This window comes from Folsomia candida, unplaced genomic scaffold (genome assembly GCF_002217175.1).
Source record: "Folsomia candida strain VU population unplaced genomic scaffold, ASM221717v1 Fcan01_Sc012, whole genome shotgun sequence".
Taxonomy (NCBI): Eukaryota; Metazoa; Arthropoda; class Collembola; order Entomobryomorpha; family Isotomidae; genus Folsomia; species Folsomia candida.
In genome coordinates, this window is record NW_019091204.1 from 2,278,838 (window position 1) to 2,350,926 (window position 72,089).

The following is a 72,089-nucleotide window of genomic DNA, read 5'->3' on the forward strand; positions in this document are numbered from 1 at the left end:
AACTCAGGAGGCATGGGGGTATGGACACTAGCAAATCCGTCTGAAACCGTAACAAACTTGAAGCTAGTGTTTCTCAACGGGTTCGAAATCGTTCATCCGAACCCGAACCCGAACCCGATACCTTCAATCGGTATCCGACATAAACCCGAACCCGATACCTTCAATCGGTATCTGACATAAACCCGAACCCGATACCTTCAATTGGTATCCGACATAAACCCGAACCCGATAATCCGATTTGTTTAAGGAACGATCCGAATCCGAACCCGAACCCGATACACTCTATCCGAACCCGAACCCGAAACCCGATAAGAACCCGATGAGTATAAAATAATAATATAATCTCCCTTATAATATTTCTTGTTATTAATGAATTGTTTTCCAATTTGTTTTCTTACTATTACCTTTCAAACTACAACCTTAAGCTTCAATTTTACAACTTCCGTTTTCTATTCAGAAAAAAAACCATCCTTCTCCTGTGTATATTTTTTCCCCACAATAGTCATCCCTGATGGATTTTACTGTTTAATTTTTTCAATGTTTTGGGAACGTTCATAAATTAAGCAACTCAAGGATGGGAGAAATAGGGGTCTAAGGTCGCCAATCTCTACAATTTTAAATTCTCATCCCGTAATGTGTACATGGAAAGGGAGTACTTTCCATAAATAAATTATGTCTATTTGTACCTCATATTTTATAAACGTTCTATTAATTGATTATCAAGTTATTTTAAATGACTCTATCAGCTAAATAATAATGTTTAAAAAATTATTGGAACTAGAGTCCTACGATTCAAAATTGAATCGGGTTTTCGGATCATCCGAAGTTAAACCCGAACCCGATAACAATCGGATGGGGTAAATGCGATCCGTACCCGAACCCGATAAGCTTCGGATGAAAGAAACCTGATCCAAATCCGAACCCGATAAAAACCCGATTACAACCCGAACACGTTGAGAAACTCTACTTGAAGCACATGATAAGATAGCCATGCCAGTTAAGATAGCCATGCCAGTTAAATGTTAAATGTTAAGGTTGGCTGGTCACTCATTTTTAGTGATATTTGTATTGAGGTCAAAGGTCAATATTTCGAGACCTAACTTATCATGCGCTTCAATTTTTTGCGGTTTCGGTCGGATTTGTGAGTCTCAACACCCCAAATGCCTCCTCCTCAGTTATTTAGTAAAATTTTGCGGAATAACCTTGCCAAATAAAACCATATTAACCTGGGAAAAAATTCATATGTAGCATTATACAATAAAAATTATACTGCCTTCCCAAATCCTCGTACTAATTTTATGGGAATTCAGTTGAGTCGTCCTGTAATTTTTAAAACTATAGTGCGCGGAAAAAAATGCAAAATACGACGAAATACGAAATCGAAAAATACGAAATCGACGTGTTAAATTTGGCACAACTTCATTTTTATTTCTACACTTCAGACTCATCTTATGTCATATTATGTCATCTGGAATTCATATCTCATATTTACAACAACAATTTTTAATATTATCAATGAAAAATTAAAAGTTTAAAATAAACTAAATCTTACAAAAGGATATCTTAGGTGAGTCTGCAGGTGCGATTAAAAGTAGAAAATAACCCCCCCCCCCCCCCGTCACCTCCAGATAAAGGATTTTGTATCCCCTGCATCACCTCCCTGGGGATAATTTTTTGACGGAGGTTTAATTTGTGCTATATGTTATCTTTTTTTAAAGATTAATATCTATAGAATTTCTTAATTTGGTTGCAACTAATTAATTTTATGCACGTAACTGAATTACGACTGGAGCCTGGATCATTTATGCGAAACAATGGAATGTGTATTGTTGGGTAACTGTAACGGGCATGGACCTAGCCGATTTAAAAGTCGGCTAATGTGGTCACGTCACACTCCGTATTTTAGTGTTGTGAGACTTTGGCGATTCAATGCAGACATGAAAATATAGCAAAACTTTTGGCTTTTTAAAAATAACAAAATTTCAAACGAAATTAATTTTTACTTTGAGTTTGGGGCTTTTATTGCTCAGGTCTTCATATATAGTCACGGGTCTGGTAATAGAAAATTTATTACCGGTAATGGTAATAAATGGTAATAATTAATTAATAATTAAATGGCAATAAATCCATATCCGAGTGGTAACAAAAAGATCACACGTGATGGCAATTTTTTACCACTCGGTAATGTTATTGTTACCATCTGATAATAAGTTTGACCATTACCAGGCCAGTGACTATATATGACTTCATCTAGTACCAGATTATTTTGAGTGCAGGTATCTGACTTGCTAATTTTATTACTGATTAAAGATTGTAACCCGCAGGATTGGCCCAAAAATTATTGAGAGTTTAGGATAATTATGTTATTAGAACTTAATTAGTATTGTAACATATTTTACTCTATTTTGTGACCTGGTGTTGAGATCAATCGAAACCACGTTTAATAAATATTGAATTAAATTAAAATATGCTGTTTACAAAAATAGAGAAATTTTGTCATACCAGGAAAGGTTTCACCAAATTGAGCCTAGAACACCGACCACTTATATAGTTCCACGATAAATAACTTGCCAAAACGCCAGCGGTTGATAATAAGATTGATTTATTTGTGAGAGGAATTGATTTTAGTTTGTAAATTATCGAGTCCATTTTATCTGCGAAGGAAATCAAGGCACTTATCTTTCAAGTCAGCTGCACTTGTTGGGACAAAAGTGGATTTATTACTTCCAAAATCCAACTATTTACAAGAAAGCGGAGACTGTTGCATCATGTAGGTATGTACTTTGGAAAGGGTATCTCTTGTACATATATACACTGCTGTTGATAAGCAATCGAGATTTCCAGGTATTTAACAAGCTGGATGACGAACCAGTCACTGGCCTTGCATCATACAAAAGTCTATTGCCTCAGGCATAACAATCGTATTCGTTTTGTCGTGCAAAAAACGTTAATTCACCGTAACACGCGAGAAAGAAAATTATTTCGAAGTAACAACTAATACATACGTACCCATACAGATACAATATGCTAAGAGCAATGTTAATCATACACAGATAAATATTGTTTGTATATTTCACAATTTTTAAATACACAACCTCTCTTTAAGTGAAGCAAGGTAAAAACAGAATCTTATATCCGAACAATAACATGTTGAGAATGGTGATATTGGGTCTAGAGAAATCCCTGTATTCTTAAAGTATTCATGGGGAATAAGTTTTTTTTTAATGACTTTTGTATAAATATATTATGCGCCATTATCTTAATGGATAGAATCTCATTAACTAGATAATTATGATGTGGTCCCTGCACTCTAAATAAATTCAGCAAACCAAGGTATTGATTTGTGACTCTACCGTGTTGGTATTGAATGAGTACCACGTGGTTAAAAGTTTAATACCAGTCAGTATTGAAATTATTACTGCAAAATACTATTTAGAACCGGATTTATACCAACGTATTATATCGGTTCAATACCAATGCGGCTGTGTGATATAAATATCAATATCATTCAGTATTGATCAATACCAGGTTTCTAAAAGTGTGTATGACTGTGTATATTTTATCTGTACAACACTGCGTGTGAGAGTAACCCGTGCAGAATAGTTTGACCAGAGAAAGTTCCCGGAAAAATGAGAAACTTTCTCTGCTCTGGGGAGAGGAATTCAATCATATACCCCAAAATGTGAATGAAACGGAACTCCTTACGCAACATTGTGTACATAACCACAAAATTCAGATCAACATAAACCGCAGGTTGCGTTTTAATTCAAGCTCGTCCAAATCCTACTAAACATGTACATTTAAACTAAAATTATGTGTCCCCTGATTTTTAGGTCTTTACGATGGCCCATCACCGATGGATGGTTTTACTTATCTTGTGTGTATTTCAAATTTCCTTCCCTTCATTACTGCTTAATAAATCTATGTAAGAACATTAAGTTGATGCTGCATTATGGCAGAGTATACGTAAATGTTGAATACTGAATGTACGGATATTAATTTACAATACATTTCTTTTTCTCAGGTCAACTTGGAAGATTTTAAACCTGCGGATGATGTGTGGCCAGAAACTGCAACGTCTCTCGGAGGAAAATCCTATACAGTGGATGGATATGAACAAGTAAAAAGCTTTCGTCCAGTTAATATACATGCATATGGTTGCACAGTATGTAGATCAGACCAAAATACTATGTAGATCTCTTATATTTACTATTATAAATTTAATTTCGCCATTTTTATGTATTTATATGCATATATATATATTTGCACTCATATCAGGCCCCGATGTTGGGGCGGACAACCCGGGTAGTTGCCCTGGGCGCCAAATCTAAGGGGCGCCGATAGGCGCCCATGTTCACCCTAGATATAGTAAAACTTTTACTACTGAGAATTTACTACTCAGTAAATAAGTTCGGAATTAAAATTTACATCAAGGGATAAAATTGTGTATGAAACAAAGAATGAGTAAGCGACGAGATGAGGTGTGTGGTCTCATCTTGGCATTGTAAGTACAGTTCGAGACTTGTGCATGCCTTGTCTAACGTCATATTTACTTTTCGAGTAATGAGAATATGCACATTTTTTGAAAATCCATTACATATTTTTCGCAACCTTAGTGTCGTCAAAACGAAATAAATTTGGGGCGGATAATAGAAAACGCCAAGCAGCAAATGCAAAAAAAATCAAATGATGGTGGCTGGGCACCCAAAAATTGGAAAATTTTCGTTTGTTCTCCGGGCCCTCTCGCAAGTATACCAATATTTCACAGTAAAACTGTTTTAATTCCAACACATGAATAATTTCAGCCTGAAAGGACATGGCCAACTTATGTCGGGCAAATGGCTTTCCGTGAAATTTCCCAATTTTTTTTGTATGTTTTAGCCCTCAATTTCTTGACCAAAACCCGTCATGGGCTCTATCCCGTGGGTGACCTAGTTTGACCGTAAATCGAGGTCAAATATGGTCAAATCTGGCCAACAACATGTAAAATTTGGGAATTTATTGTGCCGTCAATCCTAGATGGAATTTCAAAATTTCGAATGTTTTTTAAAATATGGACCCCACAGCGAAATATATATTCTCAAATTTTTTAAATTCGTTCCCACACCCTACACTCACAGAAAAAATGACACCAAATTGACACCATTCCGGTGTCACTATGTGACTCTACCGGTTTGGTGTTAATTTGACACGGCACGGTGTCAATTATGCTTCACTCCGTTGCGGTGCCAATACCAACACCGTGAATGTAATTAGAGGTGGCGCTCAGTTATGTTGATTCAAAACCGCTATGTATCAATTGATGTGGATTTTAATATATGAATGCTACCAATCAGTGACAAATCTTTCCCAGACGGCGACAACCGAACACATACTTTGCTTTGCTTTGACATAATCTGGTAAAGAATTGGGGTAATTTTTTAACGACTTTTAATAACAAATCTTTTATTTTACATTCAGTAATACCATATTTAAACTTAACAAATTCAAGCACATATTTCGCAAATCACAAATATTCGCAACATCGCAAAAATTTATAACCAAATGACACATTATTATAGGAAAAAAAATATATTTAAAACAATTTTTAATGCCAAAGACGAACTTACGTAGCCGTAAAATAAATTGAATTAAACTCACAATTGACTGATGGCGAACTCTGTTCGAAAGAATTAGGAAGACTTCTTTCTCGTTAGTCGTTGGTCCTGGCGATAACCAAGCTAATCGCCGGGTCCAGCGTAGAATTTTATTTTTGACCGAAAACATAAAACAAATGGATTAAAAGATTGGCGAAATAAAATAATTGTTAGTAATATTAATAACCAAATTAATATGGCTTACTAACGCACGTGAGTCAAGAATAAGTTCCCAATAAAATTATTTTTTTCTGGAAGTAATTTCGACACGAAGATTAATTTATCTATTCGTGTTTTTAGGAGAAGTGAAGAAAATAGTAACTGACAAACACAGAACTGCGCACTGCAAAGAGACTGACACAATCTAGTGTTTAGTTCAAATTTTCCTTCTTGCGTTAACACTGCAGGGTGTCAATTCTTTACCGAGTTTTCAATCGGTCTCACCATTGCGGGAATATCGCTGTTACGGGCAGGGTGTCAACGCATTTTGACACCATTTAATGGAATTGAAGTTGACACCGACGGCCGGTGTTAGCGAAATTTTGGGTTTTGTTACCAAGTTGCTAAGAGTGTAGATATTAAGGTCACAAGGTCAAAAAGCGGGAGAAATTTTTCTAACGAATTATGAATTTACGCATTGAAATTCGAATGTGGTGGTTGTTAATTCTTTGGGAAATTACTCATCATTGTCAGGGAATTGCGGAAAAGGTCAGCAGGTCACCACCACCCATGTGGGGTTACTGGTGGTGTGGTCCAAGGTGTAAAAACTTGTATAAAATCAATTTCAAACACGGTTTCTATGAGATATTAACCATGTTGGTCTTAATATTGTGTGTGCCCCACCGGAACACTATGACCTTCTTGTGTATGGCGGTGGGGGAAGGGGTGTGGCTATAGGCGCTTTTGTGAAATCCTAACCAATACCTAGCATGCGACATATCATTTTTCTCAGGACGTCGCACGGATTACAATGGCATACTTGAATTTGCAAAATCACACCCCCAGGTGGTGTGGCTACTAGCGACTTCTGAAAAATTGCACCAATATATCAAGGCGCTTACAGTCCGCGTCAAAATAAAATGATAGGGACACACCTCAAAGCGGCGATGTCTCAAAAACTACTGAACCGATTTTAATCACCATCTGTATTTGAATTTTAGTAGCAAGGTAAAAGTCATACTCATTAGCATCAAACCAGGTCGAAAAATTTGAAATTGGGAAACGGCATGTATAACGATAAATTATACCGCGTCGAAAAGATAGACCCACTCTTCGTTTTTAAGGTTGGGGCCACAATCCGTTTCTTTGTCTAAATTAAATAATTAGCAAAGATTAAATGTGAAAACTAATAAAAAATATGTACATACCTATGTTTGAAATATTCACATAAAACGGGGTTAGGTTAGGCTAACCTAACCTAACCTAACCAACCCTTCATAATATGAGTCTCATATTATGAACTTTTTTCGGCTGTCAATATTAGCAAAACGCTAAATTAGTTTGCTATTTAGTTATCCAATACGTAATCATGAATTAAAATTATCCTCGTACATACAAACTCTCAAAATTCAGTGACGGATTCCTTAGAAAATCCTCACAACCACCACTTCCACTGGGGTTTATAATGACGACATATTTAACGTTTTTCAGCATAAACTTTTAGAAATTCTCTCCTGCTCCCTCAGCTAGTGGTACATAGAATTGAACTGTAATAATTTTAACCGCACTCATAGCGAAAATACTTTTGGCTGGTATGGTTCTGCAACCTCTGGCATTTCCGTTTGTAAAGTGTGTATGAATGTATCGTCGATACCGTGTCGTGATGGATTACACGACATAAATATTTGCCAAATTATGAAAGTATAGTTCATATATTCAGGTATTACATAGAGGGTATTCATTATTTCTTCGTATCGTAAAATAGTTTACCGTAAACTATTTTACTTCGTAAACTGTTTACGAAGAAAAAACAAGGGGTCAAGCGTCTTAAAATTCGTAAGCTTAGTAACGTGATTTTTGATGACAAAAATCTTACGACGCTTACAAAATCTCGTAACCGTCGTAACTATTTTACGATACGAATAATACTAAGGATACGAAGAAATACTGAATACCCTCATAGACATATATGTATGCAGAATGATGAGAAGCGTTGCATAAAAAATGGTTACAGATTTTCTGTCTTTCCACAGTCCATAGTTGTCTCGCAATACTGAAAATTCGTACACATTAATGAAAAACAACTACCTCGATTAGTCATGGAGGCAAAGGGGACATCACGAATATTTTGGATATTTATTACATATCTGCATACATATCTGTGATCTATTAGCAACACAGATGCAAGAAAAGATCACATCAATCATGTGAACGCCAAATCAGTCGAGCAACGGTGAACGGTCCTTGAAAGTTGTATGGCCAGTATAATGAATTATATTAATTAGCACCTTGAATCGTATTCATAATTTTAAATATTTTAAAAGTCTTAAGAATAGAAAAACTGCAAGATATTGAATCATCTTCAAAGTTATGGTCGATGTCGGCTGTAACAAATTCAGACATATTATCCTCGCATTTAGGCGTGTCACCTCATTTGCATAAATCTCACTATGCCCATTTTCGGCGATACGGGCTTTCCGTGTTGAATAAACTCTATGTCTCTCGCGAATGCGTCAAAATATGCAAATGAGGTGACCGGCTATAATAATTCCACAGTAGTGCTTGTAAATATGTATGTTCGATAAATACTTTCTCACATCTATTTACCTTCCAAAAATGTACCATCTTCTCATACATCATAACGTATGTATGTATGTGGGTTACGTGGTCATCGTTAAGCTCATCTTGCATATCGTTCTCCGCTGAAAACATTTGTAATGGATTAAAAATAAAATAGGATGACTAAGATAAAATAAGGTAGGATCACTTATAAAACAAGTGAATGCGTTATTAACAAAATTTCGCATTGATAACAAAATTCCGTATTAGCAACGTTAGTTATAATGAATCAGTCTTATCGGAATCACTCAACTAACCCCTTAGCCAACATGCCGAATTTATGCTTTTACATACTTCATCTTTCTGATTAAATAATTCGTTAATAGGCATTAATAAATTTCATATTTTGATCGTGTACTACTGTTCATGTGAAAAAAATGTGGCCCTAGAAATTCCAAAAGCTTACTTGGCAGAATTATAAGAAATTACATGAGCTGCCTTTCAGAAAAATTTGGCTAGGCGAAGGCCACATTTTTTCCACATGAACAGTAATTAAAGCGGGAACTGCAATTATTTTGCAAAATCCTGTAAATTGGAAAATGGGGGTCCAAATTCCTTGAAATGAAATCAAGATGAAATACAAATAAAAGTGTTTAAAAATATCATACCATATTGCTTTTTGATTTTGATTTCCCAAATTTGCCAATTATCGATGTCAGGTCGTGAGTTAGGATTTTTTGAAGTTTTTGAAAACCCGGTGGAACAGGATGCAGAAAATAACACTTGTTATCGTCCAAAATCCAAGTAGTTGGCACCACTGCGACAGAGTTGTCGACAAAAAAAATTACGACACAAAACTGCTTAATGTTGCTGCTGGACATAAAATTAGAAAATGGCGGACGCTGTAACAAAAATAAGGCAACAAATCCTCACTATTTCTGTACAGAAAGGTAGCCCTAGTGTGGCAAGGATTTATTTGTGCCAAGCAAGTGCGAAGTTTTTGTTGTACGTTAGGTATATTTTTCCCGGTACAAACTCTGTATCAAATTGGTACCCATTCAACAGCGAAATTTCCGCATTATTAAAATGTTAGAGAATAGGCAACAATTCATTACAAAATCAACCCTGGTTTTTTGGTACCAGTACATTCATCCCTAATTTGTATGAAAATGATACAGATTAAGACCGATTAAATTTTTAGGCACCAAATATGTGGGGAATAGGTACTAAAAAATCATTAAATCTTTTTCTTCACATAGTAGGCATTTAATCAGAACTCTGTCTGGAGATAATCCGTACTTGTGTTGGTTAGGAATGACCGCATCTCAGCCCGCCCACCCTAGGTTTCACCCTAGGGTGGTAGGCTCCAGAATGACTCAAGAGCATGTCCAGGGGAAGGTTTGTGTGAAATTTGACCGCAGTGGGCCTTATGGTTCGTTCACAATTGAAGGAGAAATGTAGACACCTCGTGCCGAGAAAGGTAGTGCTTTCACCAGAGCATTACATGAGGTGGGGGACGGAAATTTTAAAAACTGCCTAAATCGAATAGTTTAGACCCACTGAACAGGTTTCTGGGTTAAAACACCAGAAAATAAAATAAAATGTTTTTCACCGGCGGCGATAGCTGATGGAACTCATCTATAATCACATCTGAATATTTATGTTGTCAAGAAGAAATTCAATTTACTTGCTCTTGCACCATGCCAGGTTGAAGTATTGGGGAAATTGAGAATTCTTCAACACCATGGCCTCTGTCTCATTTTCTCCGGGAAGCGTATTTTTAAAAGAATTTGAATTACGCTGCCCGGGGTAGTTGAGACGAGGGCCGTAGTTTCGAAGAATTCTCAATTTTCCCAAAAGTTCAACTTGGCCTGGATCAAGAGTACTCTGCACAAATTTATGTATCTACAGATTTCAACAAATATCATGTATTACGGAAATAGATTATTTATAGATCCAAACTCAATTCGTTTTTGGTGGACACATGCTACCCATATTTTGTCCAAGTTTTGTGTCCCCTGTGAAATGTTGGGAGTGGAATATTGGGGGATTTAATAGGTTCACAAGGACAGCGCCTCGATTTTGTGGTCCGTGCGTCTGTAACGCATCCCCGTCCGGACCGATCGACCAAATCACGTATTGCGGCTCGTTCTGAATTTTTGAAACAAAATTTGAAAATTATAATCCTAAAGTTATGAGATGCTACTACCTTATTAGAGTTTGCCATTCCCTGGGATAGATTGTAAATTCCAGGAATTTTGTAATATTCCCAGGGCATACATTTCTACCGAATTTAGGGTAATATTGGGGAATGGAAATAGGTATGGGGAAAATTATAGGGAATCCTAAAACTCCCAATAGTTTCCTCATTGTGGATATAGGTACAGCTAGGGTTGTGTCATTTGCTAGGATAGATAATAAATTCCAGGAATTTTGAGAATATTCTCAGGGTATGTATTTAAATTGTGGGCAAATTTATAATCCCAAAAGTCCCAAAATTCTCTGGGAATGGGTACAACTCTACGCTGCAAGTAATCCGGTTTTAATTTAACAACGGGTTGCATAAACATGTGATTCCACCACCGTGGTGAAGATCATTGTCCCCACCACGGTGACAAATTTTTACTGCGTGGTGACCATCTTACACCAAACGCGTGACACTTTACACCAAATTGAGTCAAATTTAAGCCAAACTAACACCGCGAAATGCACACCGCCTCCACTCCACTGGACTCCACTGGATTATTTGAAGTGTACAAATAATATTCAAAATTTAATACGAACCACAATTTCAATGTCGTCGGCACAATCGCTGGTGTGGAGGGGGCGGTAAAATTGGACCTCGGTGTAACTTGGTCCTTCCATGGCGTGAATTAGTTCGTAATTATTCTTCGCATCCATCTCACCCGCGCCATGGGCGTCCTAAAGATGTGTAAAGAAGAGATTTAGAAATTTAAAAAGAGTGTTAATAATTAAGTGTTAATTTGTTAAGTGAATTTGTTAAGTGTTAATTTGTTAAGTGAATTTATTAAGTGTTAATTTGTGTTAATTAAGAGTGTTAATAATTAAGTGTTAATTTGTGTTAATTAAGAGTGTTAATAATTAAGTGTTAATTTGTGTTAATTAAGAGTGTTAATAATTAAGTGTTAATTTGTGTTAATTAAGAGTGTTAATGGTACAAAATATTTTGGTACTTGTTTCCGTATATCATACTACACTCAAAATAATTGGGAGGCGGTAATACTACTGGCAGAGGTACTATGCAATTACACCGTATGGTATCAATCATAGTTACAATGTGTCATCCTACGGTAACACATTGGTAAAAGGGTCGGTAACATTTATGCCAACGTTGCAGTTGGTATAAACCACTTTTTACCGCAGTGGGAAAATACACGTCTTCTCACTCAGCTAAATCAGTGGGAAATGGGAAAAATGTTAGTTCTATGCAACACACGCTAGGTGGCGAGGGTTTTTACTTTGTGGAAATAAGTAGTTGTCGCCATTCTTTAACAAAATTGAACCAACCGTTTATTTGCGTCAAATATTAGCTTCCGGTTTTGTGGATCTCGATCCCCCACAATAATTGCAGTTATTTGATTCCGTGGGAGCGATAATAGGCCCCCGTATTTTTGGCAATATTTCCGGGTCATATGAATTTATGGTAATATTGGGCTTATTGAGGAAAAAAAGGATTTGGGGAAAATTGGGAATATCAAAATTCCCTGGAAATTGGTACAACTCTAGGTAAAGAAATAACTCACGATGGCGTAAACACTGCCATTCGCATGCATTCCAGACAAGAATAAATCCGACGCCTCCATTGTTCCTCTGGGGGAGAGGCCAAATCCGACGTATCCGTTGCCCTTGGCAACCGCCCGGAAGTAGGCTATGCCACCTCGCACCTCCCAGGTGAGCACGTACTGCCCATTGTTTATCGTGAAGCCGCCACGGACATGGGAAGGCAGTGGGTGGACCGGGGCAATTGTTGCAAACAATGTAATAAATATTGGCCACATTTCTGTGCAAAATTTTGGCCAAGTGCGAAATTCTCGACAACGGAATACACCTGGGCTGAAGTTGAATCTGTGGAGACAAAATCTGTTTCCCGGGAGTATACAAAATCCTACACACAGTTACGGCGGAAGTGCGAGGATAATTTTTCAACACTTTTTACTAGAACTTCCGTATATTTATACATACGAATTTTGGGATTCCCTATTTTCCCTTGATTTATTTTTGGTCCGCCCAATGTTAGCATAAATTGGTGAGAAAATATGCCCTTGAAATATTGGTGGGAATCTATGCCTTAGCTCTCAGGGAATAGCACATCTCTTAGCATAATATATATATATCTCGTCCATGTTGAAGGACCTCCTCCCCCATGTATCTTGCAATGTTGGGGTCCCAGTGTCATTCCGCGGTTGCTGAATTGAACCAAAAGTTTGCGTGATTCTGTGGCGTGCATTGTTCAATGAAATGCATGACGCAAAGTGTGATAATAAAGGGTTTTTCACACTTATAATTAAAAGAAGTGAAGAGGAATACGAATCTGATTGGAACAATACGAGCGGAAGTTTCAATGCCGTGCTTAATTATTTTGCAACACGAGTGTATGTAAATCATGTCCTTGGAGGTTGGATTGAAAGGACTCAATGTAGTGGAAATACATATATATGAAAATTATTTTTATATTTTTTGCAATCATTATTCCAATCGAGATACGCTATTATCTAAATAATACCATTTCCTTGCCGAGGAAGAGGTAATATTGAACAGTTTAAATAATTGGGAGACAATTCTACATATGTACTGGCGGAGGTGCTATGAAATTCTACTGTATGTAACAATCATAGTTGCAATGTGTCATCTTGGGGTAACGCATTGCTAACGGAGTCGGTAACGCTTCTGTCATCATTGCGTTTACATTGGGGCTGGGGCAGGATTTAGCCAACGTAGATATGCCACCCTGACCCTCTGGAGACAAGTTGTATCCAAGGCGGTAAAATTGCATGGTACCTCAGAAGGATACAATCGCAACAAAAAAATATTCACCTCGATTATTACACCGTTTTATAGCGTGGGTTCATCAAAGAGTTGGCGTATTTTGCATACAAAATAATCGGTTAATACAAAATAATAATTTCTGAAAAGTTTATACATCAGAAAATGTCCAATCACCATAAATCAGGACACCGGAAAACAACTTAATCCAATTTGGTTATCTCTAATGCTGCCTATCATAAAACATCTGTGACAACAATTACACAAACACAATTGTAATTATTATATTGAGTGAATACTGTCGTGTTTCTTATTTCCAAATATTATTTTATCCCTGATGATGACACAAGTGTAGTGTCGAAAGCTGGGAAATAAACTAATTTTCTTTCATCAACCATGTCGTCCGAGAATCCTTCTATAAATAATTTCTTTTATTACGTCGTATTTGTACAGGACAAGGTGTATAAATTTATCAGCTTCGAAGCTTACCTGAGAATTTAATCAAACTTTCTTACGATTAAAATAATTGCACACGGGGTAGCTGCATGGGTAGTCACAATCAGGGGTAGCTGCATGGATCGTTTTTATGTCTATTTTTAGCCACGTTTTTTCTCGAAACGGTAAAATCACAAAAAATGCTCAAAAAATTTTTCACGCCCTAAACATTTTTTAAATTGATTTTAAACATTTCTGTGTTTAAGGAGTCATATAATTCTGATTAATAAGCAATTAGCCGTGAATTTGTTGAACATTATAGTGATTGCTCACCTTTGACTAAAAAATCCATCCGTTTACTAGTGCCTGGTCACAATACTCAAGTAAGTTGCCCCCCCCCCCGCTCAAATTTTCATGCTATCCTGAAAAAAAAGGTAATTTTACGAGGTACGTATAACTTATGAACAAAAGTTACGTATAAATGAATCTTAGCGAAGATTGGGGAAAGTTTGGTTCAAAGATTTTGTCGACAATGTTCGAGTTTTATGTAAATCAATTCTCGGATCGGATTATAAATCGGATGAGTGGTCACAAGAGATGAACCAGACCAAGTGTGCCACAAATGCGGTTTCCATATTTCCAGAGAGAGAGAGAAACTCGGATTCTGCTGGCCATCCACCACCATCGTGTGGCAGGGCCGGATGAGAATCGTCTCACTTTATTTCTCACTCTCTTTAAAAATTGCACTCGCCAACCAAGATCTCGTTTAATTATATATGTAATGCATTAATATGCAGCATATATAAATAATTAGATGTTGGTCGCGTATTTTGGATTTGTTCACCGGGATTTTTGCTTATCTAAATTTTGATAACAAATTTTGGTTATCTAAAAAATTGATAAGTAAATTGATAAGCCTCAATTATCGAGTTGATATCACCATTATAAATTCAAATAAGCTTAAATTATAAATTTGGAGCGATTTGGATATAAGAAATGTGCTTATCTGAAATGTTGATAAGTTCAATGATAAGCCTCTCAAGGTCAATTTTAGAGTTGATATCACCATTATAAATTCAGATTCAGAAAACAGATAAATTCAGAAGGGGGGGGGAGTCACCTTGTCTGAAATTAAGATTGTTGACATTAATACATATTTACAGTTTTAATTTGTGACCTTAACCTTCACCTGGGTTTGTATTTAATCTTACACACACGGTCCAGTTTCAGATCAGATTGTGAGTCTAAATTGACTACGGGACGGGTTCTAATCATAGGGCGGCTATGTATTTACTTAAATTCCACAAAATATGTATGTAATATGTACTTAAAAAAGTCGAAAATATGCACAAAAAAATGTTTTTCAATTTAAAATGCCCACTATACTTGTATCTTATCCTGGTGAAGATTCAATTTTTTAGCACTTTTATAAGTGAATTGTAACAGCATTAAGTTTTAGTCTTCATTTAATGACTCATACTGTGACACTAACTCCATTTCGAATAGTTTTTTGGCTTAGGAACCTTATAAAATGATGCAAACTGGATTTGCCAATCGTTCACATGAATTGAACACCATCATCGTGCGAAGTTAATAATTAGAAGACCTTAAATCTTAAATGAAGGAAAATATTTTTATGTAACAAAACCTTGAAATATGTATTAAAATATTTATATTTTCAAAAAACTATCGAAATATGTATAAAAATATTTATATTTATGAAAAACCTCAAAATATGTATGGAAATATGTACATGTACGAAAAACATGAAATATGTAAAACATGCAAAACTATGTTTGAATCTTTGAAATCCTGATTATGTGGAACGTTAGTGTACGAAGTTTTAGTACGATCTGGCTTGGTATGAAAAAATTAGAAATACATACATATCCGCCGTCTGGTTCTAATCCATTTGTCAAGTTATCTGTAAGTATGGAATACGTTGATTAAGTTACAACATTTGCAAAAAAAATATATATAAAATTATACGTCAACTTACCACATAATGCGACTACCTGCTACGTGTGTAGGTTATATTTGACTTATTTTTACTTGTAATTGATAAAGATAATTAGTTTTCTGAAATTCTCAACTTGCAATGAAAATTCAGCAACGAGCAGTTGACGATTCGCCGATTATTTATTACCGCTCTCTTTGTCTGCACACTTTTTGTATGCAATTCTACAGGGCGTGACGCAAAGCATGCAGATATTTTTAAGAAATTCTGACTCACAGTGGTACGAATTAAAGTCCCATGTTTTAGTCAAGGTGTGACAATTTACTGAAATCAATGGTAAATCACAAATTTACCATTGATGACGTACTTTATGCACGGGACATGATTCAGAAAAGAATCCATGGATGACAAAAAACCTGCTAAAATACAACCTTGGTTATCATTTTGTTTTTGCATTCTTGAAAAGAAAAATGCTAATATTTTAATTATTAATGAATATAACATTTTTATAATTAGGGAACAAAACTGTTATATAAATAAAGAGTTTAAATATATTTAAAATTATAATTTGTGAACCTTGTAAAATACAAATCACGCGTGTATACATGCATATATATTTTTGATTGATTTACGAGGTTACTTACATTTACTGCAATATTTTATACTGACAAATTTCAATTTACATAAATAAATTTAATGAGAAGCACTAATTTTAGTTATTTGGGATAATCTTATCTCTGACAATGGACGAGACAATTCATCTTAAAATAATTAATGCCACGATATTCAAAGTGAAACACGCTTTGCCGTGAAATGTTTAACATTTTCTTAATTTTTATCAAATAAAAAAGTTGCAAAAAAATGTGGAACGCTTCACGATTTTGCGTGTCATCCTTGCGCAGGGGCCATGCTAATCTTCTCTGTATCGTTCCAATTTTAGTATATGTCCTCCCGAAGGAGGACACATTGATTTGGGCGGTTTTTCCTATTTATAATAACACTCTTTCACCACTTCAGTTCCCCCAAGCTTATCTTATTTCACATGCTGTCTTCTTCGTTTTCGTATAAATTAACGCATCCAGGTTCAGACATTTACATTAATCAAGTCATTATGGGACTAATTATGCATTAAAAGTATCAAAAATTAGTAAGGTAAGGCTGAAAATTAGTAATGAGATGGGTATTAGTTGATGCAATGAGCAATCAGGGTGTCCAAAAACATGCCCCATGTATTTGTAGGTTAGCCGAGTTGTGGGTTTTGGACAGCAGTGCACGTTTTTTTCTGGGTGCAGGTTTTCCTGTGGCCCAAGTTTTCCTCCCAAGTGGGAGCATTCATGCAGCACGCGGAGAGGACAAGCTATCGTTTGCAATAAGTAAAAGCCAATTTCTGGGTAACTTGCGCCAATATTATAATTTAACTATGGCGTAAGTTACCAAGGAGTGAAATATAAATCCACCTCAACTTATGTAGAGGTGCAAGGTGTGACAAGTACAAGTGGAGGGATGCCGGTGACGTAGAATGTGAATATTTTTTCTGATTTTCACACGTCACATGATCCGGGGAGAAGGAAGATGCCTCTTTTTCAAACATTAAACTGCTCCTAAAATAGTAATCTTGATAATGCTAATTAAATATGATAGGCATGCAAAGAATAGCTTAGGATTTGACTTAGTTACGTGGCCCAAAAAATGCATAACTTTAGGAATTTATTTCATGAAAAGTCCAAAGAACCGCATCTCAAAATTCTTTTCATTGCCGTAACTGGTATTTATAATTACAATATAAAAAAATTGAGGTGCGGCTCGATGGACTTTTCGAGCAACGGGCAAAATCCCGAGAGGGTTTTTCATGAAATTTAACGAAATTTCACCCCATAAAATTGTCACCACGGCGTTATCTTTTTTGTTGTCAACAACAAAATCATGAAAAAATAAAAACTCTAAACCAACCAACAATTTCAGAATCTCAATTCCAAAGGAATTTTCCTCCAATTTTAATTCAATTTTTTGCATTCAAATTCGTATTTTTTCTTCTGATTTCACGATGCCGTTTATTAAATGTTGCATTTATACTTGTAAAACTAAAATCCCTCCGGGAAGTCGACTACAGCGGATAGGAGAACCAAAGTTCTGGCCTCAGTTTCAGGACTTCGTGGAGGATTGGGAAAACTATTCAAAAACTGACGTCATTTGTGGAAAGCATCATGCACAAGTAAATGAATATTTATACATATTAAATAATTATAAGAGTTAAAATCGTTAATTAATTTTGCAGATACGTAGAGCTAGTGGTGCGGATATGAAGCCCAAAGGAGAAAAATTACGCCGAGCTCTTCCATTCATCCCCGCAGACGAATTGATCAAAAAGAGAACTAGACGCAGTACATATTGTGGCGTTGACAATCCTACCGGCCAGGACCTGGACCGCTCTCAGGACGAGGATCGCTCTCAGGACGTGGACCGCTCTCAGGACGAGGATCGCTCTCAGGACGAGGATCGCTCTCAGGACGTGGACCGCTCTCAGGACGAGGATCACTCTCCCGACGTGGACCCCTCTCAGGACGAGGAACACCCTCCCAACGTGGACCGCTCTCAGGACGAGGATCGCTCTCAGGACGAGGATCGCTCTCAGGACGAGGATCGCTCTCAGGACGTGGACCGCTCTCAGGACGAGGATCACTCTCCCGACGTGGACCGCTCTCAGGACGAGGACCGCTTCCCCGACGAGGACCTCTTCCCCGACGAGGACCGCTTCCGAACCGCTGGCCCGAGGACAAAGGATTATTTGACATATATTCGCCAAATGAGATTCAAGTTCAAGAGGATTCCACCTTTCCAGAAGACTTTTTCCCCCAAGATGATTTTCCTGACGACATTTCTGTCCACTACTCCAACTCTGCACCTATGTCAATTGATCAGTCGCAGATATTCTCCATCACAACAACACAGGCCGCTTGCTCCCAATCTGTCCATACCTCCCAAATGTCAAGCATCAATTCACAATCATCCATAACTTCCAACAGACGTCTTAAAACAATCAAATCTGTGACGTCCACTCAGAAATGTTGTTTCATTTGTAAAAGCAAGGATGGAAGGAAACAAATTCCAAAGTCTGCAGTGCAACAAGTCTGGAAAGAAAAGAACATTTTACTTCCCCATAAAAATCGTTGCTGCGCATCTCACCTGGAAAATGGAAGGTTCCACAATCAAGACCTAGACAAAATCGTAGCCAACAAGACTGGTATAATTATGAATGATGATGAAATTGCAAGTTGGATAATGGAGCTAAGTATTAAACCTGGTGAGAAGTACAAGAAGAAAGTAAGGCTGGACAATGTCAGAAAGAGTTGACAAATCGGAGTGATACGTGACACGTGCTCTTTCTTAGGATTAACCGTCCAAAGTACGTTTTTAAATTGTATTGCTCATGATGACTGACGTATCAGTTTAATTTTTCAACTTTTATATCTAGTTATAGTTGCGCTATTGTAAGTCGATCAATTAATTTCTGCAAAAGGATTTATTTCAATATATATATATCGATATATGTAGTTTAACATTATTAGATTTTGCATATTTCCAAATGCATATAGAAAAATCAACTAAATGCAACAAAATTCTGAACGTAATTATTATAAAGTAAAATACAAATCATTATATTGAATATCACTTGAAATATACATAAGACTGCCAAGATCAAATAACTTAGTAATATTCTATAATTAAAGCCACGTCAAGTTGCAGTCATTTGTTTCGACCCCAAGTAAGTTGAGATATTTAGCAAAGTCACGACCAAGAACTAACAGAACAAGAATTTAAGACGCTGATAGGATTTGGAAAATATGATTTCAACACCTTGTTTACATATGTTAAACCACATCTGAAGGAGAGTGCTAACAGACACCCAAGAAATGCACTTGCTCTCTTCCTCTGTCTTTTAAGAATGAATCTCTCCCAGCCAGTTTTGGGCATTCTACTTGGAATTCCAAATGTCACCACCATCAGTGACACCATCAACTCTGTGTCCAAGGCGTTGGAGAAACATTTCGTTCGTTAGTTTTTGGGATTTGAACATATGACAAGAGAAGATGCCATTGCAAGGCATGGCAGAAAAATGTTTAAGATCCTCTACGAAGCTCCTGAGGATACTCTGTTCCCCATTTTCGACGGGACTTATCTCTACATCGATAAGCCCAGTGACTTTGAGCTCCAAAAGAAGACATGGTCTGTACAGAAGAACCGAAACCTAGTGAAGCCCATGATGATAGTACTGGAAGATGGGTACGTGATCGATGCACCGGGACGATAGGTAGCAAGGTACAAGGTAGCGATCTCCTGAAGTTTTTGGTTCCCACCAAAGACCAGCCCCTCTTCGATCGCGGTTTTCGCGACAACGTTCCGCCTCTCAGGAAGAAGGGGTTTAAAGTTCACATGCCAGCACTGAAAGCCAACTCGAATAACCAATTCACAATCCAGCAAGGCAACATTTCAAGAAAATGCACCCTTGTGAGATGGCTGGTAGAGGCCGTGAATGGACGACTCAAAATAAAATTCAAGTTTTTCTCGGATGTAATTCCAGGATCGTATCTCCCCAAGCTGACACGGTTTTTCAGAATCTAACCATGGCCATGATCAACTGCTTTTGCCCACCACTGATGGAAGATACCGAGCGTCACCAACAGATCGCCCTGGATGCATTAGCGAGGTCACAAATGGATAACCGAATGAAGAAGCGAGTCGCACGCGACAAACTCGATCGAAGAACGGAAAATTGGACAACTGCTTCTGCTGGAGATGTCCAAGGCTTTCCTATCCTGTCGCTTCAAGATCTCGAGAAACTGACGTTGGGAGTGTACCAAGTCTCATTGGCGAAAGAATACACCAAAAAACACTTGAGTGAAGATTCAAAATTCACCATTCAAATCAATTCTGAAGTTTCTGGAGTTTTACGAGCGAAGTTGGCTAGCCGATTTACGTCCAGAATCATCAACTCTGAATAGAATTCGAAGCCAATTTACAAGACCATAACGCCATCACTGGCTACTACTGTGACTGTTGGCAAGGAGCAAGAACAGTGGGGATGTGCGCCCATGTCACTTGTGTAAGTGCTAATTTTTTGCAGTAACAGTTTTAAAAATTATGCGTATATTATCCATAATATACTCAATACAATTTAAATGTTATAGGTGATTTGGTTTATTGGATACAAATGCCATCAACCTGAAAGTCTTAGAAACAGGCAACCAAGAGTGCTGGACTTTCTTGATGCAGCGGTGGTCTTGAGAGGGCAGCCTGGTACGTCTGCAACTGCGTTGGCCGAAATCGAACCTCAAGATTCGCAAGAATTTTCGGACGATGATTCTTCTCCTCCGAGTGTCCGGATTTTGAGGAGCCATCGCCAATGAAGTTGGTATGTAAATAGTAGTACTTGTGTTTTATACTTGTGTTTGTACTTGTGTTTGTACTTGTGTTGTAATAAACCAGTTTCTGTTTTCCCACAAATCATGTTGGTTCTATTATGTATCTCATTTTATATTATAGATTAATTAAGCATACTAAAAATAATAATCATCAAATTAAATAAACTAAATAATTAAATAAAAGACGCATACGTATATTTAATCTTTAATTAATATTTAATTAAATATTATTGCATACTTAAATATTATTTTGTGTGCACTTACATATTTTAAGGTTGCTAAAAAAATTACAAATCTGTCATTCTAAATGTATGTATGTATGAAATATGTATGTATTTATAGTTGTATGTATGAAATATCTATGAATGTCTTAATAAATAATCTGAGGTGATAAATCTAATAATATATATTTCCAAAAAAAATAAAAAAAGAGTTACATTGTTTGTAAATACAAAAAAAACCCTACAAAGAAAGTGGGGGGGATTGGATTCGAACTCGCACCCTGACCGGCCGCGACTTTCAGCCCGCTACTACGGCTAAGTAGGTGAGGAACTCTTCTACTCACTGAGCCACATTGGCAGCCGGCTAAGGAGATGTGAGCGAAACTCAGCCTTAACCTCCACCATGCATTTGTCTGACATATGAACATACCATTTCCAGTGACCTACCAACGCACCGCAACGACTCAAAAATATAAAAATATAAAAATATTTTTATATGGTTTCCATATAAAAATAGTGTAAATAAAGGGGCCGGGGATTTTGGCTCGAAAACGTCGCTAAGGGGCCACGAAAAGGGGGATGTTCGGATGTGTCCTTTTGAAAAATAACTAATTTACAGTTTATCTACGAATTATTATGTGTGCTATGCTAAAAAATACTGCCCACTTTAAAATATTTTCTCAGCATATGCAAAGTAATACATGATGCTTTAAAAACTTGTTGCATGAAACAGAATTATAAACAAGTGAACGTATTATTAACAACCTTTCTTATTATAAATGACCCTTTGAATTATTAACAAAATTTCCTTTTGTTTACAAAATTCCGAATCAAATAGTATAGTTAACGTTCTAACAACGTGTATTAGATATGCGTGTATTAGTTATTAGATACACACCTTACACCTAACGTGTGCGTAACGTGTCTAATTTAATAATATGTCAATAGCGATACCTAAGTACCATGTTTCGATCGTTTAAAAATTAATAGCGAAAATACAATTATTTTTCAAAATTCTATCGATTAGAAAATTGGGGTCCGTAATCGAGGCAGTGGCCAAATTCTGGTCCAAAATAATTTTCTACATTATTTCCAGCCATATTTGACTCAATTTTGACGATTTTGTGACAAAAGTCAAATTTCTCAAAATTCGCAATAAATTTTGCATATAAATTCGCACATTTTGGCTCGTAGCGCAAAAACCATCAATGCACCCCCCCCCCAATATTATTTCGGATTCTTCATGTACACAAAATTACGCAAATTTTAAGCCATCATACATCAAAATCGTTGGAGCGCGAAAAAATCACAATTAGATGGTATATAGGTAGGTACTAACAAGTTTCCCATGCTTGTTGAACAACAAAGGAAACGATATAAGATAGTTATTAGGTTTCACTGTATCGGGTTGACATAACGCCTATACATGGATCACATCTCGCCCAATATTCAATCTTATGGTATTGTTGTGGCAAAATTTATTAATCAATTTCCCTCGTGGGGCAAACTTTCTGAGAATTCGTGGTCCGTACAGATACGATACATTGACATTCTTGCATCATAAAACAGTATTCTAAAATTTAAATAGCAGGTCAACATCTGATGAAAATATTTCAAATAAGATAGTTGAGGCAGTGTTTAAAGTGGTATTTTAACAAGTTGTACATACCACTGGTAAAAACTGGTATTTACCGGTATTTACCACCGATCTAGAGTGGTATAAAGTGGTTTGAAATGGTAAAAACCTATCTGGGGTATTGTGAGACGAATTTTACCATACAAAGTTGACAACAATTTAGAACCGGTATTTAGAGCAAATAATTTATTAGTACCTATTTATACGATCGAATTGCGTTTTCTTCATCTTCCAACGATTTTGATGTATGATAGCTTAAAATTTTCGTAATTTTGTGTACATTAAGAATCCGTAATAAAATTGGGGTGGCCCACCAACAGTTTTCGAGATAAATTGGAAAATGTGCGAATTTGGCCACTGCCTCGATTACGGACTCCCATTTTCTGAGAGTTTTGAAAAATAATTGCATTTTCCGTATTAATTTTTCCACGATCGAAACATGGAATTTAGGTATTGCTATTAACGTATTATTAAATCCGGTACGTTATATTCACGTTAGGTATAAGCATAGTTCGCTACCTTTCTGTGTACCTAGTAAATAAACGTTGTTAAATTGAATCCGTTATTTAGTAAACTATGTATGTGCGCATACTGTCGATAACATTAAGTATTATCAACCGCCGTATTAATACATATAATACACATGTACATATCTAACGACATTCATACTCACCCCGTGCTAAATATAAGACATACATTTGCTAGTAGCAAAGTTTTACTATGCCGGTAGCTGATTTTTATCGATTTACACCACAAAACGTTTACCCTGGCAGCTAGATTTATTTAATCAAAGTATCTATATACTTACATAATATTAATTCGCATAAAATAGTTATTTTTCGTGATAAATCTGCATGCATAACGTCAAACTAGGATGCATCCACGGATTGAAATTGTACAATGACGACCAAGTAAGTCACAATTCCTGTAATTATCTTGAACATGATAAAAATTACATGTTTAGTAACTACACACTTTGGTGAGGTGGCCAGCGTTGGTGAGGTGGTTGCTTTGGATCTATGATCGGGTCCAAAGTTAAGCACTTATGACCCAACCGAAGAGCAGGGATGGGGGCCCACCAGCCGGAACCCAATACCTGCTCTGGGAGAAAACTGGCTGCCCTACCAGTGGTTCAGTGGTGGTGAGACCACTGGATAAGATCTGTAGAGTGGACTGAGCACGCATACCTTTCAATGGTTGTCTTCGCATCCAAAGGGGCGTACATCAAGAGGTGCAAATAGTATGGTCAGGTGTGGATGGTGTGTCTACTTGGGTTCTCCGTTTCATGGGGTAGACTCTCGCTCTACATGCCCGGGTGAGAGTAATGCGAACATGGAGCGGATGGCGTGAGGATAGGGGGTCCAGTGCCTCGTGCGTCAGCCACCACCTGTTAAATATCTGCCATCCTCACTGCTCATTAATAGCAGTGAGGAGACAAGCAGGATAGCCATACTAGCACTTGTAACATGGGAGCAATTATCCTTAAATGTGATACCGCTACGGGTTGGCTTTCGGGCAGCCCACCCTGAAATTACATACATACATACAACTACACACTTTCATTGATACATATGTATGTACTTTACATACACATGTAAAACTTACAGTTATGACAAGCCTCACATTTAATTCCAAAACGGAATTTCCTACATGAATTGGATCCAGTGAAATAAATTTGCTATCCTGCAAAAAAGTCATTGGGTGTTTCAAGTTTAGCCCAATGTTAAGTTTATGAAATTTAGTTATCGCTATTTGCATATTATTCAATCAGACACGTTACGTACACGTTAAGTGCATATAGGCAGAATTTGCTAAATTGGTCTGCATCTACTAAATAAACTTTGTTAAAACGAATCCCTTAAGGCTCTCTACCAGTAATTCACCAAGGTATTTAGGGACCCTTAGTACCCAAATTTCTTGGGACTGTAGCGTGATAGCAAGTTTCGGAAAAAAGTTGTTGGTGGTATATTTATCAACATATTTTTTAATGAAAATATGATGCCACCCAGTACCACCAATTTCGGAAAATAATAAAACCGTCATAAACGTTTTAAAAAATTTTCAAAAGACATTCACAGTCTTTGGAGCATTTCCACTTTCATAAAACTTGTGTATAATGGTGGAGTATAACGAGGCGCAGGTGGTATAATAGGCTATTAGCTCAGAAAAATTATAGTGGACAGTTTTTTGCTCAGAAAACCAATCATCGACCCAATTGCGATTTATTCTTTCATAAATATCAAAGTTTTGGGAATCCTTTGAAGTCCCTCGCTGATTAATCCACCTCAGCCATAATATTAGCTATACTTTATGGCTCAAAATTTAGTGTAAATCACGCTAATATCGATAGGAGCGTCTTTGGAAAAGTTGCATCTGGTTAGTTGTCAAGCAGTATATTTTTCATTACCGGCGGCGAAGATAATGAAATTATATTGCACTTTTTTCCAAGCAATTAAGTAACTAAGATCAAAAATATATTTGCATGTCAATGTAAGTACAGAGCCTTAAGCATACTATTTGATTTGAAATTTTGTAAACAAAAGAAAGTTTGTTAATCATTCAAAAAGTCGTTAATAATTCGAAAGGTTGTTAGTAACGCGTCCACTTGTTTAATGATGACGAAGATGAGGAATGTTATGTTAGACTATTAAATATTCACGTATTATTAAGAATATCATTTAGTTTGGCTTTGCCAGACTGTGAATTAAGCAATATTGAGGGATTTACCGCTTGATAACAGTTTATACCACTTTTTACCATTTTACCACTGTGATGGTAAAAATCAACAAAAGTGGTAAAATTTAAAACACTGAGTTTAAGGATTCTGTTTAACTTGGCTAATTTAGTTTATGTACGATCACTAATTATGATCTATATACCTGAATAATCCGCACATGAGCGACAATATTACGCATTTTCGACACCATTTTGAGAGAATGTTAACAATCTCTAGAGTGGAATGGGGCCTATTCTACATTTTGTAAACTTAACACAAATTGCAGTCAAATAAAACATAAACTTATTAGTTTTAAGGTGGCAAGATTGCAAACTTTGCAATTATTAATCAGCAATTTTCTGACCGGACATACTTTCACTCTTCCTGTGGTGAAGGTGTCTTTGAAGAAATCAATTGCTGTGCCAGAAATTCAGTCTGTATCTGTGTTAGATGTATTATTCAGATTCTAACACGATCACCGACTGAACCTTCTGACATAGCACGGGCAACATTATTAAACGTTAACGAGAAGTTCTAGGAAAATACGGATTTCCATAAATATTACTGACCCAACTGGTGAGAATTTTTGTGCCATGATTTGTTATAGTATTTGGTGAGACTTATAGTACATGTATTTATTTACAAAAATTCTAAGCATCTACTATTGCACCTATGGTTCAAAAATATATCACCGCGGTTTCTTTTTGATAATGTAAGTTGTACATTAATCCATGCATTATAATCGCATTTTGATAATGATGTGCTATCTGGTAGTGTCGATTGAACTATTAGTATGGCACGGTTTAAAAAACATAAAAATTAACGATAAGTGACAACTAATTCCGCAACTTTGTGTTCAAAATGCATAGTACAGTTGTTGAGGATATATGCAGATAAGCAGATTTGAACACCTGGCGACCAAAGCCGTTACCAATGGAGGTTATTTTTCACGGTTATTTTTTTTTAATATTCCAAAATTGCTATTCCAACATAGTACTTTTTTAACATTTTGCTCCCTTATCACCCCTTCATATTTCTACGATTAAATATGCAACATTGTATAAATCAGTGTGTGCAAAAAGGTAGCCTTTTTGCTATTTTTTGGTTGACTGTATCTTCTTTCGACACATTTTGCGGTGTACAGAAGATTCGGAGGGCATTTAAAGGAGGATAACTGGACATCACGAGAACTGCGTATAAAAATATTGGGTGTGGTGGGACGTGGAAGCTCGCAAGGTTTCGGCCCCACATTTTTGGTCTCACTCAACGGATAATCCTGTGCCTGGGTCCAGTCCTAGGAACCTTCCAATCTTCTCGCCGGCTACCGTTGGGCGCAGCAACGGCTGTATTTGAGACGTGAACTCAAATATTTGAGACGTTATTTAGTTAAGGGGTCACAGACAGGCAAGTGGCGGCAACTCCGATTGGAAAAATTTATTGGAATTTTTAATTAACGTTGCACTCGACGTTATTGCTTTGTGTTCGAGGTTATGTCTGGCACAAAGGACATCTGGAAGGCAGAACATTTGTGGTAGAAATTCAGCCAGAGGAACAGTTTTCTAGCAGAGTATGCAGCCTTATTATCAAATCAAGTTATCGACAGGGCCAGAAGACTTATCCTCCCGTGCGAATAATTAACTTTCATAGCAAAGTTCAAGATTTAGGAAGTGTATGTCAAAATTCAATTTTTTTCATGTAACTCATTTTTGTAAGATGCCACGTGAAAAGTATTTACGAGGTGTTGTTTCATTTATATTTTTAAATAAAATTCCACTAAGTACGTTTTTTAGAGGAAAACACGAGAAATCCATTTTTTATCAATGGTTGGTATAGGAAAAATTCCAAATATGCGAAGAAAAATATTGAACAAAATCTACTTTTTACGGTTGGGTTACGAGTTTTCCACATCGAGTTTTCCACAAGTTATCAAAGGAATGATCTTATTTTTGAGAAATTTTGTTGTCAAGGTAGTTTATGCGGTACACATATTTGTGTATTTTGTTGTCAACGGTACACAAATGTACATACTTCGTCGTTAAGAGGCATATTATAAACAAGCATTAAAATGCATACATAAAATGCATTTAAATGCATTTAATATTGAGCGTATGAGTAAGTATGTGTGTAAGAACATAGGTGTATTTGGCAAGTTTTTAAAACAAAATTGTTTTAGAGATGAAAAACTTCGTAAACCAAAAGCAGCAACCATTTTATAGATCAATGAAACGGGATTCATGGAATTGTACGTAAAGTCAATCAGTCTCGCATTTAAGAATTTCTAGATTCATGCCGTGAAGTTTGGTTGGGACTGGATTTCGGCAACTTTTGTCCTCTTGTGCAGCCACGTTATTTAACATTGCTGGAATACAACTGCCCGATCCATGCATTTGTATACTGCATCGCTCTTCACAACTGGCAGGATATGAGCCCCGTACATAATTCTCTCTTTGTGTGGAAGTGGTGTGTTGCTTCACGCTGCACAGCTTTATCTCACCGGGCTCCAGCTGATTGTTAATATAACGTTTATAAAACCGGCCCGTCAACCACATAGACATTTGTATTTAGCAGTAATTACTATTCTGAAACTGCGCCGTTTTATAATAATTACATAAGTGCAAATAAGAAATTAGTACAAAACATAATCATGATTGGGATCGACATTGGGAATCAGTCTTCCTTCGTCGCCGTCGTGAAGGATTGTGGTGTCGAAACGGTGGATAATGACTACAGTTTGAGAGCAACTTCGTAAGTTCACAATAATTTGTATTCGTAGGAAATAGTGTGCGAAAATAAAATATTCAGGATCCGCATTATTTGGCGCTTCCACATTTTGAAGTAACTTCAAATGAATAATAAATGGGTGGTATGCATGTAAAATAATTATATACTAAATACTTAGTATTACTATTAAAATAACGGCAAAATTCCGGTATAGTTTTTCTTGACCGCTTGGAATTTGACATCAATGTCTACATCGCTCTCTGGGGATTATACCATTTATCGAAAACTTGGAACACTCAAATTTTTAAAATGTCACTCATGATATTAGCTTAAACCTCGTTACAACTTATAACTAATTCTTATTCGCAGATCAGTGGTCGCCTTCTCCTCGAGGAATCGCATTCTCGGCGTCGCCGCTGCAAATCAGCAAACGTCCAATTTGACGAATACAATTTCCTCCTTTAAACCCCTCCTTGGCTTGCGGTGGGAAGATTTCTTCGTGCTAGACGAGGTTCAGCGGGTGCCTTATAAACTGGTCCCTCATCCGAGTGGGGGTGTGGCGGTGCAAGTCTGCTACTTCGGTGAGGAGCGGGTCTACTCCATGGAACATATCACGGCCATGCTCCTCACCGGATTGAAAGTAACGACCGAGACGGTGCTAAAGAGTGTGATAAAAAATTGCGTGATGGCGGTGAGTATCAGATTCATAAATTATATTCAAGCTTCGAAATTGTATTATAAATTTCGTAATTTTGTATGAAAATCGTAATACTAAATTATTGCGGCCATTCATTATCCTTGTCGAAGTAAATAAGATAGGTCACGACGGTTACTAGCCTATTCTACATATTTTGTTCGTGATATATTTTACAGTACTAACAATCGATCCCGTGGCAATTGAATTAAATTGTTCAGTAAAAATGGCAAATGATATCGTGTCGAAATCACCAAATTTGATTTTTAAAATTGCAAATTGACTTTAGGGAGGAAGGATCACAGTTGCATAGTTTTTTTGTCATTATACCCAACCACCTCCCCTTCAAAAATTAGGGTAGAAAATTGGGTAAAATTAGAAAATAAATATGCACTTGACGCATACAAAATTAGACCCCAAGCTGCATTTGACATTTAAATTACCCCATGAATACGAAAATTTTTACATATCAGAAGTTTCAAAATGCAAATGCCATTTTGAAAAATGTCAAAAAAAACATGGCGACAAATGTCATTTGTCCCCATTTTCAAAATGCAAATGCCAGCGTGTTCTCCGCTATCCTTGAGTTTCGCTTAGCCGACGTGGAAATTTCTTGATTGCTTCTTACTGATGTATTATTTCAGTATTACTTAATGTTGACGTAATTAAGACACTTGGATTGTATATAGTATAGGAAGGAGGCTATGATGAAAGCCCACACATCCTTACTTCGCAGGAACCAGCGGATGATTTGCTACTTGGTTTTCGTTCTGTATTGTTTGCCTTTCTGCCAGAAAGTTTCTGGTATATGCATATTCCTTTGGCAAAGTGACTTGGATAATCCGAATATTTTACAGGAAAGGTGTTTGTTATATTGATGTCTTCTTCCAAGGAAAAGTATATAATTAATTTCGCGAAGTACTTTCTATTGAATTTATGATCTTCTATCAACCTAACGAAAACCATTCAATCCAACTTCGGATTCCTCGGGCATAGGTCTCGTACAGCCAAGAGCAAAAGGATGGGACATATGGAAGAGACTTTTGGGACAATGTTATTCAAATGGGGAATTAAATGCCCTATCCTTTTGCACCGCGTATCTATCCGAATAATTTTTTTAGCGCTTTAATATAATTTTTATTAAATAAAGCGTGCAAAAGTAGGGGGTGACGTGGTAAATTCTTCTTATTGCCGATTCTTTTTCAAGGAGCTACAAGGAATTGACATAATTAATTTTGGAAGAGACTTTTGGGACAACCATAAGCACAATGTTGTCCCAAAAATCTGTTCCAAAATTAATTATTTCAATTCTTTGTAGCTCCTTGAAAAAAATTCTGCGATAAAATCAATTTACCACGTCACCACCTACTTTTGCATGCTTTATTCAATAAAAATTATATCAAAGCGCTAAAAAAATTATTCTGAGAAATACGCGGTGCAAAAGGAGAGGACATTTGATGCCCCATTTCACTATGGGCCAGATTTAATAAATTCGATTGAAACACTTAATTTCTAAAAATAACGGAAAAATTATTAAAGACTATTAAGTCTATCACTCATAATTTTCCTTTAACTTTTTGCACAATTGCAACCCTAAGTCATGTATTTTTTAATTATCACAAATTTGCTCAATTCGAACTATTTAATTTTTTGTTGATGTTAAAAATTCCTTAGAATTAATTAATTTTTCGATTCAAACCTACTTAATTCGCGAGACCATATTTAAGTTCATGAGAAATTGTGATGAACGATTTTTTATGATATTTTTAATTTGTGGTGGATTTTATGTAAATGATTGCATTGGGAGAGAAAATGTTAATTTTTGTAGTAACTTAATAATGACGTATTTTTTTTTACAGTTATTTGGCATTTTACATACACACATTCTATGCATGTAACAAGTTATTATGTAACAAGTTATTATTAAGGTAATTTAAGATTTTGTAAATTTTGAGGCAGATTGATACATTTTTTAGTTGCAATCGCACTTCCTGCACAATGTTCATAAATGCATGCATTTCATATGTGAACAAAGTTTTGCTTCAGGTACCTATTTTGCATAGGCTGATTTGTGTTGGGTGAGAGCGAGAGTTAAGCAACTGCATTCACTTTAATTGTAAACGCATAGAATTAAACAATATACTATATAATCTAACTAGAACGAGGATTTTAATGGGCTCGGGTAGTCGCTATGATGGACTTGTTGAGAAACATACTACTAACGCAGTTGAGGGAACTAGATGGCAGATACGTGGGTGGTGGTGCAGAGAGATGAGAGATGAGGCAAAAATAAAGACATATGGGGCTGTTCAATCATAATGCGCATGTAATTGGACAAGTTCGGCCTGAATATTTGTTTATTTTGTGAGGCAAAATTATTCGAAGAAACCTAGCTTGATCCCATACATGCGGTAAAACTCTTGCACATAAAACGTAGATCTCCAGCCCGCAGAGGCCGGGGAATGGTTCCCCTGGCATATTCCGTCAGAATGACCGTGTATTGGGGGGAAATGAAGGATCTGGGGGAACATTTGACAGAGCAAAATTTTTTTCATCCGGGTGCAACACCTGTAAAATAAATTCAAAAATAAAGCAATGCATAAAATTGTAGCACAAGTTCCCTACAATCTTATCGAAAAAATGCGCCGGAAGCGACAAATACAACTCATAAGCAGCTCGTTGTTTTTCAGGGGTTATCATCTTCCCAAAAACAAACATGCAAAAACAAAAACAAAAACATATTTAACATCATTTTAGCAATATTTCACAAAAAATTTACTCCATCTTAATTTGCTGTCAAAACTGGTAAATATTAACAAATGTACGTATGGGTCAATAACGTATGGGTCAGAATATGGGTCAATGTACAAAAATCAGTAAAGTTAAAATTCCTTGTATGAAGGTAAGAGATGGCGTATACATAGTTTTTAACATTATTTTTATGAGCCCCGGACTACATCAAACAATAATGCTCCCAGCACTTGGCTAACGAGTAATTATTAATTACTATGAATTATTGAACATATATTCTACTTAAGGTAAAAATCGTTGAAATATCTTAAGTAAATAAATTAACCAATGTTATTATGCTTTAAAGAATGTAACTAACAATAACAAAATCAGTCAACTTAAAATTAAGTACAAGTTTAGCTCATAAATATTTACATATATACGACAAACAGTTTTAAACCCACAAAATCAGTCACCTTTCTATATAATCAGTTTGCTGAACCCAGGCCTACAAGAAATCCCAAACGCAACTCTGTAATCTTTGCCAGCATGATACAATCTAATCCTAATATATGTCTTTACAATTTTCTTAATTATCAGGGTGCCGTGAAACTCCTTTTCCTTCGTGTCGAAAAACAAGTTATGCAATCCAAATGTTGGCAACAAGTTCATGCTAATCGAATCATCTAAAACGCTAGCAATAATTTTCCTGTCAAGATTTGCTGTTGATGGTGGGACATTTTTGCATAATGTTCTGGTAAAACATGTCGGCTTTCTCAATAAGCTTGAATACACTTTGACTAGGGTAAATAAGTCCACCATTGTCCTTAAGCTTAGTAAGCTTCAAAACTGACTAATAGGTCCTCTTGGAGGAAACGAGGCCTGGGAAACAGATCACGCAACACTTTTGTTTCTGCAGACTAGCAACCACAAACCCAGCTATATAGGCTATAGAATTTGAGTAAAATTGGCTGTACTCAATATGCTCGGTCAGTTCGATTGACGCGAAAACAAAATCCTCTTGTATCACTCGTTCCCTTGGTTTCAAAGGGAGAAGCCCTCCAGGTATGCACTCGTACTTGCTTTGTTCTATACAGTTGCCTGAGTTTGATGATTTTAAGAGGTTTTCATGCAACAGGTTCTTCATGATGTTCCAGATTGTTCAATAAATTATGATATTTAAATGATAATATGCTTCTGATGCTTCTGATCTCGTAGGTAGTGCTTCTAGTAAGAGTAATTGGGCTACCTAATAAGTGAAATGTTTTTTTATTGACACATTTCTCTTACATTACTTAAGTTTTTTTTACATACATTACACGTTGGAAAAGCTGACTGCAAAGGAGTCGAACAACATTAATCCCTAACCTTAAAAAATTCGTAAATTTAATCTAAAAAATTAAAATTAAAAAAAAGTCAAATTCCTAATAAGTTATTCCTTGCATAAACATTTGGTCCTGAATCTAATCTTATTATTATAAATTATAATAATAATTTCATAATTATGGTCACTACCCGCTGCTCAGTGGGTACCCGCAACCAGCGGCAACCCTAATGGAGCCAGACGAATACACGTAAGCTTAAACAAATATTTCTTTCATTGCCAAACTTTATTACATATTTAACATATTTAACTGCGATACATAAATGGAAATATTTTAATTTCCGATTTAATGTTGATCTGCAGGATTTCAGGATGTCAAAAACCGATAGAATGAGTTGTATACCGTAAATTCTCTATTTATGGCCGGTCACTAAATATGGCTGGGTCGAAGCTTAACTGTTACAATTTGTGGCCGGTCTCTAAATATAGCCCGGCCTCTAATTATGGCCGGGTCCAAAACTCCCCGATCTGAATTTCGGCCCGGGTCAAAATAGAGAATTTACGCTAAGTAAGGAATTAAAGGGCTCCTATCAATTATGCGAAATTATAAATAGATCACAGGGAGGTACAATAAATAGCTCAAAAGTTAATTTCTAAGGTTCACCGTTATCGAATTCATCTATGCAAATAAACTAACTTGTTCCGTCGTTATTCGTTTCTTCCCGACTGTATAAATTAACCCTTAACGGAGTACTGTAAACTGACGAACATGCCTTGATTTCATCCACCGTGGCTGTTAAAGATTGAATCATTTCCCGACTCCTTTTCCCTGCTCCAGATTTTGCTTTAATCGAAATCACGAGAGATTTCGAACTTAACCGTTTAATCATATTAATTTTCAAATCTCGCTTTCCAAATTTTATCAAAATTCCTGCCGCAAAATCCTGATCAGGCAGGAACGGTAGTGACATTTTGAAACACGACAGCGTCCTCAATTTCGGGATATTCTTTTAACTGGTCCATTTCATCGTCACCTATTCATAATTATAGTTTTTCAAATATGTGAGACTAATGTTTACTTGTTATGAACACATAGCATCACACTAATTCTAAAAAGAGCTAAGTGCATGTGCAAAAGTAAAAAGAGCTAAATGAGTTCAATCTTGCAATTAGCTTGTTTTTTACTTTTTGATGTATTTGCAGCACTTGACTCTTTTTTAAAATTCATCTCAATTGCAATTGGCTCTTTTTAGAATAAATGAATTAAATTGTATTAAATAAGTAGGGATTTACCGAATCCACTGTCCATACTGACTGAAGCACACGCCTGGAAATTGACACTATTGAATTCCAGCGCTGTTGGAATGGTGTGATTGGCTGGATCGGGATTGCGAATACGTTTGGTGATAATTGTTCCCGGCGCTTCTCAATTGTGGTCAGAATCTCTTCAAAAGTCGGTTTTTGATCCACGGACAGTTGAAAATTGCTTGCGATAAATTATTCATAAATGTGTGCGCTTTCGTGGGACAGGTTGGATAAGCTCCATTGCAGATTTGTCTTATAATTTCCTGTTAAAACATAGGATATTGACCTCCATGTGTTAGAAGTAATACTGGCCTCTTGTTTTTCTTACGGTCCGATTTTTTTTGTGAAATTGACAAAAAGGAATCTGCCCTGGTTCCAACATTTCCCAAATTAAGGCAGAAAATGACCACACATCTCCAGATTTTGAGTAAACGCATTTTTCCCCAAGTATATCCAGCAACCTGCCACACTTTCTTTGGGAAGATAACGATACGGTATTCGGATAAGGTCATCGTTCTAGAAGGGTCAGATGGTATTAGCAGTGAGAAATGGTGGTATGCCGATAAGAAATTATTTGTAGTGGAGGGAATAATCTTGGGATTGAGGCAGGTGGCAGCAAAAAATTTATTAGAGGCAGATAAGCAATTGTTAAGCGAAATCTGGAGCAGGGAAAAGGAGTCGGGAAATGATTCAGTCTTTAACAGCCATGGTGGATGAAATTAAGGCATGTTCGTCAGTTTACAGTACTCCGTTAAGGGTTAATTTATACAGTCGGGAAGAAACGAGTAACGACGGAACAAGTTAGTTTATTTGCATAGATGAATTCGATAACGGTGAACATTAGAAATTAATTTTTCAGCTATTTATTGTAACTCCCTGTGATCTGTTTATAATAATTTCACATAATTGATAGGAGCACTTTAATTCCTAGCTTACCGTAAATTCTCTATTTATGGCCCGGGCCGAAATTCAGATCGGGGACCCGGTCATAATTAGAGGCCCGGCTATATTTAGAGACCGGCCAAAAATTGTAACAATTAAGCTTCGACCCAGCCATATTTAGTGACCGGCCATAAATAGAGAATTTACGGTATACAACTCATTCTATCGTTTTTTGACATTCCATCCTGAAATCCTGCAGATCAACATTAAATCGGAAATTAAAATATTTCCATTTATGTATCGCAGTTAAATATGTTAAATATGTAATAAAGTTTGGCAATGAAAGAAATATTTGTTTAAGCTTACGTGTATTCGTCTGGCTCCATTAGGGTTGCCGCTGGATTTTGCGGGTACCCACTGAGCAGCGGGTAGTGACCATAATTATGAAATTATTATTATAATTTATAATAATATAATTAGATTGAGGACGCAGTATTATTTGCATTTATATAATAAAAAATCTAGGGCAAAATTATGCTATATATGTCGTTAAAACAAATTGACAACCTTCCGTACTATTTTAGCTACCACACTCCAGCTCTTGGCGTAATGCTACCTGTTTGCACGAACAATTGCAGTTACCCTGGTTACCTACGTGCCCACGTAAATTGTCATTATTAACCAATATGTAACAAATTATTACTAATAATCCTCTGTCGAAGAAGTCCTGGCAAATATTAAACACCAGTTTCTAACATCAATCAGAAATCATATCCATACTTTTATTTATTAGCTCGCCCTGCGAAGCAAGGGAGCTATTGAATTTCTCTTGTCCGTCCGTCTGTCTGTCCGTCTGTGTGTTAACGAGTTTTTTGCATCAATTAATGCTAATTAAAGCGCATTATTGACATTCATAACCGACTTATTAGCACCACTGATATCGAACAATCCGTGACTCAAAATGGTGCCAAACAATCGAGGGAGTCTAGACAAAACGCACCAAAAGTGCAGAACAATCGAAACAAAAATAATTATAATTTTTATCTCATGTGTTCCAAGATTTGATGTCAAAATTATGGATTAATTTTTCTCGCTTATTTTCCACCATTGGTGCAAAATTATATCAAAATTATGCACCTTTCTTATATTATGCACTATTGGTAGGAAGAGGTCGTAAAGTGCTAGACACAACACCAACTGGGTTTCGGCTCTCTATAAGCCCAAGACAGGTCGCTACTCCTGTTCATCAGGTAACCAGCAGGTTACGACCCAGTGCGATTTCTATTTATGAACCCATGACATCTTACATCGCATCTGGGCCCTGGTAATGTATATTTCAACATTACCAGAGCATTTTGATGAGCCAAGGATATGATAGGGATGCGTATGAACCAAGGGTATGATAGGGATGCGTATGAACCAAGGGTATGATAGGGATGCGTATGAACCAAGGGTATGATAGGGATACATAGGAACCAAGGGTATGATAGGGATGCATATGAGCCAGCCGCCATTAGATGCCACTACCTGTCCCAGTCAGTATCTCATTTGGGAAATAATTTCCTTGTACTTAACTCCGACCAGGAGTGCACTCAAATGAGACACTATTAATGACTTGGGACACCCTTGAAACACTGTTGGCCCAGTCTGATGAAAGGAATACGTTCTCCTTTTTGTACAACTCTGTACGGACTAGATAATTGGCGGCATGGAAAACTTTATATGGTCGAATTGTTTGAAACATGTATGGATGTTTATAAGATATGCGGCGCTTCAATTGAACTTGAACGGTACTTGTCTCATCAAATCGGCGGGGAATCACTTTAGCGACTATGTCCATGTCGTTCGGGACATTTACCACTCCTCCCCGTATCCCATATTGACGGTCGCTTCCTAAGGATCGAATCTGCGCAAACGGTAATCGTAGTGCGACAAGGCGTTCCTCCAGAGTCGTCATGTTCTGTAGTTGATGTGGGATTGGGGGAAAATAAAGTCCGTTTGACATACACAATCGGGGCACGTCGCTGTTCTTCAGAGAGTCGTGACATGTACCACATAAGAAGTACTTCCCATCGACCTTCATGTGGGCGTACGATTTCTTGGGATGAAGTTTGCGCACGGTTTCTGTTGTTGTTGGGTGCATAGAACTCCGATACCAAAGCCCTCCACACGAACTACATATCCACCGCGGCTGATCAAGTATTTCAGACTGGAAGGACTTGCATAAATTCGCATAATCTATTTGGGCCTTATGACGTGAAACTGCTTTGTTGATCGTGTTCTGTTGTTGTTCGGTATACTTGTAAGTTTCGTTTTCTCGGCGGGTAGAGTGCTCGATCCTATTCCGCTCATTTTGGACCTCACGATAAGATTCATTTTCTCGACGGGTAGAGTGCTCGATCTTATTCCGCTCATTTTCGACCTCGCGATAAGATTCATTTTCTCGACGGGTAGAGTGCTCGATCCTATCTCGCTGTTTTTCGACCTCGCGATAAGATCCATCTTCTCGGCGGGTAGAGTGCTCGATCCTATTCCGCTCATTTTCGACCTCGCGATAAGATTCATCTTCTCGGCGGGTAGAGTGCTCGATCCTATCTCGCTGTTTTTCGACCTCGCGATAAGATCCATCTTCTCGGCGGGTAGAGTGCTCTATCCTATCCCGCTCTTTTTCGACCTCGCGATAAGATTCATCTTCTCGGCGGGTAGAGTGCTCGATCCTATCCCGCTCTTTTTCGACCTCACGATAAGACTGATCTTCTCGACGGGTAGAGTGTTCGATCCTATTCCGCTCATTTTCCTCCTCACGGTACACGTCAATCTGTCTACGCTCTGCGTGTGCTGCTGTGTCCCTTTCTTGCTCTTCATGTCGAATGTTATCGTCCATCCTTCGTAATTTCATAGCGACAGCGTTTTTGGCTGCTTCTGATTGACGAAACTCATCGTGTTCCCTTTTTCTCCGCACCCTTTCTTTCATACTCAGTTTTTTTCGAGGCATTATGATATCAGGATGATTATGATTTGATGCAGGATGTGTACACTAAAATTTCACATACCTTATCGTCCAGAATGCGCGCACTATAATTCCACGTACCTCTAGATAATCCACGCAGTGATTTGTCCTTCCCAACTCGATAAATCGTTCGCCGGCTCGATGACTTGGTCCCTCCTCTTGATAGCTTGTTCCCCACTCTTGATAACTCTCTCCCTCTTGATAATTTGCTCCTCCTGTCAACAACTTGCTCCTCCTCTTGACAATTTATCCCCGCTCTCGATAACTTACTCCTCCTCTCGACAACTTGCTCCTCCTCTTGACAATTTATCCCCCCTCTTGATAACTTTTTCCGCTTTTGATAATTTGCTCCTCGTCTTGATAACTTCGTATTATCCACAAATTGAGAGCAGGATGTTTTGATAATCAGGATTGGCTGATCAGGATTGGATGTTTTGATAATCAGGATTTTGATAATCAGGATAAATCCACGATTTATGTTTCTCTCCTATTTTTATGTTTGTTTGAAGGTTTCCACTAAAGGAATCCATGGTTTCAAAAATTAAAATTTAATGACGCAGTTTCTATGCATAACACCTTTGTATGCATCCCGTAAGAAAGAAAGAAAGAAAGTGAAGTTCAAACTTAATTAAGTAAGATTATGCATAAATCTCATCCACTTATTCTTCTAAGCCTCACAGGGCGAGCTACTTCTAACGTTACAACGGTTTATTTAAATATGTGTCACACCGCATTATAACATTTGACCTCAATATTATAAACACAGATATTCACGATATCTAGCTTTGATTAAAATTATTCCCATACGTCACCTAAACTTTAGCAAATATTTATCTCAGCAGGAACTTGAACGCTTTCTTCCTAGAGCTCGTGTCTGACAGAGACTGGATCAATTTTCTGGCAATAACTGCAATCACGCCACTAACGACTGATAACGCTCCGAGTAAACTGCTTATAAAACCATTTCCATGAACTCTTACCCCACAAGTCGAACTATGATTTATGCATAATCGATTACGACATGATAATAATTACGATTCGTAATCATCGTAAACATCTTGACATGATATTACTCCTTGTATAAATGGTAAATGAATGAACTCTTACCCCACAATCCCAGCTTCTTCGATTTGCAGGGCGAGAACCAAAAACAGATTTCCAACCGCCCAAAGTAATCCGATCGCTGCCAGGACGCCCATATCCTCCCAAGTAGTATCGTTCGTCCTGAATTCGTCCAAAGTGCCAAAAATCAACGCCAAGATTAAACTTTGGAGGGACGCGTACAAGTAGAGAGACACATTTTGAATGGAGTGATGCACTTTTAGGAGCCATCGGAACACCGCGATGACCACGGCGATCATCGCCATGGCTAAAACGGCGACGAAAACAGGCATCTAAATTAGGGTAGAAAGATTATGCAAATTTTGTGCAAATTTTTCATACATTCTATATACGTACCAATGTGTCATGGTCAAAGTCATCTTTCCCCGTAAGAATTGGTGGCCTTGTCATGACTCCGATCCCAATCAGGGCCATTATTGCGGTCAGTGTGGGTACAACGCCACACTGCTCCTCCTACCACACCCACGAAATGGACGAAATGCACCGAGATCACAGATGCGGCAACAATGGTACGCATATCTCCGACAGAAATGTATTGCAAAGACCAGATTGGGACGAAGGGGATTACACTGCTCAGAAATGTGCGAACTTAGATATTTAAAATTTATCAAAATAAATTAGCAAATATTTTGAAATTTTAATCCCAAATAATTATCCGACAGAATAGTATCGACAACTCATAGTCATCATAAGGCTAGAATATTTTGTGTGTCGTACTATTGTGTCAAATTATTTTTCAAATGAATATTCGCAAAAAGATTGGCAACAAATTGTTTGCATGGAAAAATAATTTGCAAGAAAATCCTCACGTACAAGAAGAATATCCCAGTCTTATTCTCTCTCGCCGGAAGTAACCCCACTTTTAGCTTCTGGGGATCACTTATCAACCCATGGATCAGAAACGGTATGAAAAACCGTGTCGCGACGGGAAAAGTGACCACCCTACAGTGGGCCAGAGACCTGAAAATCTGGCCATTAAGGCAGTACGACTATTTGGCTTGAGAAGTATGGCAACGTACCCTTTAGAAACTACTTGACCTAGGGGTATAATATAAAGTAGCACGTTAAAGCCAATCAGACAAACAAAGATGGCAAAATTTTTATAATACATGGCGAACATAGGATTTGACATCTTTTCACATTGCCGTCGATTGCCGTGCTCTAATAACTAACCACTGGTGTCATTAATTAGATAATAATGGTGGGTTGATACGCTGCTGCGACCAGCTGCGACCATCAAGCAGTATTCCCACAGCACACACTCAAAGTCCAACACAGCACCAAACACAAGCACCAAACACACATAAAGAAGTACCTTCACTTAGTTAGTTCTAGTTCACAATAAATATTAAATTTTACTTAAAATCTCAATCCACCCCAACCATAGATTTTATTTCGTTTAGTTTTACCCCAGCCTCACCTATGCTAGAGTGACAATTATTAAGAGAACCGGTGACTTCGTAAGGTGTAAACTCAACTCATTTTTCACCTTTTTTTGGGTAACTGGAATTTCAACAATATTAGATGGATTTTCTTCATTGTTGATGAAAAATGACTTGAATGAGTTGAATTTTCAGATTCGTTGCGAATTTTCATTTTTTTCGAGATTTAAAAATATTTACGCTCTAACGACAAAGGTCGTAATGATAAGTCTCATATGGCCCAAAAAAAGGGGTATAGTTGGAAAGGCCGAGAGGAATCAGAATATATATACTTTGTGGGGTTTGAGACCACACCCTGAGTAGTTAGAGTCTGATGAATATTAATGAGTTTTGGTTTTGCGGATATGCAGACGTAAACACAGCAGTAGATTAAGAGCTAACATCGCAGTAGACCGACGAAAACTCAATGATATTCATCGATCTCTAACCAGTCAGTGGGTGGTACCAGACCCAAAAGGTATATATATATTATAAATTATCCCGCGTCAACCTTTCCAACGATACCCCATTTATGGGGCCACGTGATACTTGACCTCGTGACGGTTGTCTGTGGCACATAACGTTTTGAACTTGGAAAAAAATTCTGCTCGAATCTTCAAACTCAACTGATGCATATGTCGATGGCGTCTCATATGTCGCTCGCCGGCTTACCTTCACTGTATTTCGTTTATAGACTCTATTGCATTAAAATTCTCATTTCACCCTAACCATCGATTTTATTTTTGTTATGTTTTATCCCAGCCACGCCCATGACAGAGCGATAACACTTGCCTAATTTCACTGCATTTCACAGATTCAATTCCGCTATAAATCTCATTTTGCCCCGACCGCACCCACTAAGGGCAAATGGGTGTGGTCGTGATCTCGATATTACTTTACTCCACAATGTGGTGAAAACAGAATCGAAAAATTATAGCAAACGTTGTATTAATTTAGGTGTTTCCGATATAACCACACCCCCGGGCTTTAGGGGGTGTGGCAATCAGGTCAAATAATTTGTTTCGGATTCAGGCCACCATACAGGTAGTCCGTAGATTATACGAACAAGACAATTTCAGGGGTAGCATGCGAACGCATGATTCAATTTGCGCCAAATTTGGCACACATAATTTCGAAGTTCACAGCAACACATGCGCCAAGTTTCAAATTTCCATCTCTAAAAATGGGGCCCAAAATTGACCCCAAAGTGGAAGAGTCCGTGAAAGTGCTTTCCGAAGCTAATTTGACACTTCGAGGTATCCAAACGGTCATAGAAAACTCATTTGTGTGTCATGTATGTATCTATTGGTGGGGTGATGATCATGCCATTGTTCGACAGGACCAATCAGCTGCGTAAGCACTGATAGCTTATTGCAGTCTCCCCATACACGGCACGTGCCTTGATGTGCTGAATCCCGAACCTCCCATAAGACAGATAAATCCCCCCATGACTTAAAAATCCTCCGGTCCTGACTATGAATTGAGTCAGGACCAGAAAGAGATTTGGATATTCTCCCCCGAATTCTGGTGGCATATTGCTACGCCTCCCAGTTGTTAATACTTTAACTAGTGTTAAGGAACTCAAAAAGCCCCTTACTATGCATAGTACTTTGCCCCCGATTTGGTGATATATTTTCAAGACGACGACGTTTTAATGGAATAACTTGCAATTGCTCCATAAGTACCATGCGCTGTAGCTGAGAGTTTGATGCAAGTAGATTTTCTTCCGTTTCGAACCTTGTAAGAATATCATCTCCAGTTTTCCGTTTGTGGGTGTTACGAGCAATTGCTGTTAGGTTGCTTAACCATGTTGTTGCAAGTTGAGCAGGAAATATGTCCATTTCCGGGTGAAAATAAGGGGTTCATATTTTTAATGAGGTTTTGAAACATGTGAATCTCCTTTTTGTCACATCGTCTTAAGTTGCTACTTCTAATTTTGAATCAGCAGAGGAAACAATAGGCCTCATATTTCAGACCTGTTAAAATTTCACAAAAACACGATTTTTACGTAAATTTACAAAATTCTACAATTTAGGCCAAAAAAGTTGCAAACTCATTGTTTATAAAATATTGCTAAAAACAGTTGTTTTATTTTACGCATCGTATTTTCTTTTAAGTGATTTATTTTAGTAATTTCAAATTTTGTTGAACGTAACAAAAAAATATGCAAACCCTTTAATTCGGATGGAGGACAATTGTCATTTTCTTGGAAATGGTTTAATTCGGGAGGAGGACAAAAGTCGTCCTGAAAAACTATGGTCATCGTGCGGGAGGAAGACAATTGTCGTTTGTGGAAGGTCATTGATTTTCACCATTTCCTCTCAAAAATGAAAATTTGTTGTCATTTTGCGGGACTTCTCTTATGCCAACCAAATGTCAAATTTGAACATTTTCTTGCCCAAAATTTGGATATTTCTCCATCTAATGCAATGTTAAATTCTGGATTTTTCAGTTTTTTCGAGTTTTATTAAAACCACCTACATGATTCCTCCTCCCGCACCATGACCACAACATACTTACAACCTGCCCGAGTTAATTCAATTTCTTGCAATTAATCATCCTCCTTAAAGGGTTAAAAATACACGGGTTGGTTCTAGACTTGTAGACCCTATTTTTATTGCAGTTTGCCACGTTGCAGGTAATTCTAAGACTTTTATTTTTGCACCAAAAACCTGACAATTTTGAAAAATTTTCCGACTTTTTTGTCGTTGTTGTGAGCGATGCGAGCCGTTTCGTTGTATTGTGACGGAGTGAATGTAATCCATACCTTTGTTTCCAGATAATTATAACTTACCTGTTTAATTATGCAAGTTATGCACGAGAAAAAGGATTATTTTTCGTTTGTGGCGAGCGAAGCTAGCAGCTAGGTTAGGTTATATTAAGAAGAAGCATAATAATAAAATTATACAAGTTTTAGATAAAACTAATTTATTGATGTATTTCAACAAACTTAAAAACAAGGTTTTTTGGTGCAAAAATAAAAGTGTTAGAAGTCTCTAAAACGTTCAAAAATGCAGTAAAAATGAGGTCCGAAAGGCTAAAACTTAACCAAATACACTCACCATTATTAGCTCACCCTGCGTAGCAGAAGAGCTATTGAATTCCTCCTGTCCGTCTGTCTGTCTGTCTGTCCGTCTGTGTGTTAACGACTATTTTGCATCAATTGATGCTAATTTAAGCGAGTTATTGGCATTCGCGGCCGACTTATTAGCTTCACTGACATCGAAAAATCCGTGACTTAAAATGGTGCCAAATAATTCAGGAAATAGATGCAAAGCGCACCGAAAGTGCAGAAAAACCGGAGGAAACAACTATAATTTTGACCTCATGTTTTCCAAGATTTGATGTCAAAATTATGGATTCATTTTGCTCGCTTATTTCATACCATTGGTGCGAAATTATATCAAAATTACCTGTACTATTTGTCCGATTATTCTGCATCATTAATGGATAATTATACCAAAATTGGGTATCTATTTTATCCGATTTTTCTGTATCATTGGTACCAAATTATACCAAATCATTATTACAGGGTGAGCTACTTCTAACGTTACTACGGTTTATTAGCTCGCCCTGCGTAGCAGAGCAGCTATTGAATTCCTCCTGTCCGTCTGTCTGTCTGTCTGTCTGTCTGTCTGTCCGTCTGTCTGTCCGTCTGTCTGTCTGTCTGTCTGTTAACGAGTTTTTTGCATCAATTGATGCTAATTAATTTGCCCCATCTGCAAATTTTAGGAAATGAGTAGCACCATTGGTCTCGAACAGGCGGTAACACAAAGTGGTGCCAAACAATTGAGAAAATAGATGCAAAACACACCAAATGTGCATAAGAACCTAAAGAAATAACTAGAACTTTTACTTCGAATTTGTCAGGATTTTATGTCAAAATTCTGGATTGATTTTTCTCGTTTATTTTCCACCGTTGGTGAAAAATTATGTCACAATTATGTATATCTTTGGTCCGCCTATTCTGCATCATTAATGCAAAATTATGCCAAAATTAGTAGCACCATTGGTGTCGAACAGGCGGTAACACAAAGTGGTGCGAAATAATTGGGAGAATTGATACACTACGCACCAAAAGTGCAGAGTATCCGGATGCAATTTGTCTCGCCTTTTCAGCCAGGAAAAGTCGAAATTATGTCAATTTTATGGATCTATTTTCCCTGTTTATTTTCCACTATTGATGCAAAATTATATCAAAAACATTACATGCACTTATTTTCAAATCATTGCAAGGTTACCCTGCGTAGCATGGGAGCTATTGAATTCCTCATGTCCGTCCGTCCGTCTGTCTGTCTGTTAACGACTCTTTTGCATCAATTGATGATAATTAAAGCGAGTTATTGGCATTTGTGACCAACTAATTAGCATCACTGGTATCGAACAATCCGTGAGTCAAAATGGTGCGAAACAATTGCGAAAATAGATGCGAAACGCACCAAACGTGCAGAAGAACCGAAAGAAATAACAATAATTTTTACTACGAATTTGCCAAGATTTCATGTAAAAATTACGGTTTCTTTTTCCTCGTTTATTTTCCTTCAGTGGTGCAAAATTATGTCACAATTATGTATATATTGTGTCCGCTTATTCTGCACCATTAATGCAAAATTATACCAAAATTGTGTATCTATTTTGTCCCCTTATTCCGCATCATTGGTGCAAAATTATATCACAATTATGTACACCTTTAGTCGGCTTATTTAGCAAGATTAATGCAGAATTATGCCATAATTGTGTATCTATTTTATTCGTCTATTCTGCACCATTGATGGAAAATTATGTCAAAATAATTCACAGGGTGAGCTACTTCTAGCGTTACTACGGTTTATTATTATTACTTTGAATCAAATCCACAACTGCGTATTCAACACGGTCATCCCGAACAAGCCGCACCAGAGTTTCGCTCCATTGTCGTCCTCCTTATTTAATTATCTGCTTAAAAATCTACTCCCTTCAAACTAAACAATTCTCACCGCTGCATGTTAAAAAATACAATTAAAATGCGGCAAAAAATAAATTTACAAAATGAACACAACTAGTTTCTTGGAAAATCAATCCAATTTCAAAAATTGTGAAATTTCAACTAATCCGACCAAACGAGTCTTAAAAAACCTCACTTATATGCTTTGTTTGTAGAAAATTTTTGACTTCCAGCTTATCTATGAAAATCGTAATTTCTCAGAAGACAAAAAATGATTTCTTTCCACTTTCTCGAAAAAGAATAAACATTTGCAAATGCAGATGCGACGGATTTCTGGCCGTTCTCGTGTCTCCTCTTTGTCTCCGCATGTCTCTCTTATGAAACCGCAGCAGTGATAGATCATTCTCAACTTTGCATGGTTTTCATGGCAATAAAATAATGCTGAACGAAGTATAACTACATAAATATAATTAGTTATTGAAGTCTTAATAAGTCATGCGTTATTAATGCAATAATATCATAAGCTATGCTGGGTAATCAGTATACTGAAAAATTAAATAATTGTGATAAATTATCTATAAATACCAAAACTAGTGAATGTCTAGTACTGAAGGAAATTTTAATTACAAATGAATTTGATATATTAGGATGAATAAAGTATGTGGTGTATACATTCGTAGGGTTGGTAAACAGTGCACTCTTACTTAGGGTATGTCCATAAATTACGTAATGCGAGAGGGGGGAGGGGGGAGGGTTTGGGCTCCAATGATATCGTGCCTAGGTTACACATGTTAAAGGGGGGGAGCGAGGGTCTAGAAAATCGCGATTTTTGTGTTACGCAATTTATGGATGGCCCCTTAGCAAACTGGTAGTAAACATTGCCGAAAAGCACAAGTATATGACTCCACCAAGATGGTAATGTTAAGTTATACCGTGTGGTCGTAATTCGTAATAAAGTGTTACCATACTGGTAACGCAAGTTTGGACACAATTTCACCCCCCCCCCCCCCCCGTAATGGATTATTATGAGAATATGAGAATAATGATGAGAACAATTGCACGAGTTGGAATATTTATTTGCCGATTTTATATTTATTGTTAGCTTTGTGGAACAAAAGCCTGGATTTTTATAACTTGATTTCACCATTTTAGGTAAGACTGGAAAAACAATTAAGATTAATGAGTTACCCTTGGGCTGTCAAGGTTGACGCCTGTATAGGGCGAGGAGACGTGGTGGATTGTCTACCAGATTGACCGGCTTGACCCTGCTGTCCGTCTTGACCTTGTTGTCCAGATTGACCAGCTTGACCTTGTTGTCCAGATTGACCAGCTTGACCTTGTTGTCCAGATTGACCAGCTCGACCTTGTTGTCCAGATTGACCAGCTTGACCTTGTTGTCCAGATTGACCAGCTTGACCTTGTTGTCCAGATTGACCAGCTTGACCTTGTTGTCCAGATTGACCAGCTTGACCCTGCTGCCCGTTTTGACCCCAATTTGGCCTTTTCGTTGTCGCTCTAGTTGGAGCCCTTTTAGTGGTCGCTCTCTGACCAGCAACGCTCGTAAACTCCTACCGATAAATAATTAGATCCCGACAGCGTATAAATTATTACTAGCTTAATTAATTTTGTACCAACCTGAGCACAAAGAGCCACAAAAAGTAGGATGAACGCAGTTCGGAGCATTTTCAAAAAAATTCCTAACTTTTTGGAAAAAAAACATGAAATATTAAATCGCCTTGATATGTCAAAGTAAATTGAAATCTACTGATCACCCACTGATTCACTTTTTATTGTACCTGAAGCAAAAAATAATTAACATGATAAAGTAAAGCGAGCTGGAATTATGAATAATATGCAATGACCATTTTAACCTAACAATGCCCACGGTTACATACATGTTAATCTTACAGATTTTATGAAAATTCACCAACAAAAACCTACTTGTATGTGGCATCTGTGTAACTTAACTTACACGAAATATGTAACAATACGCACGAAATTTTACTTGAAATGACATCATACGGAGGGTAATACGTAATTGAATTGAACATTCCAACATCTGTCGCGTAGCTTCTGTGCACTAAAATAAGATGAAATAAGCAATTTCTAAAGGTTAGAAAATTCTCGATTGACATTTTTCAACAAATTTATTCGAATTACATTAATAAATTAATACTGAATTTATTATTTCAGTTGTGTCAATTTCAGCTAAAGATTCATTATCTATTTGGTGCAAACTGCTTATTCAGACTCACAATGCGAAGGAACGAATTGCTACGCTCCGAACTTGATGGACTAATTTTAATTTGTTCACCATTAAAAATTAGCTTACCCGTATTTTTACGGTTCTGAGAATGCGAAAATTTAAGCGAGTGGCAGGAATTTTAAATCTTTTTTGCAGTCAGAATTTCGTGTTTAAAAATCACAGTAACTTTTTAAATTTTGGAGAGAATTAAAAAATCTAAAAATATGTATGTTAAGAATTACTTTCTCGAGATATTCGTCCTTCAGCTTTGGTAAATTTTAGGCTTTTCGAAAATTTTTAGAGTTTTCGCAGTTAAAAAGTTGTGTAGAAATTCGAATTAAAAAATATTTTTGAAAACAAAATTCTAAAATCCCGATGATATAATTCTGAATATGGCAAGTTTTTGGATTATTTAATTGGCGCCAAAATTTAAAAAGTTTTAAAATTAGTCCCATCAAGATCCGAGGGTAACACTTCATGCCTTCGCATTGTTAGATCATTATGAACTAAAATGAAAATCACGTCGAATAAATTATTTCGTGTGGCATATTAACTAGTTTTAATCAGTTTTGCTTAAACATTTGTATTGATCACTCCAGCATATAAATAATTAAAATTTATGTGACAAAACCGGGGCAAAAATGTACGTGCATAGTGGAAGAGTACGTAATGCAGCATAGTAACAAATTATTACTAGCTATTATTGCAGAGCTATTCTATAATTTTCGACATACTTACACATTCAACGTATTGACGTGCGCATGTACATAAGAACAAGTGTATGTACAAAACATTTAATGTGAACGCGAAAATATTTTTTAATAAGTACTTAGCGTAAATATCTTATGCAAATGCCTCAATAAATAGCTACATTATTCAGTAATAAAGATTTATGTATCGTCATTAAGCAGATTTTTAATATACGTAGGAACATACATACGTACAGTGAGAGCGTGATTTTTCGGGCTGCAACAATTTTGACGTAGGATACATTAAAACCCAGTTATCGGACCGAAATAATCGTTACGATTTCACTGCGAATCTTAACCGAAATGTCCCCAAGATATTTACTTATTCGTCGTGAATCTAAAATCGTAATGACTTCGCAACGATCTTGGGGACATTTCGATTAAGATCCGCAGTGAAATCGTAACGATTATTTCGGTCTGCTATCTGGAAAGTTACGTAATTTTTAGTACATCGTAATCGTACAAGAATTCGTAAACCACCCCCTGATGTTAAGGGCAGAACTGTGGGGACATTATTGGTAAAATAACATTTTAGGTGGGGAGGACCTAAGTAACATTGTAAGGATGGGAAAAACTGAATTTCTGTAGGGACATATTGTCCCCGAGGTCCCCAGGATTCCGCCGCCTATGCAGATGATGGTTTTATAAGTTGACTCATATTCTTGCTTTATTTGTGTTGAATTTTAAGACAAAAATTGGTAAAAAGTTTGTTTTCGTGTACGATGGCCTGACTGACGTAAAAGGAGTTGCTAGCATTCCTGGCAGTACAAAATTATCGGTAATAAATCGAGCCCATAAATGCATTAGCCCATTTAAAGATTTCCCATCATAAAAAAATGGAATGGTTTTATACGAAGAATATTGATAAAGAAATTTTGTGAAATAATAACAAACGGTTTTAATGAATCAAATTTGTTGAGATAATGAAAAATTACTTCCTTATGAGCATTTAAATATTTTATTGCATTTTTATCCACTTTCATGCACTTGAAAGGATTTTTGGTGGGTGTTTCTTTAACGCATTTCAACACTTTTATGCACTAATTTTATACAGGTGTCTTTTAACAGGGGAAACACCGAGGCCCGTGGTCGCCTTTACAAACGGCGAATAAATAAAATTCAATTCAACAGGAATAGGTCAAGATGATTAAATAATTCAATAGCGATTATTTTGATGAAAAAATAAAAGCGATGTGTTGGACAATGAGCCTCACTGTTCCCCAATACAACCAAAGGCGGTGGTGACAGAGCAGAATTTTAACCAGGACACATCAGATGATAAACCGAATCACCTGACCAGATAATAATTTTAATTATGAATTAAACTTGAAATATTTGACATTAATTACATCGTAACCCATACTTACAGTATCGACAGAAAGTCTTTCTACCCCCATACTCCATCCACGTAAAGCGTTATATTTCACGAGAAGCTTTATGGAATAAAATGCAATTTTGCACAATTACTTACCATGATGCAAGGTTTTCGAAACCATACTTTGGATAATGGGGTGGCAGAAGAAACGACATAGTGAATTGATATGCTAAATTTCAAACGACAAAAAGTCTTTCTACCCTCTTTAAACTTTGATATAACTTATTTTTAAATTTTGTCTGTTTTTTAACAGTAAAATTAGTATTTAGTGTATCCACCTTGAGCCTGTAGGAAGGTAAGGACACGTCTTGGCATCGACTCAACTAATGACTTGTCCAAATTCTCACATGAAAGCTTTATGGGGTCGTCCCGTGCTTTTAGGTTTGATGGTTTGTGATTAGCAATTTTGGGCTTCACAATTGATCATAAATGTTCTGCAACATTCTTGCCCGGTGACTTTAGAGGCCATTCCAACAATTTAATCTCATTTCGGGAAACAAACTCTTCAATAACATGACGTGTGCTTATAATTACCGTCCTTTTTGGAAAATATAATTATTTCCCAACCGTAATTTATTTTTTGATTTCGTCAAATCGCGATATAAAATGTCGCAATGTTAGTTGGAGTGCACGATACCGCTGATTATTTCAAAATTTTCGACCTGCTTCCAGGACATACAGTCCCCAACCCTTCGATTTCTTGCTTAATAGTTGGCATATAGTGCAGGGTCATACTCGCATCTCCTGGTCGTCTCCAGATTCGAGTGACCCCATCTGACCCTAACAAGTTCATTGGGGTCTCGTCCCTCCATAAACCTTTTTTCCCGTCTTGAATTGTCCAATTTTGAAGCTTTTTAGGCAATTTTATACGTCCAGCAATATGGGGCTTCGAGAGAAATAACCTTATCCGTGCAGCTAATGTGTTATACCCGGTTCCATTGATCCTATTCTTTGTAGTTCGCAATGAAACTTGTAGATTATGTTCTTCCCTCCAGTTGATTTTTGGAGCAGGAACCCTAGGACTTCGCTGGATTTAGAAGATATTGACGTGATCCACCCTTGCGGTCGTCATCCTTGGCTGTCCAGAAGCTGTCAAATTTGCCCATGTCCCAATTTTTGTATACTTTTGGACTAGTTTTACAACGGTACCCTTCTCCATAAGCAGCCTATCAGCAATCCGTGTGTGTCCAATCCCCTTATCACTAAATTTTACGGCCTTTTGCCTTAGGTCTGTGCTAAGGCGTTTTCCATCGATTAGGAGCTAAGATTTCTAACGTATCATTAAATTAGGATTACAAATGTATTTTTTCTCAAAAAATTATGAACTACCTTGTCGGCAGAGAACGACTCGACAAGAAATTTTAAGAAATTATACCAAATTTACAAAAAAGATCAGAAGGTAGAAAGACTTTTTGTCCCCGGAAAATTTGCATATCACGTCACCGTGTCTCAATTTGATTCATACTATTTACAATTCATTGTTTTTAGAAAGCCTTATGTCATGATAAGTATTCGTGCAAAACTTCATGTCACTAAATAAATCAAGATATATAACGCTTCATGCGTAAAAAGTATGAGGGTAGAAAGACTTTCTGTCGATACTGTATAATTTGACGAATTGCAATCTTATATAAATGATCGCTTCTACCACCGGACATATTTCGGCACGAAACTGTCAATTTCATCCACCTCCTCAGTTGAAAGTCTGGATTGAAATTAATTAAATTAGTACGGAGGGAAATAGTTTTTAATATAAGGTACATATGTCAAGTAGTTTATCTGGAACTTGACATCTCTCGAGCACGTGGCTTTGCCGCCCAGCCTGGGCGATAAATAAAAGACTTGTGTAAATTTACACGAGATTTTTCATTACAACCTGTTGGACACGACTGCTCAAGCTCAAACGGAATAACGTGAATTTGTTCTGCACGGAAGTTAGTTTAAAAGGATAAATAAAGTATGACTTAATCTTTTGGACGACAAATGCCAGGTCAGGATGGAGGCCGACCTGGCAACCGAGTTGACCGCAGAGGTCGACTCCCTCAAACATTTCTTGTCCCTGAGTGGTCAAAAAATTCGGGGAATTGTTCGTCTCTCTGGAACATTGGCGAACAGGAGTAATGTGGTAATTGGATTGAATAAACTTGAGAGCAAGTACTCAGTATGCAATGCCTTTACGCAATTTGGATACAGATGGTGAACCCAGCGATACTACACGACTGCTGAGTTTGGTTGATGCCATTTTGTCCCTGTCCTTCGCCGACGTCTGCATTTCAGGGTCGGAAACTACTTGTTTGGCCCCTTTCCCAACCTACGTCAACGAGGAAGACGACCCTCTTGGATTTGTGGAAGGAGAATTCCGCCCTTCACCAAGTCCACGCGACCAGGACGTTGAAGGCCCGGCGACCCGATTGAATTAATATTCGAAGTGAAGGAAGAATTGAAGAATGAAGAAGAAGACATTGGAATTTAGTTTGAGAGACTTCGAAGCTTAATATCATTTAGTACCTGTCATTCTTGGACATTTGGGTTCTCTCCAATTTCAAACTAAACTTCAATCTCGGCGGGGGCGCTCTCTTCCCAAATCGCAATTTGACTATGAAAAGTTGATTAAATTTTATTTTTACTGGGTTTGTTTCTGCTCTACAGATTCCTCAAAACTGTGTCCAGCCCGATCAGAAGTGGTCCTTTACCCTTTACCTAAGCCCTAGCATAGTTAGGCATAGTTAGGGATAGGACTAGGACTAAAAGGGAAATTTTAGGCAGATATTCCTTCAACTATTGAAGATAGGCATAAATTTGTCAACACAAAAGAGTGAAATACTAAAGAGTGGCTATCTTCGCACGAGATGTTCAGTTTGTATTAAAGGCTGGTAGGAGTCAGTGAGAATAAGGACCTTGTACTTAATTAAGTTAGTTCTGGTGCTAATTTAGTAATGTAAAAAAACGAATTAAATTGACTGAATTGCTAACGGGCACCTCCGGTGTTTAGGAGATCCGTCACGAGTCACCTTCTAATTTACATGGACAGTAGTTGTAATTAAACAAATTGATGGCTTGAACTTAAAGCATAATACGCACTTCATTTCTCATTAGGCGTTATCAATAAATTAGATCAGGCAAAAAACCCAATGTTCTTGATCACCCCTTAAACATGTGTCCAACACAAGCACGAGATTTTTCGAGCCATCAATAAGGGAACGTACATAAAATACGTAACTCTCGAGTGGGTTGAGGTCGACTATCTATACCATGTTAAAATTATTCTCTCGTACCGTGTACAGGGGGAGAAAGTGTTGAAATAATCGAAAATTCGCGTTACGTATGTTATGAACATTCCCGAAGGTTAGGTCGATTTGTGAGACTTCTACATAGACCGTTTTTCTATTAAGATTCAATTCAATTTACCTTTATTCAAGTGTTAGTCACATTCAGTCGGTCAGACTGGTTTGCAAGTTATAACACAATAAAAAAAATATAATCTGATTACACTAATTAAAATTGTTAAAACGAAGAAAAACACAAGATTGTTATGCATAGCAAAATCAGGGACAGTCCGAAGTGAGAGAAATAGAGAGACATAACCAGAGAACAGACTTGAAAAATTTACAACAACTCAACCAATGCCATAATAATTAAAAATGTTGATAAATACGTCATATCCCAAGTAACCACCGACCAGTCTGACGTCTTTAAGATATCTTAAGGATCTACGAATGTCCGCTTTTCGGATGTCTTTAGGACGTCTTTAAGATGTGTCGTATCTTATATAACATGGGGGACATCTTCAAGACATCCTAAAGACATCCGAAAAGCGGACATTCGTAGATCCTTAAGATATCTTAAAGACGTCAGACTGGTCGGTGGTTACTTGGGATTTAGAATTAAAATCATTAACAATACGGTACATATCATAACATTGACTTCGAAATGGACCTTCGACCTTCGAATAAAGATCTTCACTAGCTTGCGTAGCAATTTTGCAGATATAATTTCCGCTTTGACACGAACATTAACAGACTTGCTACAAATGTTTTCTAATATAGGAACACAACAAGGACAGGACCAATTTTTTGTATACAAAACATTGAAATAAGAAGAATCGGGCATAGTAAGGCAACAACGGTTCCTATGAAAAAAATTAAAACAGTAACAACATTGTAAATATCCTGCATTCCAATCGCGGTTTAAAAAGTCTCCCTTCCAACCGTGTACGTAATTCCATTTTGTACAGCTTGAGACGAGAAGTCACGAATGACGTCTCCACATAAATAACAATCAGGTCCGAACGAGCAATCGTAGTCCGAACTAGCAATCGTAGTCCCAATCCGTGTAGTCCAGGTTAAAGTACAGTTTTCGCCATTCATCCATTTCCCCATCCAAAACGATAATTCTGGTAGAGGTGTGGGCCAATGGGACGATGTCCTCAACCGTTCGGTCAGCAATAGGGGTCATTAAACCCGAGGTCGGCAACTTATCGTAGTTCAGGCTCAGACAAAAACACACAAAATTTCCAAGAATGGAGATGAAATCAATACAAAACAGCCAATTGAAAGGGTATCAAAAAGAACTTGCCGAATCCGGCACTTTACAGCGCCACGCAGGAGGAGTCCCTTCAGAGCGCGTACTAAAAGATCAGACTCCCCCTCTAATTCCTCAGGTTAGGCAGCAACTGCAGTGAATCCTCTTAAATTGTAGTGGCAGTCCTGTGAGGAAAGTCCATTCAAGTAGGAAAGTCCATTCAAGTGCAGACCAGGTGAGGTAGGAAGAGAAATTTCCTCTCAAAAAAACGAATGATTTTAAAACTCGTAAAGAATAACAAACGCAAACACCCCACTATGGAAACTTATACTATCGTAAAGAGGGGAGATTAAAGAGTGTTTTGATATAAGCACAATTTATAGATCGCAGCTTAATTTTTTAATTTTAGCTTTAAAAATATTTTAAACGGGAGCAGCAGAGAACTCGTGCTGCTCACTCTTCTGGACTTTTTTCCTTATTAACTCACCCTGCGTAGCACGGGAGCTATTGAATTCCTCTTGTCTGTCCGTCCGTCTGTCTGTCTGTTCACGAGGTTTTTGCATCAATTGATGCTAATTAATTTGCCCCATGTGCAAATTTTACCAAATTAATAGCACCATTGGTCTCGAACAGTCGGTAACACAAAATGGTGCCAAACAATTGAGAACATAGATGCAAAACACACCAAACGTGCATAAGAACCGAAAAAAATAACTAGAATTTTTACTTCGAATTTGTCACGATTTTATGTCAAAATTATGGATGCATTTTCCTCGTTTATTTTCCACCATTGATGAAAAATTATATCACAATTATGCGCATCTTTTGTCCGCGTAGGACTCGGCCAAGTGGCCGAGTCCTACTTGGGTGTCAATGTGACCCACGCTGTCGTAACGGTTCCCGCCTATTTCAACAATGCCCAACGACAAGCAACCCGAGATGCCGCTGAAATTGCGGGACTACACGTAATGAAAATAATAAATGAACCCACATCCGCCGCCATGGCGTACTGGGACCGAACAAAATTCGACCAAAATCAACGTGTCCTTGTCTACGACCTCGGTGGTGGAACTTTAGACGTGACTATACTCGATATCGACAAAGAAGGCTTCATGGTGGCGGCAACAAATGGGAATGCGCACCTCGGTGGAGAAGATTTCGAAAGGAATGTCGTCTCCTACTTCGTTTCAAGACTGAAGAAAAAGATAAATGTCGATATCTCCCAAAATGACGGGTGAGTTGATAAAATTGTCATAAATTATGGATATCTAAACTTTCCTAATATCTGGCAGAGCCCTGCAAAAACTTCGAAGAGAGGTCGAGCGTGTAAAACGAGTTCTATCGAAAATAACCCTTGCAACCGTCGAAGTTGAGAATCTTCTGAATGGCCAAGATTTCTCGGAAACATTGACACGAGCCAAATTTGAAGATTTAAATTACGACTTGTTCAAAGAAACTCTACTCTCGATTGACCGTGTCCTCGAAGATAAAGGGCTGAGCAGTGGAGACATCGACAAACTCATTCTGGTCGGTGGATCCACCAGAATTCCCAAAATTCGACAAATGGTCCAAGACTATGTTAGGCTAGAAGCTGTCTCTGCCACAGCGGTGAATCCCGATGAAGCCGTTGCAATCGGTGCGGCTGTTCAGGTGCGAATTCTGTGTGGGAAGTTGGTGTGATTTTTTAGAACCTTTAAATATCGCAGGCCGGAATTTTGGCGGGTCATCTCGACATCGTGGACGCGGACGTGTTGCCATTCACCCTCGGTCTGGGGATAAAGGATGACCAAATGTCGGTACTTTTGGAGAGAAATACGCCTATTCCAGCCTCAAAGACTAAGGGGTTTACGACCGTGAAGGATAATCAAGAGGTGGTTGAATTCCCCGTGTACGAGGGAGAACGCCCGTTCGCCTCGGACAATAATTTCCTCGGGAGCTTTGAACTTGGCGGGATTCTCCCAGCCCCGAAGGGCGTTCCCGACATCCAAGTCACGTTTTCTGTAAATTCTGACGGGATTTTGGTTGTTCGCGCAAAGGACGTGGCAACCGGGAATGTGAATGCTATCACGATTAAGAACGATCATGGTGGCATGAGTCCGGGAGAGATTAAGCGGAAAATCCGGGTGGGTGAACTGCAAATATTTTTGCCGCTGAGCTTGCACGTATTAAACTAATTTGAATAGGAGGCGAAAGACTTTGCCCGGGAAGACGAAAGGGTGAGGGAAGCTTTTGCCGCGAAGGATGACTTGGAGAGGGTTCTGGTTCGGGGGAAAAATATAATTGAAGATGGAAAACTGTCAGAACGGGAGGAATCTGCTCTTACTAAAGTATCGGCATACCGTCGCTGTTCGTGCATAATGAGCTAAGTGAAAAAATGGCCGGCTTCAGAAAGTGCCAAGTCGTTTTTCTCACCTTTTAAGGAGAGGCGGAAAAGAAATTAATGCTTCATCTTATTGCATCTGGACATTAATTTTATATTGATAATATTTTGGCGATCAATTAAGTAATTATCGGCGGGAAAAAACCATTTTGTACGTCGTGAACAGACATATAATTTTAATATAAAATCTCAATGCTCCCCAGAAATGACTTGGTACGTTATGAAATCTCCCCCTTTTTCACCTGGTACATTATGCACGAATAGCTAATAAATTCATAACAAATTATTTATTTAAACTAGGGAATCTGGTTGATTGGATGGTGATAATTATGTAGATAACTGCTGAGATTGAGCAGTGGTTCGCCGGTCAGGATACCCTTCAAGAGACCCACGCTTATCAAGAACAACTCGGAAAATTGGAAAAGATTCTTCATCCGTTGGTTAAAGAATTATATTCCGGCGAGGGTGAACAATCGGATGGAAATAGAACCCGGACAGAACTCTGATAATACATTTATTATTGCAAATTTCCATTTTGTTTATGTACATTATTGTATTTCAAAGTGTACAAAATGATATTTACATTGTCCCGAGAGATGGTAGTTGACAAATTTTTATGGTTAATCATCATCATTGTCACTAATTTCTAATATTACTTTGCCATACAATTTATATCATTGTCAGAAATTAATCAACGAATCGGTAAAAATATATTCCAATCGCAATTGGACACAAATTTTGTCGTTTTACATCGGAAGGTCTCAGATTTATCACTCCTGTTTAGTCTTGGATTGCGCCTTTTTGCAATATATTTGTAACAAGTCAGCTCATCAGAACGGACTCTGTGGGGCTCCAATGTCTGGCATTGACAGTCGATCTGTCCGGGTTTACTCGACCATTAGCACCCACCCCGTACCAACACAGAGCCAAGTGGGTATTAGCAAGTTTCCCGGCCAGGATTCGAACGCCAGGTTGCGTGGTGACACTCCTGCACCTAAGCTACTATGCTACAAGGCTTGCTTAAGCTATGTTTCGTGTTACTTAAACTGTCATACCTTGATAAGTGATATCTACAAACACAGAAATGGTAAATTCTGTGTCGAATTGCATTCCTGAAATTCAACGACAACTTGTGAGAATATGTACCTGGTTGGGAATAAGCTTATGCTTAGCGTAAGTTGATTCAATCAAGGTTATGTAATCCACTATTATCAGTAACATTTAATTCGTGACAATTAATACAGTCCAGTAGTGAGTAGGGGAGATTTTAAGGCTTTTGCTTCAAAAGTTTGGTTAAAATGTGTTCATTATTTCTCTTCATTTTGAACACCATTGAATAATTGGCTTATTGAATTTATTCGAAGGGTCTTTATTGTTATTGTAAATTATTATTATTATTAAAATGACCACCAACTAGATACCAACTATTACAAATTATTTAGTTTAGAACCAAGAAAACACTTTCGCAAATTTAAAGAATCACTATTTATCGGAAGCATTCCTGAGAAAATGAGCACGTCAAAAGGACTCATTATTATTGGTCCAATTTGGTCGACAACATTATGCAAATTTTTAAAATTCTAAGAAACAGCACCATATTCGAAATTCTTATAAATTTGTGAATATTTTCAATTTTCAAAATATGCCTGAAGGAGTTTACTGCATGTCAAGGGAAGGAAAACAACAAGTCTAAAATCTGACGCTTTGAAAAAAAAACCAAAAAAACTAAAAACCAAATCATAATAGAACAATATTCAAGTACATGATTTATTTTACTCCAGTTTGCTGAAGTTTTTTTAATTCGATGCTTTGGAACGATTGTTAATACACAGAGCGCGTCAACAACGCCATTTTAGAATCTTTTCCACAGTTTCTCATAGTCAATCTTTAAATATCCGTTAAAGTTTACGATTCTTCGAAATTTTAACTGCATTCTCACGCATAAAACCGGGGGATATTAAAGCACCAAAAAATTCACAACCCATCATTCCACAAAGTAATCGGTAATCGTGTAAAATGGCACCTAGCCCTCCATGCATGGTGCAATAAAGAAGTTAATCGCTTTCGGCGGACTTTTTTTCGACAAGTATGTCCCCACGGTAAAAATCATCTTCCGCGGCCACTGCTCCAATCCGGGTATGAGATGTTTTGCAATTGATCTTGCCCATTTTTTATTAAAACGAAGAGTATTTTAGTACTAGAGTCATACGTCCATAAATATAATGATAAGGAGTTAACTCGCCTGGGAGTGTGCCATGGCGGGTGGTAACTACTGAAAACCAGAGGGTTCAACTTCCACCATGGTCCTAGCAGTGCAGGACCACCCCCAGTTTTACTTTCCACAATCTTAGAGCCTCCATTTCCTTATTTTAAAGGACGCCGTCAGCACAAATCAGCAGGGGACGGTTTACATAGGGATGAGGAGCCCAGAGTTGAGAGACCACCACCAATCTTCACTGTTTCCGCTTCCGTGTGCAGGGTGAGTCAAAAAGAGGTTACCTTGTGAGTCAAAAGTACTTCACCTTGTCTCCCTGGTAACTATGTTTTTTCTATTTTCACTTTTATGAAAATTTTGCATTTTGATGAAGTGGAGATGGAGTTCAGAATGAAGTTATTACGCCAGTCTAATTCTAGTAACAGGGATGAAAAGGTAACGTACTTTTGACCACAGGGTAAAATCTTTTCGACTCACCCTGTATGTATGCCATACTTTAAAGATAACAAAGGCATGAGCGTAGTTGTACAAGGATACATAATTCTTAACGAGGACGATACTAGAAAATGATCGATGGACGAAAATAATTGGTGATTGATCCAAGAAGGGGTGGAAGGAGGGAGAAAAGTGGTCCATGGGAGCTGCACAGTTGACGCCGTTATGCCGAACTGTTGGTATTCGGCATACTATGATATTTGAAATTTTAGATTTTATATGGAGAGGTAGACCGTGTTCATAAATAATTAAAGGTTACCTTCGTAAGGAGGACAGTTATCGTTTTTCAAAAGTAACCGAGGTGCGCGAGGAGTTCAATTGTCGTAAAAAACATGTCATGAGATTGAAAAATTAATTTTAGAGAATTTATTTGCAATTTTTTAAAAATATTTAATGACAAAAAAGTGGATTTTTTCGTGACAAATTTTGGATTTGTATTACCTACACCAACCAATGTTGAAAATGTGATTTTTCAAGTTTTGAGTTTTTCCTTCCGTAAATCTATGTCCCCCTGCACCATGGTGAAGACCGCCTAGAAACGATTTCCGCGTTAATGCAAATTCCGATGTCCAAGTTACCGGAGCAAAGCGGCTAAAATATCCAACATACAGGGTGGACAGAAAATACGCGAAAAGGGAAATGTATTTTAAGGCAAAATCTTAATAATTTCCATAGCAAAATAAAACTTTTTGTTACTTTTGTAGCATTTTATATGGAAAACGGATTATTTTGCTCAAAGTTTTGCGTTACTAATGGAAATTACTAAAATTTTGCCTTAAAAAAATTCCCCTTGTCCGGCCTTTTCTGTCCACCCTGTATGTACAAAAAAATATTGAGTACACTATTAAGCTTAAATATTTAATTATTCTATTTTATGCATTTCCGGTAAGTTTTTATCGTTACAGTGCTCATTTGACAAGGTATCGACACACCACCATTAAGGTTTTATGGCTTTAAGCATTAATTTTATACTTTGGTAAAACAACTTAACCTTCTCGTAACCCAAGCAACATGGTGAGCGTGTAGGTAATAACGGCCTCAAAATACCTCACTTTCGTTTCTTGATTAAAATAAAACATTCGAAAATCAGCCAGTCCCACGTTCAATCTTAAACTTCGTGCCGATCTAATTTTTCTTCGCAGTAGTTTCGCATCCTGCCCCAAATTTAATCTTGTCAAGCCCCAGTTTCGCAACATTTCGATCGAATTCTCATGCACGGCCTGCGCCAATGGAATCGTGGCGTTTATAATGGCCCCAGTAATTACCGAGACTGAGGGAAAGAATATGTAGACCGGGAATGGCAACCTGGTCAACGCTATGGTGACAAAGTTTGCAATTACGAAAAGCACAAGTCCGACCGACATTACGGCAAATGTACCAAGTTCTTGGAAAGGTGCGAATAATTGTAAATTTAGCGTAACGAATTCCATAGTTCGCATAGAATCGAAAATTTGTCGAGTATTTGCAAATTTCTGGACCAGCGCAGAATTTAGTCTCGCTAGGATTGCCAGGGTCGATATGAAGATTAGAATCAGGAGGGCAAAGACGCGACTTATTTCGTAAATTGTGACGGTTAGAATGATCAAACGGAAAAAGTGGAGGATCAAAGTTTGGCCGAAACACAGGTTCAAGAAAATCCTTAGGTCTTGAATGACGTAGAAATAAGGGTCGAAGTTCATGAAGAGTTCGGATGGAATTTGTAGAAATGGGTAGACTGCAAACATTCTCACGATCAGGGTGAGTATGAGGGATAGGTTCCTGTCAGATGTTGGTTTCGATGATTTGTCACCTGTTTAACAAAAATAGGAATTAGTTTTATGTTTATCTGCTACGAACGGAGATACAGATGTCCCATGGTCCGCATTCGTGTTCAAGAGCAAGTTTTTATTGCAAGGTCATATTCTTACACTATGTATCTTCTCAGAAAAGTTTAAAACATTAAAACCAACCTGTTAACCTTTGGGCTTTATGTGGCTAAAAATGGATTCCACATTAATACGTCCATACGATATTACAACGAATTGATACCGATAACTTGTTACCCAGTGGTGACAATGAGGGTATTCAAGCTTACTTCGCAAGTACGCAACGCAACATAAAATTTTAAAATTTGTGCGAACTTTTTCGCTCACCAACAACTTGCCCTAAAGTTTGCAAACCGATTTTCGATCAAAAATTTTGCTAATTTTACCAACTTTAATTTTTCTGCGAACGTTGCCAAGTACGCATGAATACCCTCAATGTTTATATTTGTTTGTATCTTCAAATCAAAGGGTATATTTTTCCCATGGAAATTTGGACCCTGATACTGTGACATGCCCGGAAACAGCTTTCGGAAAACACAAGTACCACCAGGAATCGAACCTGATCCCTGCGTTTTACAGGTGACCACACAAGCCTTCAGACCAACTCTTACTAATTTTGGCCTCTACACCATTGGCTTACTTGACTCATCCTGTTCCAACCTCCTCAGCCCATTCCATCCCTTGACGGCATCCTCGCCATAAAAAGCGGTCATAACGTGCAACCATACCCCGTGAATGTTCAACATGCCGAAAAATAATATCATAAGAGAATGAATCAATCTAATTGTGTCCGTATTTCCGTTTCGACAAAATATGTTTTTAACCAGTAAATATCCAAACGATGATAAACCACAGATATCCACGGCTAAAAACATGTCAAGATCCCAGAGTAGTGTGCGCTTGTGACGTGTTTTGTATACCAAACAGTTTTTTCCGTTGTGCCATTGAATCCGGGGTTGGGAATAAAACCAACCAAATTTAGTAGAATGTTCGAGAAACGAGGATGAAACGGGGTTGGACGCCATGTCGTGGGTCTAAGGCATTCATAGGACTGTTTCGATATGAACTAGCGTCCGGTCAAAGTCAAATTAAAAACTTTGTTTTGCGTTGTAAACAGTTTGAATCGTAATTATTTTAGATATGTTCGCATGTAATTTAATAGCGTTTATCCACAAACAATACATGGAGAAATGGCTCGAAATAATTGCATCCTGTAATACATGTTTAACCATATTTCGGAAAACTATAATTTGTAGCAAGTCCGATATCAAAGACATACGGTGATTACAATTTATATAAATATGTATATGCCATGCATATACACTTGAACTGATAGTATCAACATATTTTTTAATACTGTTCTCTGTTTTGGTACAACGTAAGTATAATCAAATGTTATGAAAATATGTGTGATTTTCAAAGGCCTATAAAAACATATTGGGATATCGCAAAACTTCCAACTTATTACGAGTCTTAGTAAGGGCCAAAAATTTGTCCCAGAGCTAACAATACCTAGATGTTAGTTCCTTCACGATTTTATGCAAATGTTTTTAACCGGAGAAACACTGATTTGAACTTCTCACGTACCCTCCGCCCAATGATTTTGCGACCTTCCCCCAAATAACAAAGTATCCCTACAAATATCCCTAAGCTATATATGATGAAGAATATTTTCAAATTATCTACGTCCACTGGGGCAAAATCGCTAGAAAATTGATTCTCTGTAACTATATCCTTCCCACTTATAACAAAAACTCCGTAGTAATTCAAACCGATCATGTTACCAATTTTATCACTGATCTTCAAAAGTTCAATGATGCGATGCCAAGCATCATTTTATCGCCAATTTTCATAAATCCCGCTCTCCCACAACCTCGCCAACCCCTTCCTTATCATTCCTGTATACTCAGAATTATCCACATACCATGGCATCTGACTCAACAAGGGATTAATCCTTCCAACCATTTTCTTCTGCTGAATGACATAGTCAGTGTTTCGGCTAAGAATTTCATCCACTCTGAAACCCTCTTATCGTCTAGGGTTGCAAACGTATCGGGAATTTGGATAAGCCCTCGATCACTAGCGACAGGTTTGTTTCGGCTAGAATTCGCCACCAACGACTCCACTTTTCCCGTTAACAGGATTGTGCTCGCGTTAAGACGTTTATAGAACTGGGCAAGCGGATCCTCACCACGTGACAGATCTGGCAATACGTCCTCCATCAGAATGGAGTATACTACTTCGTAGTACACTTTATAGAAGGTATTCGTAGTATTCATGATGCCCGAGCGGTCCAAGGCTTCGATCGTGTCCGGTGTGGTGGGAGGATTATCCATGACAAAGTAGGAAAGTAGATCGCCCTTATAACAGGGCCAATGCCAGCTACCTCTAATCCCTTACACAATCTGACATCACTCTCCAGAGCCAACACCAAATCACTCTCCAGGCGAGGTAATGCCAAAATTATGTATATGAGAGAGCTCCTTCCTCAACCCCTCTTCCCAGAACTGAATACATTCATAGTGCACCACATCCAGATCTTCTTTACTTCATTTATTCATTTATTTATGATGAACTAACCCTTACGACATAATGTTATATTCACCAAACAGCCTTCTCCGCAAATAAAATGGTTACATAAAAGTTTTTAAAATACATATTTGAGTTGTATAATAAAATCGTCGAGATTATTGATAACGTCAAAGTCCACGTGGTATTCAGGATGGTGACCATATTTGGTAGCACATTGTCCCCCTCTGCGGCATGTTGAGACTGATTCAGCATCACAGAGAACACTTTGAAGAGAACGCCCCCAATCTTCTCCCGCTTTTCGGCCTGGCATATAATACTGACAAACGTGACTAGGAAACCGATAGTAAGGCCGATCCAAATCCAGGGATCGAGTGGTTCGAGCAGCTTCACGAAATCCAGACTCCCTCTCTGCCCGGTGTACAATACGAAAGTAAATTCAAAATACCGTGTCGCGTAGCTTAGCAGTTGCATTTTTGAGATCTTCCTGTTGATAAAGATGGTCTGGTAAAATGTCGAATTTGCCATTTCGACAAAAATTATCTATCCCAATCCCTCTTGCCCCTTATACTGCTGGGTCATGGAATAGTTGAAGTGGCTGCTTAACGAGTATGCGGTGCAGGTCGGGTAAAACGTTGCTAATCCCCAGTAACGAGCAGAGCAGGAAAGTGTTTCCTTATTGAGATAGTTCGGGGGACGTATGTTAGAGTGTGCAATGTAGGTGATGTCCTTGTCCAGCGGGGGAAGCATTCTGAGAGAATGGCGACTAATTTGATCCAGAGTGGCGGGAAGGATTGGAATTGGATGTCGGACCGAGGGGAACATGCGGACAAGGGTTTTGCGAGATTCGTGCCAGGACGATGGTGGCCGAGATGTAGTATGGCTGTGTTCGAAACATAGGGAGCATTTCGTTAGCGTGGTGGCGGGAATGCAGCAGGATGAAGTGAGGGTCCAAATCATTGTAGGCTAGCCCATGAAGGACATAGAAGAAGTTGGGGTACAATTGGGGGACGTATTTATCGACGAGAAAAATTATACATGAGTCCGTGCGCCGGTTAGCCATCCAGATTAAGTTGATGGGGGTTGTGTCCCCAAAAATTGATGAATCTGTGCCGTCTCCCGTATACTTTGTCGAGAACGAAGGAAATCCCAGTTCTAAACTCATTGGGAAAATAATCTTTTTGAAAATCTGATCAAATGTTGAGAATGCAACCATCAAAAATTTTGTGGTTCATGATGCGAAATAATCCTCCAGCACGAGTTTGAACAGGGAATTTTGAGAGGAGAAGGTAAAATAAGGTATATAATTTATAGTCCATTTTTATTATTTTAGTTTCCCGAAATATTTAATTACCTTCAAAGAGTAAAAAACATAAGGAGTGACAGGCACACAGGTACCTGATTCGACGGGATTTGGACGCCCATAGTATTAAATTTTCTACTCGATTGATTCAGCACACACAAACTTTAGCGATATTAATGGGTTTAATAACAGGATGGTGATAAACCAAATTATCTACAGGTTCATTTTAGTCGATAGTTTGTAGAATTGCAAAAGTTGTACACACATGCTGAAAGTTGATATATGTACATGGGCTCCAAAACATGCTAAAAAGCATACACCAAAATTACTAAAACAATTTTGGTATTCACATTTTAATAATTTTTGCATTTAATGGTTCTCATTGTTTCGGTTTTCTGAACAAGTAGATCGAATCGATTATTTTCAAAATCGGCATCTAGATCTCAGTTTCTAAAGTTAAAAGATACACTCTAAACAAAATTTTAATGAATCATTACTGCGCGGAGTGCATATATGACTCTACCGCGATAGTAATGATTTGGTATTAAAACAGTACTATATGGTAAAAAAAGAAACACAAATTAGTGTTAAAATTATTACCAAAAAGTGTTATTTTATTACTAAATCTATACCAACATGGTGTAAATCTTTAATTCCGTCACGGTAGAGTCATATATCTACTCCGCTTGTTTTTTTTATTACCAAGTTGCTAAGACTGTAGTGAAACATTGATTGCAAGAGTTCAACTACATAGATAGTCATCACGGTACGCAGCTGTCCCAGCATTGTATTCACAATTCCTGGATTTAATCGACATTTTAATTGAAATGTATTCAAATGCAAACCGGAAGGGAGGACAAATACAATACTGAAACAATTGCGGGAACGAATTAATTTCTTGAAATCGTGTTAAAGTTTAAATTTATTCTTTCTGTAATTCCTTTAAAATTTAATAAAACAATTGGATAAATTCTGTAAACAAATGGTTGATTTTACATGAAACATTAATCACTACGCATAATTCATAGATAATCATTAATTAATACTTAGTTCTCTAGCTTAGTTTGAATATGTAAATGTGAATCATTTATGGGCAGAATTTATATATACCGAAAAGCTTCACATTGCGAATTTCAGTATTACCAAGACCAAGTGCTAAATACTGTAACATGACTGCATTCCAAATTTGCAAAAAGATCGCGTTGGTGGGAGCCGAACTCCCAACCTCTTTCCATCTAGACTTAGAGAGTGTCCCCACGGACATCCCAACGAGTCTTCATATCAAATTGCAATACAGTCTGTTGTAAGTTCGTTATTAAATTGACTTACACGATCGGAACTCACTCAAAGAACATGCATATGAAGCTACTATCCCATCATTAGGGTATAGCGCACATATAAACATGTCACAATACCTACCATACTTATTAAGTAATTATATAATTAATTATATTCTGCAGACTTCAAGAACTAGTGTAAATTCTGGGTCATGACCTAGAACAGCAAATTGCCTATTTTATAATTTAAATACTTATGCACTTCTGCTTTAAGACAAAGCTTAACTCGAACCGTAATTAATGCTAAAAATTTGAATTAATTATGTAAGTATGTATCTAACAGAAAATGCAAAATACTATGTCACTCGAAAAATACCTTTCTCGCTTATTGTCTGGGGATTAAAATTAGACCCAATTTTGCATGGAATTCTTAAATATACAGACCATAATGTTATGTGAGAGTGTCTGGCATGTATTCATAAGACGTCACTACCATGGGTAACTATTTTTTTACAATATTACAATTCATTATTCATGTAAAAATTTCTATTTGAAGTTCAACAATACGATGTACCTACAAAAGCCATACGAATGTGCTTGCATGAAATATAAACAAGGCGTCTCATAATATTTCAAAATATAAATGAATTTATACGATGAGTTTTATGAAAAACTATTGAAATTCAGAATAATTATCAAACAAATTTGCGAAAAATGTTCAAATCCTATCGCTTCACCAAAAGACATGAAACCGTTTGTCTCACACAGAATTCCTGTACCACAAGTGGGGTCAACGTTTCTACGAAATTATTCCCAAATTCCAACCTCAACGACATCAGCGATTTGTGCATCCTTCTCTCCAATTTTTTGTCACTGCTCCCCTTAAACTTTGCGATCCAATTTACACTCAAACTATTAATCTGTGCCGCTGCAGAGAACAATAACATTGTAAAAACCAGGACAAGAAAGTAAGCCCATAGAAACAGAGATGCCTCAAAGTTGGAGATGTGCTCAGCATGAAATAATTTGAGGGACGTATAACACAATAAAATTTGCAAGCCTGGCACTAAAAGTGCCGTGATGAGGAAAATTCGCGATTTTGTGCAATAATTTAACAGTTTTTCGAAAACTTTTAGCTCCTTGTAGGCCAGAAGCCAGGCAATATTGCAAGCCGGGGTGTAACCGTGGACAAAGGTTGTGCAGGACATCCACAAAAATGAGATTCCATGGAGTAATACAGTTGCTAGGTAGTAGACCGAGGTGGTGACGAGTTGTTGGAGGGAGATGAATTCAAGGATGGCGAATGATAGTTTAATTGCGTAGATGGTGGTGTGACTTTGTCCGGTGAGAAGGCTGCCATCCTTGCAGAATAGACAGCTTAACAGAATGGGCTGACAAGGAGTTAGAATCGTTAGAGTGGATATGATCACGGACAGGAACAAACCTGTCACCTCGGCAGCGCCGTATAAGAAATTGATGCAGAGTTGGAGCTTAGTGCCACCTGGGAAAAGTTGAATGGATTAAAGATAGGAAAGTATGATTTACTAACGCCTAATGTTAACTTATGCTTTTAACTTTCTCTTTACTATCAACTTTCACTTTACTTTCCCAGTACTTTCTCATTAGTAATTTTAAGTTCAGGTGAAAGCCAGTACTTTCACCGTGCTATCACTTTTTCCTCTCTCCATAATGCGGTAAGGTTAAAAATTTTAACTTAAAATTACAAAATTCATTATAATAGGAAAATTTATCTCTCATATTCGACCAATATGTAAAAAACAGACTCTTTTCTAATTGCGACATCCAACATTGTTTATTCCGATTTTTTAAAACAGGTTAAAACCCGGTTTTCGATTTAACCGAGAACCGGTTTACAAATTTCAAGAAAACCAGTTTTATAAATTTTACGCACCCGAAAATCGCCTATCGATTTAATATTTCTTATTGTTGTTATAAAAAATAATTGTTATGAAATACCTTATTCCCAAGTTTATATTTAATTTTGTATTACATTTAAAAATTTGTACTGCAACCGTTTTTGCATAGAATCGAAAACCGGTCTTAACAAAATGGAAAAAATCGGAATAATCGAGAACCGGTTTTCTAAAAACCTTCAGATTTTGGACGCCTTATTCAATACATAAACTTTGAGATGATCCAGAATTATATCTGAATACCGCTACAAATATTTACAGCAGTGTTTCGGGTGCAAGTAACCACCTGCAAGAAATAACCGCAAGAAAGTGGTTTCTTGCAGTCATTTTTACCTGCAAGAAATGCAAGTTGCAAGAAACTCCTTCCCGCCGCTATAGTTCATAGGGCACGTCGCTAGATGGCGTCGCGTTTCTTGCACTTTTTACGGTTTTTTTTCACCTTGCATTTTTTGCAGTTTATTGCTTTGCAGTGCAAGAAATGCTGCAAACCCGCAAGAAACGAAACACTGATTTACAGTTTAATTTGCAGATAGCAATAATCATATTTATTGCACATCATCATTTTAATTTTCAATAAAACAGCGAAATGAAAACCATTTTTACAAAATTAGTGAAAATTACTTTCACTTTGCCTTAAAAGTAGAATCGCAATGTACTTTTACGCCTAATGTTAACTCGGGATTTACCACTACTTTTGCCGTCACTTTTCCATTTTACTTTTGATTTTGCAAATATTAACTCCAACGGCAAAGCTAAAGTAAAACTTTGGCTTTGCCATAGATTTTACTTTTGCATTTGGGGTATTTTGACTCAACTTTCACTTTCACTTTACCGTTACTTTTATGTTACTTTTAAAAGTACATTGCGATTCTACTTTTCGGGCAAAGTGAAAGTAATTTTCACTAATTTTTGAAAAAATAGTTTCATTTTGCTGTTTTATTGAAAATTAAAATGATGTAATGCAAGAATTCAGAATAATTCACAATCACCTCGAAGTTCTCGTATTAGAAATAAGGCGTCCAAAATTGGAAGGTTTACAAAAAACCGATTCTCGGTTATTACGGTTTTTCAAAATTTTGGTAAAACCTGTTTTCGAATCTGTGCAAAAACAGTTTTAGTGCAAATTTGAAAATTTAGTACAAAATTGAAACTAAATATAAACTAGGGAATAAAGTATTCAAGCAATTCGTATCCAAATAATATGATAGACATCTTAAATCGATAACCAGCTTTCGAGTGCGTAATATTTTAAAAACCGGTTATCGTGAAAATTCTAAAACCGGCTTTCGCTTAAATCGAAAATCGGTTTTTGACCGGTTTTACAAAATCGGAATAAACGATTTTGCATTCCAAAATTTGGATACCGAAATTTGAAACAATTCCACCTCAATAGTTCGATATTTAGAATTATAGTTCTAACGTACGCACCTTTCGTTGATGTCAATTTCGATATTTTTTGTAAATTGGTCGAAAGATGGTCAGTTTTAATTTATTCTTCCACATGGTAATACAAAAAATAAAGTGCGGCAAAGCACGATACATAAATAGCGCAATAATGCTGAGAATGCTGAGGATGCTGAGAATTAATTTGCGCTATAAAGCTCAAATTAATTAAATTAATTAATTACTGATTGATTAATTAATTGATTAATGATTGATTAATTAATTAATTGATTGACTGATTGATTAATTAATTAATTGACCACATGCTCTATAATGCGACATGCCGACAACACAGAAAAACATGTTTTCCCCAAATTTCATGCACATCGACCGCAAAATGCCGAAATTAGGGCATGGCGACAAAATTTGTCGCAAAACCTTGATCGCCATATTGCGACATGAAGACAACACCAAAAAACATGTTTCCCCCAAATTTCATGCATATCGACCGCAAAATGCCGAAATTAGGGCATGGCGACAAAATTTGTCGCAAAACCTTGATCGCCATATTGCGACATGAAGACAACACCAAAAAACATGTTTTCCCCAAATTTCATGCATATCGACCGCAAAATGCCGAAATTAGGCCATGGCGACAGAATTTGGCGAAGAAAGTTTCGAAACCTTAGTCGCCATATTGCGACATGTCAACAACACCGAAAAACATGTTTTGCCCAAATTTCATGCCAATCGACTAAAAAATGCCGAAATTAGGCCATGGCGACGTTTTTCGACATGATGTCGACAAAGTGGTCACACCCCCTTAATAGGGTGTCACCCCATAGCCGTGAAGAACATGTGTTAAAAATTTCAGATCGCTGAGACAAGCCGTTCTAGAGTTTTAGTGTTGACGGACGGACAGACGGACGGACGTACGGACGGACAGACTAACTAACCGATCGCATAAAGTAGCTTGCGCTACTTAATAAATTTGCTAAAAAAGTGAGATCACTTTTTCTATCATTTCTAATTCTGTAATTTTAACTTTACCGCAGTATGGAGCAAGTAAAATGTGACGGCAAGGTGAAAGTACTGGTTTTCACCTGAACTTAATATTACCGATAGGAAAGTAATAGGAAAGTAAAGTGAAAGTTGATAGTAAAGAGAAAGTAGAAAGCATAAGTTAACATTAGGCGTTAAAAGTAACTTAAAAGTAACGGCAAAGTGAAAGTGAAAGTTGAGTCAAAATACCCCAGATGGCGAAGTAAAATCTATGGCAAAGTCAAAGTTTTACTTTAGCTTTGCCGTTCGAGTTAATATTTGCGAAAGCAAAAGTAAAATGGAAAAGTGACGGCAAAAGTAGTGGTAAATCCCGAGTTAACATTAGGCGTAAGGGCTCAAAAGTCTACCATTCTGGCATATTCGTGCACTGCAATAAATTACAGAAAATGTCAAAAAGTGGCTCCACCTAGCGGCGCGCTCTTTGTACTACTATCGTAACATGGATATCCCAGCAGGTGTCGCCAAGCTTTGGAAAGAAATCATTCGTGAAAAAAATTCTTGCAGACATTTTTTTTATGGCAAACACTGTCCACTTTTGTAATTTGTAAGAAAAACGGATTTGATCTAATTTTGATACGAAGACCAAAACAAAATGCGGCAAGGTTTTTGGAATCTTGTACCGTACCAAAGCCCTTGTTGGGTTGAGCAATCAGAAAATTGACAAGTTGAACAGAAACGAGATCAATGGGAAGGTCGAGCCTTAGTAGGAAAGTAGTCGTATAAATTACCGCTCCCATTCCAGCCTCCGCCTGATCTACTAGACTTGACGTGTACTTAAAAGTGACCAAGAAACGGGTCAAGCAGATGAAGAAGTGGACAACTAGGGTCGTCAAAATGCCCACTTTTTGACCCTTCCACCTAACAACTACTTTGTCCTGTTTTCTATCCCATTTTACAAAGAGACAACCAAAGTACGCCCCATACATGAGGTTACGTTTTA

The 72,089-nt window shown here is 37.4% G+C and overlaps 6 protein-coding genes and 1 non-coding gene across 7 annotated transcripts in view; 2 read left to right on the forward strand and 5 right to left on the reverse strand.

Annotated features, from left to right (window-relative positions):
* LOC118437105 (mitochondrial chaperone BCS1-like) overlaps positions 1 to 2,864 on the reverse strand; it is a 5,188-nt gene extending 2,324 nt beyond the window's left edge. Inside the window, exon 1 of the mRNA XM_035855900.1 lies at positions 2,503 to 2,864. Within this exon, the coding sequence (XP_035711793.1) occupies positions 2,503 to 2,649 (147 nt within the window). The 5' untranslated portion in view covers positions 2,650 to 2,864. The remainder of the gene's footprint in view (positions 1 to 2,502) is intronic.
* Positions 2,865 to 10,233: 7,369 nt separating this feature from the next.
* LOC118437223 (DBH-like monooxygenase protein 1) lies at positions 10,234 to 12,412 on the reverse strand. The gene is made up of 3 exons (XM_035856109.1): positions 12,119 to 12,412; positions 11,139 to 11,276; positions 10,234 to 10,505 (listed from the first exon to the last, which is right to left on the reverse strand). Exons 1-3 carry the CDS (start codon positions 12,371 to 12,373, stop codon positions 10,317 to 10,319), a joined length of 582 nt encoding a protein of 193 aa, XP_035712002.1. The 5' UTR covers positions 12,374 to 12,412; the 3' UTR covers positions 10,234 to 10,316.
* Positions 12,413 to 16,607: 4,195 nt separating this feature from the next.
* Positions 16,608 to 16,713, reverse strand: LOC118437287. Its single transcript, XR_004835994.1, has one exon. It is a non-coding gene; the product is annotated as a U6 spliceosomal RNA (small nuclear RNA).
* An 11,506-nt stretch (positions 16,714 to 28,219) lies between these two features.
* Positions 28,220 to 30,313, forward strand: LOC118437099 (heat shock protein 105 kDa-like). The gene is made up of 3 exons (XM_035855892.1): positions 28,220 to 28,488; positions 28,834 to 29,155; positions 29,848 to 30,313. Exons 1-3 carry the CDS (start codon positions 28,388 to 28,390, stop codon positions 30,034 to 30,036), a joined length of 612 nt encoding a protein of 203 aa, XP_035711785.1. The 5' UTR covers positions 28,220 to 28,387; the 3' UTR covers positions 30,037 to 30,313.
* Positions 30,314 to 39,239: 8,926 nt separating this feature from the next.
* On the reverse strand, positions 39,240 to 39,945 carry LOC110855194. The gene is made up of 3 exons (XM_022103610.1): positions 39,868 to 39,945; positions 39,517 to 39,803; positions 39,240 to 39,402 (listed from the first exon to the last, which is right to left on the reverse strand). Exons 1-3 carry the CDS (start codon positions 39,943 to 39,945, stop codon positions 39,240 to 39,242), a joined length of 528 nt encoding a protein of 175 aa, XP_021959302.1.
* Positions 39,946 to 46,931: 6,986 nt separating this feature from the next.
* On the reverse strand, positions 46,932 to 47,672 carry LOC110855311 (cuticle collagen 39). Its single transcript, XM_022103739.2, has 2 exons — positions 47,512 to 47,672; positions 46,932 to 47,444 (listed from the first exon to the last, which is right to left on the reverse strand). The coding sequence occupies exons 1-2, from the start codon at positions 47,557 to 47,559 to the stop codon at positions 47,061 to 47,063; spliced, it is 432 nt and encodes a 143-aa protein (XP_021959431.1). The 5' UTR covers positions 47,560 to 47,672; the 3' UTR covers positions 46,932 to 47,060.
* A 7,092-nt stretch (positions 47,673 to 54,764) lies between these two features.
* LOC110855195 (endoplasmic reticulum chaperone BiP) lies at positions 54,765 to 57,850 on the forward strand. The gene is made up of 7 exons (XM_022103612.2): positions 54,765 to 54,905; positions 55,381 to 55,402; positions 55,604 to 56,000; positions 56,059 to 56,416; positions 56,473 to 56,889; positions 56,950 to 57,093; positions 57,482 to 57,850. The coding sequence occupies exons 1-7, from the start codon at positions 54,765 to 54,767 to the stop codon at positions 57,650 to 57,652; spliced, it is 1,650 nt and encodes a 549-aa protein (XP_021959304.1). The 3' UTR covers positions 57,653 to 57,850.
* The last annotated feature ends 14,239 nt before the right edge of the window (positions 57,851 to 72,089 follow it).

Excerpts from the sequence above, each read along its gene's own strand:
- LOC118437223 (XM_035856109.1), bottom strand. The coding sequence starts at position 12,373 with ATGTGGCCAATATTTATTACATTGTTTGCAACAATTGCCCCGGTCCAC. Across the intron at positions 11,277-12,118 it reads ATGGCAGTGTTTACGCCATC|GACGCCCATGGCGCGGGTGA; the intron begins GTGAGTTATTTC and ends ACACATCTTTAG. Across the intron at positions 10,506-11,138 it reads CCGACGACATTGAAATTGTG|AACGAGCCGCAATACGTGAT; the intron begins GTTCGTATTAAA and ends TCAAAAATTCAG.
- LOC118437099 (XM_035855892.1), top strand. The coding sequence starts at position 28,388 with ATGATTGGGATCGACATTGGGAATCAGTCTTCCTTCGTCGCCGTCGTG. Across the intron at positions 28,489-28,833 it reads TACAGTTTGAGAGCAACTTC|ATCAGTGGTCGCCTTCTCCT; the intron begins GTAAGTTCACAA and ends TCTTATTCGCAG. Across the intron at positions 29,156-29,847 it reads TAAAAAATTGCGTGATGGCG|TATAGGAAGGAGGCTATGAT; the intron begins GTGAGTATCAGA and ends GATTGTATATAG.
- LOC110855194 (XM_022103610.1), bottom strand. The coding sequence starts at position 39,945 with ATGGCCCTGATTGGGATCGGAGTCATGACAAGGCCACCAATTCTTACG. Across the intron at positions 39,804-39,867 it reads ACTTTGACCATGACACATTG|ATGCCTGTTTTCGTCGCCGT; the intron begins GTACGTATATAG and ends ACCCTAATTTAG. Across the intron at positions 39,403-39,516 it reads GAAGAAGCTGGGATTGTGGG|TTCGACTTGTGGGGTAAGAG; the intron begins GTAAGAGTTCAT and ends CATAAATCATAG.
- LOC110855311 (XM_022103739.2), bottom strand. The coding sequence starts at position 47,559 with ATGCTCCGAACTGCGTTCATCCTACTTTTTGTGGCTCTTTGTGCTCAG. Across the intron at positions 47,445-47,511 it reads TTGTGGCTCTTTGTGCTCAG|GAGTTTACGAGCGTTGCTGG; the intron begins GTTGGTACAAAA and ends ATTTATCGGTAG.
- LOC110855195 (XM_022103612.2), top strand. The coding sequence starts at position 54,765 with ATGGAGATGAAATCAATACAAAACAGCCAATTGAAAGGGTATCAAAAA. Across the intron at positions 54,906-55,380 it reads CTCCCCCTCTAATTCCTCAG|CACCATTGGTCTCGAACAGT; the intron begins GTTAGGCAGCAA and ends CCAAATTAATAG. Across the intron at positions 56,417-56,472 it reads CAATCGGTGCGGCTGTTCAG|GCCGGAATTTTGGCGGGTCA; the intron begins GTGCGAATTCTG and ends TAAATATCGCAG.